This window comes from Falco rusticolus, chromosome 11, assembly GCF_015220075.1.
Source record: "Falco rusticolus isolate bFalRus1 chromosome 11, bFalRus1.pri, whole genome shotgun sequence".
Lineage (NCBI taxonomy): Eukaryota > Metazoa > Chordata > Aves > Falconiformes > Falconidae > Falco > Falco rusticolus.
In genome coordinates, this window is record NC_051197.1 from 15,550,062 (window position 1) to 15,622,150 (window position 72,089).

Here is a 72,089-nt window from a genome sequence, read left to right on the forward strand (position 1 = left end):
ATATATACATACATACATACATAGATATATATATGTGCTCCTTGAAGCACGTTTGTACTCACTTGTAGTTCTGTACTTACCTATTAGGAAGTACAACTCTAATTTCAAAACTAGGCATGCAAGCACATGGCAGCCAAACAGCTGGTAAAAGTCTCTTTGTTCATTTGTTTGTTGCCAAAGAAGGTACAGCTCATTGTAAACTAATAAAATAAAAAAAATAGCTCTTCTTAAAACTTGATCTTGTCTTCCAATTTCAGGTCACTGCTGCAGCACTGCTGCAGCTGATCAGAGAGTTACGTTGGTAATGAAGGACATCTGGATAACGGACAGAAGAAAGTGTCAGGATATGTGGAAAATAGGATGGGAAAAGTTATGGCAATTTTGGACTGGAACTACTCTAAAAGTGTCTTAACAAGTATTAGAAAAGCCAACATTTCAGATAAGCAACCTGCTAATCTAAACATCATTTACACGGCAATCGCATTTTTTTGGAGGGAGACATCTGAAATCGTAATGCCAATTTTAAAAGAATTATATTTCACTACTAAAAAGAAAATTAAGACAGTTTGAACCAGTCTTCTGATAATTAGGCAAACACTGTTACAAGATACCATATAGGAAAAAGTCTGGATACATCCTTGTGAAGCTAATGATTTGCAACCTCAGTGTTGAATGTTCCTGACAATTACACTTGGCCTAAAGGTGAAATTTAGATCTGCGTCCCCCTTTATTCTAGGATATCCCCTGTTTTCCAAAATACCTACTAATTTAGATTGCTCCTTATAACCTTCTATACTTCTATTTCAGAAAAAAAAATGGGATTAGTGTATTTGGAAATAATATTATAAATGTCATCTATGTATGGGAAATATGACTGCTCTTTTCACATAGGCTCAGAGCTCCATGGTACAGTTCCTTAACGCACATGCATGCACCCACATGAATTGTCTCTCCAGCTCTGCTTACACTGGCTGTCCCCAGGGTCACTAACAAACTATACACCCTCAGGCAAATGTAGTCCCTTACAGTCAAATAATTCCCAGAATTAGCAAAGTCTGAATAATGTGAAGTGCTGAGAAATCATTGATGGCTGTTGTGTATCTGCGTAAACCAGAATAAGAGCACTCACACAGCTGTAAAGAGAATCAGAAGGTAATGTAAATATAAGGCAGGGTATTAATAAGGGTAATTTCTGAGAATGAGGCCAGAGGGCTAGGTACATGCTGCATTGTCCAAAAGACCCTTCTTTCTAGTAGTTCTGTGTTATGCATATGAAATACGTGAAAACTGGCTACAGAAAGATAGGCTAAGTGGAGTAGTTCAAACTTAGTCATTTTGGGTAACAGAATTTTCTGCCAATTTCTTTCTCCAGTAAAGAATCAAATCCAAAGCTTCATCAGATTTGTCTGAACTGCCCTGCAGAGTGATAGCAGGACTGAAATTCTACTTTGTTTGGTCCTCACCCCAGGTAAAGACATGAGAGGCTCACATCACTTATACCCTCCAATATTTAAGTGTCGTGTTCAAATGGGAAAATGGTTAATTTTGTAAGAAAACTTTTAAGGAGTCAAATCCTCTATCTTTGAATATTACTGTGAGCTAATGGATAGAAACACAACACTCTGAAAAACAAATTAATTTGTTGGACCATTAAAGATAATTTGTGTGAGTAAAGATACAATCGCTCAATTTACAAAACCGTCAGATAAGGCTGACTCATGATTTGGAGGTGATTGAATGATTTAGGAGACAAAAATAACTAGGTGGTTATACAACAAAAATATTTACCGTGACTTTTTTTAAAGATAGGATTACAGGTCTCTCTCACCATGCTTACATGATACAGGCAGTGACAGAAGAGCTATTTTAATTACAAAGAATCAGTGTAGCACATACCACTATTTAGCAGCTGGATGGCATTAATGCTGAGTAAAGCAGAAAGTCTGCAGAGATAACATCTTCATTAGCAGGACTATGATGTCCTACACCAGCTTGCTTTTAGGTCCACTAGGCTGAAAAACAAATATCATAGATGAAACCTTCAAATATAATGAACAATTCTGTTCCATATTTGCTGTAGAGAAAGAAAAAATATTGAGGTATAAAAAGATAATCTGGTGACTGATGCAGACAGTCATCTGGTGCCCTATTTCCCTTTCTCCCAAGCACGTCTGAGGCACTCAGCTGTCTGACATCAGCCCCTCGCCCCCTGCTCACCTTCCTTTTTTATGTGTCAGTAAAAACCTAGTACAGATAAATTAAGGTAGTTCAGAGCATATCCCTGGGTTTCATCATCTCCTCAGTTACCAGCCATAGGACAGATTACAATTTCACAGATGCTAGGAGAGGAGATATTATAGCAAAGCAGTAGTGCCACTACAGATAAGGTTAAGATGGCACTTCCATTATAAACACCTATTTTCAGTGGCTTATAACTTCAGGCTACAAATTTCTCTCAGGCTGAAACCTGGCATCTTTCGGCTCAGCTTGGTAATGGCTTTCCCTGTATCTTCATACCATTTTGATTCAGTGTTTGCGATAGGAGAATGCAAACAAATATATGTCTCTGCTTGTTTCAAATGGCAATGAAATACTTTTCTTTCATGAAAAAGCCTGGAGGGCAGGATGTTTCTGTCATTCTAACACCCATTTTACCGTTGGCTATTTCCCCATAAGATCATTTTTAAAGTGACAAAATTCACATCATTCTTTCCAAAACAAATTCAGGAGAGCTAAGGTGTATGGTCCCTGCCAATCTGCTCTGAAAAACATGCTGTGTCCCTCTGAGCGGCAAGAGCTCAGCACTCACCAGCGCCACGCGGCCTGGGCTAGTCCCTGCTATAATAAAAGCCACCCTTCGCAGAGCAGCATTCCAGGGAGCTCAACGTATTGACCAAAACTTCCATATTTTGGAATGAGGAAAAAATATGTAATGTTATATAGCACACAAATCTCATTATTTTAATGAGGCATTTATTCTAATTGTCTAATTATTTTGAATTATACCTCATTATTAAAATCCTGTTTTTTCATTTTGATCTGTAATGAAGGATGTAATGAAATCCCTAAATACAGTACTACCTTTTTTTCTGCAGCCTTCTCCTCTCATAAAGTTCAGAATTTTTGCCAAAGATTATAATTTTTCATCAATCCTCCAAAACAATAAAGTTCAGAGACCTGCTTGCATCTCTGTCTACCTGCCTGGCTCCCTTCATGGTAGTATCTATTTCACCAGATATTTAAAAATAAATAACTGTATTAAACCTGCTGAATGAGACAAATGTTGTGTTAATTTTCCTTTGTATTTCTCACGTACCAAGGTATGTGCTTAATTATTCTATCACAAGCAATGTGTAACCCTTGTGTGCTTTTAACAAGCTGAGAGTATGCTGTATCAATCAAAGCATCTTTTTAAAGTCAGACTCACAGCGGACAGAGCAGAAAAGGACAAAGAAATGGAACAGGAAAAGGAGAAAAAAACAGGCATCCCAACATTTGGAGAAGGAATATAAAAATGATTGAACATCAGTAATTCTTGCTTTCATTTTTTCAAAATTTATTTCTGATTTTTCTCATCAATTTAATTTTTGCCAGCATATCTTGTGCACACTATAGCTTTTTGTCATTCTAGAACATATGTGGTATCTACATCCTTCAGGATACTGGCATGCAGTAAACCTGCTATGTACAATGCTTGGGACACTGGGCACAGGCACATTGCGGAGAGGAACAATCATGATGGCATTGTGTTAACTACATCTCCCTACCATCTGGGGCGGCACCACACTGATACTTATTTTAGACGAAAGACATCCACATGTGGCAGATACAGACAGCAGTATGAAGCACATGGAAGTAGGTAACATACCTCTTACTCTGGTTGCTCCAACTCAAAACACGTGGCAGGACTGGAAAGAGGCTGAAGGCAAAACCAATTAAAAATTGAAATTGTTTTCCAAAAGAAACAGAACAGGGGATATGATAAAAATTATAACAATAATGCCAAGGAAATTAGGAAATTCTTACATGGAACATACCCAACAAAAACGTAGATGGAACATACCCAAACAGAAAAGTAATCATTTAAGTGCATGTGTACACTGTACTGCAAGAGTACATCCGCAATGACTGCAGTACACCAGAGAGATACCCACACTAGCTTTAAAGTAGTGAGCCTGGGTACTTCCAGCAGTCAGCTACGGCAGCACAGAGCTCAGCATGAGCTAATTTACCCAGCTTCTCGGCAAAGTAAATTGGCTGTGCTGAGCCCAGTGCTGCCTTGGTTAGATTGTTACCGGTATTTGAATTTAAATCTAGCTCAGGTTTCTCCGCATTACACTGCGGGCACTTGAATGATTGCTGGGTAAACCTACCGAAAGACTTGTAGAAAGACATTTTTTAGGTAAATTGTACACCTATGGAACTCTCAAAATATTATTAACTTAATAATATAGTGCAGTAAGACTCCTCCCAAAATACTAGATACATATGCAGTAGGAATATTCCTGATTGCATTACAGTGAATGAAATAATTGCAAAGACTATAAGGAAGAGATATGCTGCAGGGCATAAACTCCAATTTAAAGCTCCCTATAAACTGCTGGTCCAGGTAAGCTTTGGATGGCAATTGTGTATGGTGTATTTTATATTCCTAATTGGATACCCTGATTAAAAGTACCTTTCCAATGACTGCTGAAGAAGAATCTTTTCTGTACATGTAAACCATCATTATAAATGCTGTTTAAAAGCCTGAGTCCAGCCTGGTGAAAGGAATAACTTTTTAAGTCAGCATGGATATGCCAGCCAAAAAACCCACCCAAATGAAAATACCCTAACGTAGGAACATTTAGCATTTCATCCTAATTTCCAACTCACAAATGCAGCCACCTATCTCAAATGTTACTTTACTAGTGAACAGATTTATCTGTTCTGTTTATGTCAGATGACTGTTATGTCATACAAAAATATTCCTTGAAAAGATGGATGTGTTCTCCCCTTTGTAAGAAGGATTGTCCATGGTTCAAAATACTTTTAAGTTAGGCTTGGGCTGGTGATAACAGTGACTGTATGTCAATGGGTGAGAGTGGAAAAGTCCCCATACAGTGGTAGATGATTGTATGTGAAAGTGCTGAATACACTGACACAGTATCACTCTATCAGACTTTGTAAATGAAGGGCAAATTAAATTAGGCTAAATATATGGTTATTTAACAACACTCAACCAAACATTTCTTTGCTGGATAGCAAATAAGGCTTGTATTTAACCAAAGATTAGTGCATTCCAATTTTAATACCAATGCAGTTTGTTTTTATAGGAGGATCTAAACAGCACTTTATGTTGACATTTCTATTGCGTATTTAATGATCGCATATCAAATATGCATGGCAAATAAATACTGTGTTCCACGTAAACCTCTCTTGCACACTCTCTATCTTTCTGCTTCAAAATATATTTGTTCTCATAACAATGCATATCACTACAATGTAACTAAATCTTATTTCAATTTTTTTCCAGACAAGAAACAGAAACCTAGATCATTGTAAGTACTGCTGAACAGCTGTTTTAAAATGCAGCCCTGAACTGTACCTCTGCCTCCCTCTAAGCAGTCAGTCTGCTGAGAAAGTATCCTTCTGACAGAACACATTAAGACTGTCCAAAACTCCTTAATCTACTGCCCACACAGAACAGTGCTGTAGCATTTCACATGATGCAACCAACGAAAATCAGACCTGGCAGAAGATCCTAACTATGTTCTTCAGCCTGCATAGCTAAATGTTTCTTTGTGCTCAGCTAGAGCAGAGGAAAACCTCATTTGATAGCATCTTGTTAGTTCTAGGTACAGAAGGATCTATTTCCAGCACAGTGTTCAATTTTTCTGGATAAAAGTTTCATCATTCACATCCCAATGGAACCTAGCTGAAGTTTACTTCATTGGAAATTCTAGGGGACATGTAAAAATATCTGGCAGACATTTACTATGTAGAAGTCTAAAATGTCTCTTTGAAGAACTGTTTAAACACATATTGTGAATTATACTATATAAAGAATAAATTAGCATATATTTCTATTGCACATATATTTTGGCTACTTGAAAATAAGTCTAAGGCTACAAGAATTGTTCCAATTTTAATTTTAATTGATGTAATCTAATCTATCAATTTATTATTTGGGTGTCACGCTTAGCTTGAACAGAGAGCAGTCAACTCCTTTTCCTGTCCAAATACAATAACATAAAGGTAATAATTAGTTGGGGTTTTTTCTTTTTTGATTCAGAGAGGCTTTTGAAACAATATTGCAGTTTTCTTAAAGGAAAAACAAACATTGCATTTGTTTGGTAACTTCAAGTCCAGAAATAACAAACAACAGATTCCTTAGCTCAATAGATTCTGAAACGAATGTTTATTTCTGCACACTTTCAGGTTCTGGTATTTTATAAAGGAGCTTTAATGCTAGTCTGCCTCATAATTCACTATGGGATGTCTTTATATACGACTGACAGTAATACAGCTCATTTTGGGTGATTAACTTAACCCCCAGTATTGCAAGTGCCTTGCTACATTAGCATCTTTCAAGAAATAGTTGCAATGTGAGAAAATTGCCTGTAGGATTATTTGCAACTAGGAACCTGTGAAATGTAAAATAAAATTGAAGACTATAAAGTAAGACATCAAAGCTACCTAAAATATTAATAGCCAGTACTCCAAAAAGTAATTTAGAAGAATTGCATGAGGGAGTGAAAATTACTAATTTAAAAACAGATAGCCTTGGCAAAATAAAGTCAGAAGTTTAGAACAAACAATAGATAATACAAATTCATTGTATACACAATATGAAAAGAATGCAAGCACCACTAGCAGCTTTTATAGCTGAAGAAGGCTGGGACAGAAATGCCTGACCAAGCAAGCAACTAGATCTGTACAAACAAAACAACAAAGTTGCATTATATTGAATTTAGGCTACTGGAGAGAAAGAAAAATAAGTACTACTTAATCCATCTAGTTTTCTGTTACATTTTCATTCTAATTGAGCACAGGCAGAATTTGTGGGCAGAAGGATTTTCTTTTTAATTGATGCATTTGGAGCTGAGAGTCATTGTCACGCTGTTCCAAATCATGTTTTCACCTGCCCTCTCTGGGGCAAACCATATTGGAAGTTTCAGTGGAGTTTCTGTGGGAGATTACAAGCTTCAAAGCTAACATTGTGAAACCTGTTTCCCTTTTGATATACACTTTTTCTTTTAATAAATTTCAGAACAAAGAAATAAACTCAGATGAATCATAAAGGCACAGAAAACAGAAGAAAAAGTCTTCAGTCTTGAATCAGGCCCGAATTCTGCATGTCGCATGGCAGAGCTTCGAGTTGGATTCATGTTTAATCTTCTTACCGAACCATCACCCCAGAGAAATTCTTACGTACTTACTCCGCGTACTGCTCAGAACGCTACCTCTGGGCCAAGAGCACGAGCACGAGCAAGCTCTGTGAGTCATGGAGGCTGCCTGCCATCTGGGGCTGCCCATCCTCTGCTCCTCCCTCTTTGCTTGGGGTTGCACAAGCCAGAAGATGACCTAAAGGCCTGTATGACATTCACAACACGTTCAGGACTACTCCAGGTTGCACCAGTTGAATGGAACACCTGCAAGTGAAAGCAACGGGACTACTCTGTCCTTGTCTGCTCTTCACTTTGTGTGGGGTGACCCTACATCAAAGTCTAGGTAAGAAGCTGTGATTCACTGAGACCAGCATTTGACTTCTGAAAGTCTTTGTCGCCAGGGCTGTTCTGTGAAACCATGGCAATGTCTTAGCAAGTGCAGAGCTAAATCCTGCCCGTGAAATACACACTGTGCAGACAGGAGGTGCATTTCTGAAGCTGCAACATGCACGGGGTCATTCCCTTATGCAACTGAAGAGTGCATGGGATCAGGTGGAACGTGCAGAGGCCAAGAATTTTTTCTCATATTTTTTCTGCTTTTTCTGAAATGGACAGTGCCCTAATGTAGAAGTCTCCCAGGATAAGGCATTAGTACATGTTCAACAGAAAACAACATCGTTTTTGTTGAAAGGGGGCTCACTAATGACTGAGAGGTCTTCTTTATTCTCTAATAACTGTTACCCTGCTATTTCCATAGACATTTACTGTCTACAGTACAAGATGATAAAAACTGAAATTTTTTGGGAAGTTCCAGTACTTAAAAACGTGAAGAATTGTACCAGCTACTTCTAAAACAAGAAAAGAGTTTCCTGTATTAAATACTCCAGAGTAAATTATGTAATATTTGATACTGATTTTTTTTGAACCTGTGATTAATTTATCTCAAGACCTTCTTTATAATCATGCTCACTTATCATGGTATGGTGTAGATAAAGGATTACAAAAAGAGGGTTAATACTACACTTCTAGCTTATATTTAAATGTCTGGGAAGGAAGCATTTTCAAACTGACCTATCCATCCAAGTAGCAGATGAAAAACAATGCCAGCAGCTATTTTCAAATTACTTACTCTAAATAGCGACTGGAATACAATGCCTTTAAAAGAAAGGTGCTTTTTGTTCTTCTTTGAGCTATAACACATAGAGCAATAAGGGAAAGGCACCTTACAGTGAATGATTCACCTTCCTGTAATAACATGCGGAGCCTCTTCCTGTTGTGCCATACGTACAGGGTAATAGAAATCGCCTTTGAAATGACTTAACTGAACTGTAGGGATTATTCTATGGATAACCTACTGCAAGGCTGCTGTGTCTTTTTTTCTTTCCTTCGATTTTCCACAAAGGGAATCTTCCCAAAGAACACTGAAGTTCTTTATATTGATAAATTCATGATCCAATCTTGCCTGTATAGTTTCCTTGGACAACCAGTTACCAGGAATCATTCAGAGCAGCATGAAGAAACTAAATCAGTGTGGGCTGGGGGGATTAGACCCATCTTCCACCCCTGTTGCACTGAAGGTGTTTTGACTCCAGTTACAGAAGTCATCATGAAATGGCAATGCTTTGTCTTCTGAACTGAACTTTAAGAACAAGGTCATTCTTCACTGTAAAAAAGCTTGCCTGAGCCAAACTTTATAGGTCTCGCTTAATCGTTCCCTGCCTGTTTATATGTATAATGAAATACCTGACCAAAGGTGTTTTACTTGGTGAGAGCAAATGAGTGACCTTTGTAGAAGAATCTGTAATAACCACACTGTCCAGCAGACATTCTAACAAAAGAGTAGAAAAATAAAAATACTCAGAGATAATATTGTGGTTAAAAAGAACTAAATGACCACTTACTGATTTCTAATAATTTCACTGCTGATTTCTAAAGTAAATTAGTTGATGTATCCTATGTATGCTAGATTCTTTACTGAATGAACGCATGCACCAGGACTTCCATGTCAGAAGCCAGTGCTGACTTTTATGAGCAGTGTCTCATCCACTATGAAATGGAAAGGAACTGTGAAGTTAATCTTTTTTTTTTTTTTTTTTTTTTTAGCTTTACATTTACTACCGGAACTTTAGAGAGAGAACTATGCTTCTCCCAGCTGTGAAATACTGTGCCTTGGCAATTTCCATTCTGTGGGGCCATGATCCTGAGGCCACACAGATACCAGGACTATCCTCAGCAAGCTTATGCAGTCCTTTCAGCAGCTCAGTATTTCTGAAATGCATCAGTATACTGATTCTTTTACCTTTTCTTGGGAGGGATGCTTTCTGTGAGGCTGACTGGGCAAGACTGCTCTCACCTGAGCTGATGGCTTGACAGTTGCAAGCACTTGGCACCCACATACCCACTGAAGGCAGTGGGAAAGATGAGTATTCTGAAAATCTAGGTCATCAGCTTTGATGATTCACATGCAATACTTGTACTGCTACATTACTTTTTCACCAGCTGGGGTAGCCGGCACAAAAAAGGCTTAAAACTTGGAAAGGTTTTGTTTTGTTTTGTTTTCTGAGTACTTCTATTCAGGACCATACAACCCTGTGACTGTAAGAAATATTTGTTACTGAAGTACATGACACTTCTATAAGAATTTGTAGTCACTTGACTCTTGTTCATGTGTGTTGATAACAGTACTATTTATTACAGAAGCCTAAAGTGTCTCTTTGAAAAGAAATTACCAAACATAATATTTCCCTTTGTACAAAAATATCCTGTAAAAAGATTATATTCATGAATAGCAACACTTTGCTTCAATTTGTATGTCTGCAATTTCTAAAGACGCTTTTAGATAGATCTCATTTCTATGAGGATTTGATAAGACAACTCTGAGGAAATAATAAACAGATTCTATTTATAATGGACTTGCTAACTAGCACTCAGAAAAGGCTTTTAATGCGTGAGGTCTTTTTCTTTGAATTGATCTTCACTGGGATAAAACTATTATCACAGGATCCTGTTCAATCCATAAGTATGCAGGGACTTGATTCTGTCTGAACTCAGATCTAAGGAGAAAAATTCAATGTTTCTTAGAACAGTAGGTGATGGCACTATAGTGACATTTCTATTAAAAAAATATATTAAAAAACCCCAAGTTACTATTTCTTCCATGTCAGGATTCTTGGGGAGACCTCATAATGTTGCACCTACAATGTCAGACTGGCTTCTCATCTGGTAGTACTCACACCTAACTGGCACACTTACTTTTCTCAGATTTCACATTGTTCTTAACAAGGATTGTAGAATTTATATACTGAGACATGGTGAAAAGTTCAGGGGGGTGGTTTTCACAATTACGGGGAGCCCAGACTTCCACAAATCATAGCTTTACATGACTGAGCAAGCAAATTGGTGATTTGCCCTTACAAATGTTGAATATTTAATGAGCAGAGGCTCCAGGAGCAACAGGCAAGTTTCCAGTGCCCAGCTCATGATGACCAGTAGAAATGGACAGGCTTTTTATTCTGAAATGCAATGCCCCTGAAAAGGAGAGCTGGTATGATAGTACAACTGGCCAGTCAACTCCGCTGTCCATTCCCGCTTAGCTCAACCATCAAAACTTTTGTTTGTTCATTTGAAGAACTGATTTATCTAATTCCTACAAGATAAAGACTATGAAAGTTTTGTCTTACTTCCCTGTTGCATGAACTTTGTCTGTATTGTAGAGACCAGTGTAACTAGTTTAGACCAACAATAAATCCGTTCCTCTGCTCAAGGACCGTGAGGAGCTCTCTCTCATGTGCTTTTGAAGTCCTGGGGCAGGATAATGCCAGGTAGTTGGGGAGAAGAATCAGCCTGGATTGCAGGGTCCTTTCCCACAGTAGGCAGCTGTGAGTAACTTTGAAAGTTTCAAGCGTTGAAGTACCCAGTGCATCAAAGGTTACTGCTTAAATCTTCCTGCCCCACATATCTGTTACCGTCTGATCTCACTGTCTGCGAAAAACTCAGGAAATAGCTCAAAAACAACTGACACAAACATATTCGGAACAGTTATCTCTAAAATGTTACAAAGGAATTGTATTTCAGTGGTGTAAAGAGTAAAAAAATAACAGCTTGACTTTAAAAGCTGCTTTTTTACCACTGCAATTTGTTGAAGAAAATACAAAGTATAAAACACTTTACCATTATTTTAATGGATACATCATGTTCCCCAGCATCAGAATTACAAAGGTGTAATTTGTTGTATTTATAACCTCTATACTCATTTGCAGTGAAAATCTTACACATTTTCTTTAAAGAGATTTCACTTGGAATACTTACCTACCTTGCTGTTTTGCTCTTATTTATTATTATTACATATTTTATTCTATTCTTTCTAAGAAAACAAATGGCAAAAGACTAACTCATTATACATGATCTCATAAAACTCTCACATATCTTGGAAAAAAATGGTTTATGCTAAGATTGGTACTGACAAGCACCTTTTTAATTGCTAGTAATGTATACACAAAGAATACGGTAGATATCACCACTGATACTGCTGCTGAGGCTATAGTAATCTTCTGTGTATCAGAAATCCCTGTCATCATTTTGCTCTCTAGAGGATATGGCTTGATTAGGGCAGTCCCATTGTTTCATCTGAAATCTTAGCAGATTAATACTTTCATCAGGGCATCAATTTGTCCCACTTTTCTTTTTGCTTCTCTTTGTGAGTGACACAGCCAAAGGAATGCACCTCTTTAAACTGTCATTCAGTTTAACTCCTCCTCTGCAATTATACTGGCATGCATAATACATCATAACAAATTGGATTTTGCAAAGAAGCAACAACAGAAATTATATTTGCTTGTGGCATAAGACAGAAGCTGCTGTAATAGGGGAGGGAGGGGGTGAGCACTGAATAAAGAGATCTAATGAATTAAAGCCACTTACAGAAAACAGCAGTTGCCTTCTGTTTTCTCAAGGTTTCTTCTTCTTTAGCTTAAAAATCAATTGCAAAAGCAAAATGAAATAAAAAAGGAAATATTAAAACAAATCAAATAGCTTTACAATTAGCAAAGGTTTTATAAAATTGTACAGCGTTTGTTGTTTTAGCAGGAAGATTCTCTTCTGGCTTTAAGAGGTTAAAAATGACTTCCTTACTTCAAGGAAAGCTATTTGTTTGAATAAAAATTGTTAGACACACCATCAGGTGGAAAATCCTGTCATATAGGACAAATATCTTTACCAGATGTCCTGCCTGGAATAAGGAACTTTCCTTTCCTTTCCTTTGCTCCTCCCCCATTTACAAAATTCTGTGATGGTTTTCCAAGTCTCTCCAAATCCTGCAGACTCAGTGGCTGATTATCCTCCCCCATGCGTCTGATTGCCAGAGTTACTGAAGATAAGGGGCAACCCAGAATGTCCTTCAAGTAGCTGGCTAGAGCCAACAACATATCCCCAGTGTGCATGGGACTTCAAGACAGCAACTAGATCAGTTGTCTGCTCCAGACAGACCCCTCAAAAAAGGCAAAATATGTATTTGGCAGAATATCAGCAAAAAGTCTTTTGGTTTATAAAAGAAATTAGATGAAGCAGGGGAATGTTTCCAGTGGAACACTGAAACCATTCTAATGTTTTAACTCTGAGATTGTCTTCAAAATATCCTTCAAAATTTAAAATCTGTTTTTCCCACACAATTTTTGCTAGATTCAATTAATTTCAGTCCTATGGCAGGTGCTCCATTTAATTTAAAAAAGAAAGGAAGCGGGGAATCAGCTTTGCTGGGACTAGGAAAAAAATGTTTGTCCTTTGAAAAATGTAGTATTTTTGGCCTAATGTTTAGAAAACAAGAATTTGTAAATAAAATCTGAACATTTAATTTGGAATTAGAACTGCATTTACCATAAAACCTTCCTTATCCCTGGCATCTCCCATCTCCTATGAGGATGTGCTAAAAGTTCTCGATTCAAACTTCAATAACCTAAAAATATACTGGTATGCAACAAAAATGAAAGGAAAGGCCAGCAAATAAATAACTGGAAACACAGTAAGCAAAAGCACAAAAGGTAAGAACAGGAAAGAGTTATATCTTTATGAAATCCCAAGCTTTTTTTGCAGCTAGACTTTATAAATATTCCCTGGAATGTTTCACTTAGCTTGAGGATAGTAGCAGTGACATAGGTGGTGACTTTACATGTTGAGGCTGTAAGTGATGTATATATAAGAGGTATCAGTGATAAAGTGAAGTAAGGTGTGAATTTAGACAGCAGACACCTCAAAATACTCATGATAGTTTTATGTAGCACATCTTTATACATAAGGGATTCATTCTTACCTCCTCTAAAACTGTATCCAACTAACTTTTACCTTAATGATGGATGATAGCTCCAGGACCATTGTGAGGCCTCACAACATGGAAGCATTATAATATGAGTTATATGAAGAGTAGAAACTATCAGCAAGATGACAATTTCTAGACTGATCTTAAAATAACCAGGTACTTTCCTTCCTATAATTAAGCCAAGAACTTCTTTCTCAATTAGACTGGCAGAAATTCCTTCTCAATGGTAGTGGCACATGGATATACAGTTATTTCCAATAGCATTACTGTATGTCACAGGGGTAGAAATGAATTAAGAACTGGGAAACAGAAGAGCCTGATGCAAACAGGCAAGTTTGGCTGCCAATTATTTTGGTTGCGTTGGCAGACTGCTAGCTGAGATGCAACTACACCCAAAGTTGAGAAAAGTGGTATCTTTGTAGCACATACTGTCCTCATCTACTCTTCATATTGGGATAAGACATTTGGTTGCTTGCACAATTATTACCATATTAGTGACCATTTTCAAGTCTCCTTCAGCTACTGCTTTTCCCATGCTAACATTGCTGAAACAAACCACTTGGATTTCACAGTGGGTAAAATTAATATATTTTGAGAATGATTAAAGAGCACATTTCTGTAGTTTAGTATCTTCCTGTCACTTCCTAGTCTTTGTTGCAGTAAAACTGAGTTTTCTATAATAATCTTTGGCTTAAACATTTATTTTAAAACTAATTATGTGACTGTATTGTTACACAGATAATTGCGGGAGTTGTCAATTAAATTCTCATTTATGTTCAAGCATGAGTCTTTTCTTAGTTCCTTATGCACATGCATAAAAGAAGTCTGCTTCTTGTAAACTGCAGTTTGCTTGATATATGCAGTTTTTATAGTTTATCAGATATTATTATGCTGAAGACTTCCATTCATTTCATTTTTTTTCTACAATGCAGTGCTGCATAAAAATGCACTCTATATTCAGTTTTTTCAGACCATATTTTAACCTTCATTTTTTAAACTTTAAAAAATAATAATGAAAAACTCCCAATGGATTATGTCCAAAGATCAAAATCATGTCTGTATCTGGGTGAGACTTTTTTTAATAATTTTTCCCTTCTATTGAAGCTAGAGAGCATATTTCATGTCGCTATTCCTTCTTAACAATAATTTAGCTTTTAAGAGTAGGGCAAGTAGACTACTTTCGTGTTAACAGGTAATGTTGTCCACTATGTAATAGGGAACTTCCCATAGAAAGAAATGTGCTGAGGTTTATCTAGGTTTTTATGATTTTCATGCTAATCAATGTGCAAAAAATATAGGATCACAGGTAATGATGCCAGTTAAGACCATTTTTGTTAGGTTTTTAACATTCCTTTGCATTATTTGTGAACCCAAACAGTACGATTCTATGCAGATCAGAAAATAAAAAGATCAGTCTTTTCTCTTTGTCCAAATTGAACAGGAAGTCGACTAGAAGCAATAGATGGTGAAAAATAAATTGCATTTAGAAAATGCCATCAATTTAATAATTTAGAATATAATTAACAATACAAGAAATGTAAGTAATTATTTTTATGAGGTTTAGCCTACTGTGCCAATACAAAGAGGATCTGCTGCTGAAATCAAAGGAAGTTTTGCAGTTCATTGCAATGAATCCTAAGACTTGCACATCAGATTTTGTAACAATAATACACATGTTGATCTGGAGTAGTGGATACATAGGCTTTGCCTGAAAATTAAAGGCTGGAAAAGAAAGGATATACTGCCTTGGCAGCCTAATTCAGAGGCTATGTTATCCTGCCCAGAGGTTAAGTGCCCTCAGACTGCAAAAAAAGCTTTAGATATTTTCTTATAAAATGCAACATATGATACATATATTTAATGGTCTGTGCAGCTGGTGAAGAGTTAGTCTCAGAGGGCTGGGAGGTTCAGTAACTTCCTTAACTTTTAAATACCTAATGGACATCCCCAGTGAAGCTAGAAATCTTGTAAGACCAGGCTTTTAAAAAATACCCAGTACTGCCTACTTCTATCCAGATGAGATGTGCCAGGACAGCAGCTTATATAATTAGATCCAAGGTAGATTCTCATTTGCTAAACCTACAAGATACCCTTGAAATTCTTCAATACCAGATGCTGTTATTCAGGCATTATTGATTATAATAAAGATTTGTTTTGAAACACACAACTCAATAATGTCAAGGACTTGAGTCACACTTATTACCTTGTTACACTTAAAGATGACATCCACTGAAAAGCCTTCCCAGACCCCACGGGCTGCTCTGCCCAGAGCTGCTGAGCAATAGTATACCGTCAGTCCTGGCATTTCATCACATTCATCACATCCTGCATCGTAACACTTCCGAATTCAGCCTCTATCTTTCTTAACTTAAGAAAACCAGAAACAATCCCAACCCTAGAACATTCCTGGCTGAAGTAAGCAATGCATTGCTATAACAAGGACTATCATAATAGTCTAGCTACGAAGAATTCAAGCAGTGCAACAGTAGTGGGGCTGATGGGCCAAAGAGGCTAAGGAACCATATTGCACATCAGGGAGTGGCAGAGCTGTGGGTGGATGGTTACAGGACAGAAATCCCTTTGATTTCTGGTATAAGAGTTCATGCCAGTCAGCAATATAAACTGAGACTGTTTTCTCTCTTCTTCAGAAATGCCATCATTTCCCAGGCCTCACTGATAAGCCTACCCTGCATATCCAATTCATTTCAACTAGAGTGTAGTGGTAATCCATGTATACTTTAAAAGGCTCAAAAATGAGACAGACAAAGTTTAAGTATAAATAAAGTAAAGGATTTCAAATATTCTAGACCTGAAACAACCTAGAGTAAAACTGGACCATGAAACTGAAACTGCTTAGAAATAGTGATGGATCTTTAATTGTAATAAGTTGACGATATTCCTCCCTATTGTACAAATGCATTAAACAGTTTCTTAGATGTCTTGGTATCTTTTGAAAGAGGTGACAAGAGTACACGGATTTCAGACCTTCTCAAACAGTAATAATGAGAAGTTTTACTTCATTTGTGGCATCTCACAAGAATCAGTTCTCTCCAGTCCTCCTCTGTATTATTCTCAATCACCAATGTGAATTTGTCAGATTATCTAGATTTATGTGTCAATAAATGTCAACGATGATATTCAGCTCTTCCTATGCTTTACCACATCTCCAGTATACAAAGTGCTTAGGTAAGATCATCAGTTTATAAAAACATTCGGCTGCATTTGAATCTAAAAAAGACAGAGTGCTGAGGGGCAGTGGAAGGCATTACAAAGAATATGAAGGAAGGCACATTCTTCTCTGATTGAAAATTTTGGCCTCAAATTAGGCAGTTCAATACATAGCTTCAGAGTTTTGGGATTCCTTGATACAGCTAAGTTACACAGCACTATCCATAAGCACCAGTTTCTATTACCACTGATTGCTACAAGGCTCCATCCCATCTTGGCAGATGAAGCCCAGCCTTTGGTTATTTACATGTGTCACCTCTCAGCTGGATTACAGCCATGTAGTTCCTGGGCATGAAGCCATCACACCTTAGGAAACTCCAATTAGTACAACATGCTGTAATACATGAGCTGCCCTGAGCAAATCTATTGTCTCTTACAGTGACTTCTTACTGACTCTTAAATCAAGGGAAATTATCCGCTACTACTTTTAAGATAAGCAATAGCCTGGGCCCAATATTTTTAGAAGATTAAATAAAATTCTGGAATACACAACCTTAAAATATAGCTTCACGCTCTCAGTAACTTAATGCCTAGAAAGGCAGTTACAAGTTGTCTACCTAGAAGACAGAACATCCCCAACAATGGAAGACAGAAATTAATTCCATGTGCATTTCTGTGATCTTACAATCTTTATGAAATACATAGTTATTTAAAAAAAAAAAAGAAGACAAAAAAAAGAAGAGGAAGAAAAGAAAAGGAAAAGAAAAGGAAAAGAAAAGGAAAAGAAAAGAAAAGGAAAAGAAAAGAAAAGGAAAAGAAAAGAAAAGGAAAAGAAAAGAAAAGGAAAAGAAAAGAAAAGAAAAGAAAAGAAAAGAAAAGAAAAGAAAAGAAAAGAAAAGAAAAGAAAAGAAAAGAAAAGAAAAGAAAAGAAAAGAAAAGAAAAGAAAAGAAAAGAAAAGAAAAGAAAAGAAAAGAAAAGAAAAGAAAAGAAAAGAAAAGAAAAGAAAAGAAAGGAAAAGAAAAGAAAGGAAAAGAAAAGAAAAGAGAAAAGGAGAAAAGAGAAAAGAAAAAAAAGAGAAAAAAATGAAAAAAAAGAAAAAGAAAAGAATCAACACCAAAATTAATGTCAAAATCATAGCCTCCACTACACATACTTTCTTGCCTCTAGAGAAAATATTTTGGGAATAAAAAAAATGTAAAAAGGAAATAAAATAATAAAAATTAAATAGATGTTTACAAGTAATATACTGAAAGGCACTTGCAAAAGATTGAGTACAGCACAATGCCTGTATAGAACTGAGAGCACAGACTACCTGACTGTGTAGTCATGTTTCCAGTCATACAGTCGTTTTTCTTCTTGCATATATCAAATCTATGGGTTAAAAGGGACATTATTCCTCAAATGAGCAAATTCCGCACAAAAGAGAAGGTGCTAGTGTAGTGACAAAAGCTTCATTACTATCTATTGAATGTCCACTGCCACCTTTCTGAGAAGAGCCCAGTTCCTGGTAGACAGATGCCTGCCTCCAAACCAACCCCACTGCTGAAAATCTCCGACCACAGGCCATGGGACACAGCACCTCCGCTTTCTCTCCTGTGGTGATTTTCCCTCCTAGTGCTGTGAGCAAGTCAGTGCTGGTGCTGGAGCAGAGGCTGCCCCGTCACTGCCTGTGCTGCACCTGTTCCGCAGGGAGCACAGGGCTGCAGTCTCCAGGGTTACCAGCCGGCACCTTTCAAAACCACTAAATTAACTCTGACAGAAAGAGATTCCTACTGCAATAGCGATGCATGAGGAAGTGATGCCAACTCTATGAATGATGAGCGTTCTGCTTGCCACGTTGAAATTGTTTGTCCTGTTGTGCATATCCATAAATTAAGCAGCTGTTATTTTTTTTTTCCCAATTAAACACAGTCCTTACAATGCATAATAGGTCATTCAGATGTGTGTCTAATCTGTCTATCCCCGCTAAACAAAAGACTGGATTCAGGCTTATAACAAGGAGTCAGTTGTAGCACAATCATTTAAAAAAAAAAAAAAAAAAAAAAAAGGAGGGGAAAAAAAAAATCAACTGTGGAGTTGAGTTCTAAAAGGATTAACATTGGGAAAATCTCCAGACCAATAAAAGAAACAAGAACAAGTGTGTCCATAGTCTAACTTGATGGCAAATCTCCCTCCCAATCCTGTCTGCTATTTCAGAGGATAAGAAAAGCTTATGTGTAATTAAAAATAACCATGTATTTGCACTTGCTAAACTGACCTCCAGACCACACACTTTTTCAATAAAAGCCATACAAAATGCTTTATTATTTTGTCATCTTAGTATTCAGCTGGTATGCACATTCCTGTGAACAGGTGAAGCTTGTGTCACAGGTCATTAATCAGATATCCTCCCCGTCACGTACAAGAAAGCATGGCAGTGGATCAGTGATCCTTAAATCTTTTCGAAGTCACTGAACAGCAAGACTTCAGCTTTTCCTAGAATCTGAATTTCATTACAAACCAACCACTCTCCTGCCACTGAAAGGCTGCATTAGATAACTTAAAAGGAAACGCTGGAATTCCACATTGTGTGCAGAGTAGCCTGTCCTTTGAACATCTCTTCCCCTCACTCCACTCCCCTCCTTCTGTGCTGATGAAAAAGCACATCTAACCTTTATAACCTTGAAAGTTGCCTACAGTAATAATGTTTTCTTAGAGCATACGAAACGTGATTTTCTGGAGGTTCTTATTCAATAATTTGCGCTTGGTGATATCTTGGAGCAAAGAGCTCAACAGGTAAGTATGAACGCAACATGTGTCAACAGAGTGATGCCTCCAAACTGGATCCTCCAGTTCAGCTGACCTGGGGTCACTAAAGGCTGCAAGTAGGGAATGAAGAGAGGTTTGGGGATAGAGGATAGGCTTGGGTTGCTTACTTTAGTCTCATCCTAGGAAGACAGTCACTTAAGAGCTTAAAAGCAGCTTAGCCTCAGCTGTACCTCTTTATCACACAGCGCCACTTTGGGAGGGTGACACAAGAGCTATAGGACAAGGAACATTTCCAATCTTCATTTCTCTTTGCAGTCAAGGTGAACTGACTGAACTTATCCAATACCTGTATTATTTAATATCCTGTTTGGCTTGGAAACCGTTCATGCCATTGCTATGTAATAGCCCACTCTCCAGGGCACTGCCAGCTCTCTCTCACTGCCAGAGTGGAGAAGGGCTCATGAGATCACACCAATTCTGGCAGGATACAGCCAAAAGCATGAGGAAGTCTGGGTAGGTCTCAGATTTCGTGCATGATCTTGGTGTAGTAGTTATGTAGCACTTCTTAATGGATGAATTCCCACTCATAGGATTTCATACCTCCCCAGGAGTATCCGGTTTGCTAAAAATGTCTAGGAGCTCCCACAAGCTGAAAAGGAACTGGAAAAAAAAACATTAACTAAAATTGAAAAGACCAGTTTGGTGGTATTTTCACCCAAGCTTGCTGTCATTGCTGGTTTTACAGAAGCAGACCTTTCCATTTGCCAGAAAACATTGTCTCCTGCTGGCAAGAAATGGGACTTTTTCTAAAGAAAAGGAAGGGAAAAGAAAAACTAAGACATTTTCTTAGAGATTTTTTACTGAAACTGTTGGCATCCCTAGTAGAATAAATCAATGCTGGTAAAGCTGCAGACTGTTAGATGACATTTTTCTCCAGTGACAGTGTTCTACTATGTCTCCTGGTACGATTATCTTTTCTTTGGCTTTGGAACAGTAGAGAAAAGAGTGAAGAAACGATTCTGATCAGAACAAATATAGGACAAAGGCAACTGAATTAAGACCTTCTATATGCATCTCTTCTTCCCCAAATCTTCATTGTCTGCTTAGACTGCAAGGATGTAAAATGGGGATAGCTTCCTGCTGGAGCTGCTTCAGGGCCCTGGTAGGTCTGGGCACCACACCAACAGCCACTTACTCTCGCCACTCATCCTCTTCCACTCTGATAATCACAGCAGCAGGTTGATTATTGGGTTGTAAAATACAAGGGATTTAGTGCTGACTGCAGCACCGAGTGCCTCCTCAAATTCCTCATTGCAGATAATTTTCATAAAATTTGTCAAGGGTCTTGTCTGAATTGTATTTTCACATAGTTAATCCTCTGTCTGTACAGCAATCTGGCCCTGTGCTGCTTGCACTGCAAAACACGCCGGTGGCTGACCTGTGTACCCCCTGCACATTCATCAGGATGCAGCCGCCCAGCCACCCACTTAGCAGGTCCTGCCAAATACTGCTATAGACACATGTGGACTGACCACAAAGAAAAGTAAAGACAGTGAGGAAATGAAAAAAAATCTAGGGGAGGTAATATGAGATTACTGCTGACAGACTTCCCCTAAGTACACCCTGCAATGTGCAGGAATATTCTGTGGAAAGGAATAAGAGATATCTCTGACTTCAGGCCCTGAACTTTGACAGGGTTCGCAGAAAAGTTCACTGGGAGCCTAGCTTAGCAGTTTATGATAAGAATGAGTTAATAACATGGAGAATGAACTCAACCGGTGCCCAATAGTAGTAAGTAGAGCAAGTTCTGACTAAGGGAAAATAAGAGTATTAAAACACAAGTTATCTGGTTGACCTTAATACCAGAGAGAGAAATAGTTGGAATTTTCCCCATGCATTTTCTGGTCCAGCCTCTTCTTTTGGTGTATTTCTGTTTTCCTTTCTTTCTTTTTAATTATGGATGGTGCTCCTGTTTGCACCTTTGATCCCACTTGTGACCATATTCAAGGTATTTATTCCCTGCAGCTAAAAAAAGCAATTTTTCTTCCTTTTTTTTCTTCCTCCAGTGCCTCACTACTTACAGGGTTGAAAAGAACCGCAAATAGCTGCCTAGCAATAGGGACAGAACAAGGGAAAGATAGTACAGGAATGCATTGTGTTTTATCTCGACAGAAAACAATACTCTTGTTAGGTCATGTTTCCATTCTGAAAATTAAGTACAGTGGCAAAAAATTAAAGTATTTTGTAAAGGAAACAAAGGTTATATTATTCAAAAAGGAAAGGAAGTGGTACAAAAATACCTCTGAAGGAGACAAGAAACAAAATGTCAAGTACTTCAATATTTATTTTTGGAAGCTCCATCATTTTGATTTTAATTAATATCTAGTAACTCCTCTCTAACAAACAATGCTTTCTTCCATACTCCCCTTCAAACACAGGCCATTTCCATTATGCATTCATTTCCCTAAGTATTTTTAACAGACAGTTTTCCTAGTAGGATGAATGATTTGTGGGGGAAAAGAAGAAACACAGAAAAAAAAGAAAAGATCTTGCTGTGCAGCTGAACTGAGAAACAGGACTTTGTTCACTCTCACTAATGGATCAACTGACAGTCAAAAATAGAGGTGTCCTTTCATCTGAAGGACAGCAGTTTAGTTAGCAGGATTCAATGAAGTTTTCAGGTGAATTCAACTAAAGTTAATTGAAGCCTGTTATTTAACAAAGTATATAAAGATCTGTTAAATTTCTTGGCTAAGAGTTGTGAGAAATGTAGAAATGCAAACATGGCTCAAAAGGTAAGAGAAATGTGTAAATACAGACCTTTGAACACAGAGTATTTTTGTTTCTGGAGCAATGTTAAGATGCCTGATGACCCAAATTCAACAGCAATGCAGCGTATAGTCTTTTATACAGTAACATGGCCAGCTCTGGCTATTATTCCTCACGCTTTTTTTCTTTAGATACATTTTTAAATAGTCTCCATAAACTGCAAAGTAATACTGGTAGTGCAAGCTTTTGCCAAGTGGTTTTGCAATGGTACTTTAAAATAATTTCTTTTCTGTGTTCACATCACTGCCTTGTGTTCATAGGAAATAGTGGCTAAGAAGACACCATCATGCTCACATTTATTCCTTTTGCCTGATAGTAACAAATGTTTCTTAGTCGACTTTTTGCACTGGAAATTATTACTTTGTCACTAATGATCTCCTTTACCACATTTCCAATATTTTGCTACTTATTCGCAAGCCCACTCTCATTTCTGAACTAAAAGCTTATTACCATATAATTACTTTGATAAAAATAAGATTATCATTTTACTTAAAATGAAGTATATGCGAAGTAATTCTATTAGCTTTAAGGGGTGACACTCCAAATTTAAAGCATAACCACACTTAGACTCCAGTAGTGTTTAATTCCCAAGGTAGTATCTAAGCTGAGAACTGAACAGAGGAGAAAAGAAAAAAAAAAAAAAAAGAAAAAAAATAATCGTTGGTTTTCATTTTCTTAAATTCAGACTGTTTCATTGTGGCAGTGTGGCACTGACAAAATATTGTAAGGAATAAATTCTTTATAAGCACTTTCTATTTAAAATTCTGTATTTTTTTCTTCAGATAGCAGCTACTGAAAATAACAACCCCGTATTGTAATACTGAGTAGTGAACAATCACCATCACCCCCAGGCATTCTCTATGTAATGTAGTAGGAGCCTGTGTTTAAACAGATTCTGAACGTCTGACACACACACACTATACGATAATCATCTGTCATGATGGTACTATCCTAGGGCCAAAGACTCTGAACTGCTTACCTTAACCCGCAAGGTACGATTTTTGAAGATCAGAGTTGAAATACAGTACCAGTGGGGAAAAGTAAAGGTATGTTACCCTAGGAATTCATTACTGGGTTATTCAATGATGTCCTCTTCACAAACACTAAACATTCCTTAAAAATACATAGAGGCCACAAGAACAGAAAAGCAATAGTTTTCACTCCCCAGACAGGGAAGGCTGAAGGCTTGCAACTTTTGGCAACAGGCACAAAGCTCCTTCTTTACCTGCAGACCTGAAATTGCAAAATTGGCTCAGTTCCCTGGTAGCAGACTCAGGGCAGAAATGTTTTTGGGGCAACACCACCAACAGGGTGCAGCAAGTGACAGTAGTGGGAGACCTCCTCCTGCAGGGAAAGCGGCACTGGTCTGCCACCGGACTCACCAGGCAGGTAGGTTTGTTGCTCACTGTGGGCACCACGAGGCCATTTCAGCAGTGAGGCAGGGACCCAAGAGGTTGTGTAGTCCCTCCCTTGGAGGTTTCGAAGGACCAGCTGAACAATGCCCTGAGCAGTCTTGTCTGACCTCCAGCTGGCCCTGCTTTGAGCTGGCAGATGGACTAGAGACCTCATGAGGTCCCTTGCAATCTGAATTGTTCTGTGATTCCATCAAGCCAGGAGAACATATTGCTCAAATTACAGGCAAACTGTGCAATTGCATCTTTCCTCAGCTACAGTGGCATTAGATCATGTGGAAAAAAAATAATGGAACAAATTTATGCCAGCCATCAAGGGCAACTAGCTGGCAACAGAAATTTGTACAAAAGAGAGGGAGATGTAGAGCAGTTCCTCCTAAAAGTGTATCATTACACTGTCTTTGCTTTGTAGCTTCAGGCCAGGCCAGTTCAGGTGCTGCATGAGATTTTGTGCTTTAAAATACAGCTGGCATACACATCAGCAACAAAATTCACCCTACCTCAGTAAAAGTCCCCTTACATTATTAAAGTCAGAATGAAAAGCAAGGGCAACTCTTTATCGCTGTGGCAGTACGTTGCAACTGTGATACACAAAAGCAGCAACAGAGAGAGCAGCAAGTGTGATGGCAGGTTCTGCAGTCCTCCAACCAGCGACAGTAGTCACTGATGTTGTTATCCCTCTCATAATATTCCAATTTAACATATTCTCATTTCATTTATCCCCATTCACAAACCCCTTGGTTTACTCAAATACTTTGTCTCTGAACATCTTTTCAAGGGAGGAGTGTAGAAACCACCTGAAGACTTTCCAGACTCAGCTTTGAAACCTGGTTCAGGTTCTTAGCCAGGAAGCCACCAGTGCCAATGGTCTCTGTGGAAAAAAACCCCACAACAAGACGACAGGAAAAGGGTGGGGTTGTCATGGCCAGACGAGCACGCTATGTCCCTTTTCCCTGCACCCTCAGGAGAAGGCTAGCTATGCAGTGAACTTTAGTGGATGGCCATGCCCTCGAGTCCCAGGTACAGGGAGCAGCAAACAGAGGCAATTGCAGGTACCTGATGTCAGAGTCAAGCCATTGCTCTGATTCTCTGTCCTGCCCTTTAATGACCTGCCATAAAGTGCTAAGGGGGTCTAAAACATTTCCAAATCAGAGGTAGTATTTTATAAGCCCTTTCCCCTTTGCTCTGCACTGGCATAAAGAACCCGCGTTATGCCCTTTAGAAGCAGTACCAGTGATTTAAATGACCCCTTTGGGGGATGAACCCACTTAATCTCACTCTGACAACCTGCTGTGAAATCTGTACGGCCCAGTTTCCCCATTGGTGACCGAACAATATTTTAGACAAACTGCTTCGATGGTTAGATTGTTAAAGAGGCAGACTAAACAACAATTACTCATTTTTGTTAAGGAGCTACCTTCCCTTCCCATGGAAAGAGCCTGCAAGCAAATCAATACTAGCTGTACAGAACACTTTATTGCAAGAGTACAGCCAAAGAAGATAACAAAATGTGTGTAGCACACACCATTTGAAAACGACTAATGTGAACCTCTCTCCATAAATAAATACAACAAACCACCTGGTTTTAGTTAGAGATGTTTAACTTGTAAGATCTCAATTTTATAATCAAGGCAAACAAGTCCCATGAGCACAACCCAAAATGTAAACACCCATTTTTGGTGATTCTGACTGAAGAATGCTCTACCACAAGCTATTAAAAAAAAATAATGCTATGATAAGAAAAATCACCAGTAATTCATTTACATTGTTCAACCATTGGTATAACTGATGAAACATCGATAATCTTTATTTACCAATAACTACAAATGCTAAAGAGAAATTCCAGCTGAACACAGATGCATGCATCCTGTTTATTCACTTTATGCACGGCTGAATACTACCATCAGTAACTTATTCCAGATTTTCTAGGCTCTGCTGTATCACAAAGCCACTGTGGTCTCTCACCACCATTCTATGGTACAGTCAAATTGATCAAACTGACAATGTGAGATTTCTCACATGGAAATCTGCCTACATACAAAATCAGCCTGGACAGATACTTTCACAAGCAAGCCCCCTGCTCAATGTGACTCAAGCTTGGTCACTGTTGCATTTACTACCAAGGAGCACCTAGCTGGTATTGCCAAGAGGGGTCTTAGCAAAAGGTCAGCACTGAAATTATTTTATTTTTTCTCCATTCTTTGCCAGAGGTTCCATGGATGACTTCAGGGTATTCCCACAATGTATAGATTTACAAAATCTAGCACAGACAAGGTCCTGATCCATGGCTAAACCCCAAGCATTTAAGTAATACATAAATATAATATGCTTTCCACCTCACTTTTTGGGAAACTTTATTTCTAAACTAGGGATAGCAACTCTTTCTGACCTCAAAGGAAAGTTGCAGTACTGCACTAGTATCTTTAGAGGCTTTTGCAGTGTGCATCAAGCAGAAAACCTATATATAAGCAAGCAGGTCATATATCTCTACTTGAGTATAAGAAGCTGCTGGTCACATTATACTCCTAATGAAAAAATGTCAATGTCAGAACACCCAATAGGACAATTTTCACCCTTGCTGGTAGTCAAGGAAGAATTTACAAGGACTAAATGTACATAAAGACTGGCTTTTCAGTTTGTAAAAATTCCACCAGTTACGGCCATGACGGTGATGACTCCTTTGGTAAAGGGCCTTAGCCTCACATGTTTTCATTATAGCACCTGTGCCAACTAAAAATGAATTTAATTTTAATGTGTAAAAACTTTAGACTTTTTTAAAGCTATGAGCTGTGGAAAACATTGAAAATTGGACCAGATTTCATATAATTTATATTTAGCTAGTTAGGTATCTATTTACTGATTTAATGTGTGTGTTTACAAAAAATACAAAAATGTTATACAAAACCTATATAGTAACAGATGCTTTATACAGATTAAACATTATTTTTAAACGTCTCTGAAGTCTGTGCCTCATATTAATACAATGGATTGTCAGAATCTTCCATTGTTCCACTTCAAAGCATGCAATTATATTACCTTAATTGGAAGCACTGATGTGTTTTCACCAAGGATGTTTATTTGTATTCTGACTACTGAGATATAAATAAGGGACCATTTGCTATGTTTAGTTTTCTACTTACATGAAATTTTGTTCCTTCCATTTTATCTTTACAAACTGTAATAGTGGGTTCATTTGCAATGCAGGACCTATAAAATTAAAATAATATAATCTAAACATTTTTTTTCTTATTGGGATCTCAGATCGATTCTGTATTGTCAAGGAACTTGTTAACTGCAGAGCACAATAGTGAGAAGTGCCACAACATTTTGACTTGTGAATTGCAGCAGAATCCAACGGGTTAGGAATTCATACACTGAAGCATTGGCATTCATTATTTCAAAGGACACTTGTGAATTTTACAGAATTGTAGAATCATAGAATCAAATATTTAGGTTGGAAAAGACCTTTAGGATCATCAAGTCAAACCATTAACCCTGGACTGCCAAGTCTGTCACTAAACCATGTCCCTGAGCACTGCATCTATGTGTTTTTTAAACATCTCCAGGAATAGAGGTTCTACCATCTCCCTGGGCAGCCTGTTCCAGCATGTTCCAATGTTTGATCACCCCTTCCATGAAGAATTTTTTCCTACTATCCAATCTAAACATCCCCTGGCACAACTTGAGGCTATTTCCTCTTGTCCTATCACCCGTTACCTGGGAGAAGAAACCTACACCACCCCACCCCCACCCCACCCCCCTTGCCTACAACCTCCTTTCAGGTAGTTGTAAAGAGCAATAACATCACCCCTGAGTCTCCTTTCTCCAGATTAAACAACCCCAGTTCCCTCAGCTGCTCCTCGTAAACCATGCATTTATGTGTCATTTGTTATCAGTACAGTCAACATGGATACCCAGAGCTTTTTATAGCTTCAGCATTAGTGAAAATACAGTGTATCTGAGATGTTCTGAACTATTGGGATGAAAACGTAATCCTTCTTTCAGGATTTTTCACTTAGCATTCTTACCTCATCATACAATATCTGTATCAAATTATGCTAATCCTTTTTTAATCCCACAATAAAAATACATTACTTTGCCTTGCACTTTGTTTACTGTAATACAGTTCTGGTTATCCCAATACATACAGAAGTCTGTACATGGCTTGACAGTACACTGACACCTGTGGTCAATGGCTATGAGAACTGTGTGTGTTCATTAGAGAAACAGTCCTACAAGTCACTCAGTAAAACATGCCATCTAAGACAGTTTTTTCCTCAGATGATTTGCTATTAACTGAAAACAATATCGTTTAAAAAAACCTCAAGATTACTCATCAGGTCATAGCATTCTAGATTTATCATCTAGTTGAGGTTTTATTCCACAAAGGGGTATGTCTTTGGGTTTTGCTTTGACTCGTCTAATGTGCCATACATGTGTTACTGAGGGTTTAGATTTGCTTGGGGTTTGGTCTCCTGGTGATTTACACTTGAATTTGCATAACAGCACCTATGAGACTGTTTCAGAAATGCAATTCCCAACACAAGTCTAAAAAGCGCACATGAAGTATCTGGGCGTAACCTTATACAGTCACATCTGTTCACCTCAGAGTTGTCTAATTTGACCTTTTGAATTTAGCTGGTTTTCTTGATATTCACCCAGTGTTCAGTCCAATGAGAAAAACATTTTGGATTTCTCACAATGTACATCTAGAGATTAAATGTCATTTCTCTGGGAGATGATCAGAACATGTTTAGTGTTATGCTTGCATTAGTTGACACATGAGTGCTGATTAGATGAAAAGGTCTGCAGCCATCCTAAGTTGACAGTATACAACACAGTGCAGGTACTAATCATGCTACCCCTTTAGCATGGAGCATAGAAATAAGTGAAGAATTAAATGAGGAATAAACTATTCAAAATCTTAAGAAGGGGAAAAAACCCCAGAAGACAAAAACAACAAAAAAGGAAGTTCTCTAACAGCCCCATAGCTCACAGAATCAGCATCCATGTTCTCAGTACTCTTGTAACATTTTTGGATTTTATTTTTCAGAGGCAACAGGAATGGAAACAAAATACTGTGGGTCAGTATTCTGGACTACCCAGTGAAACTTCCCTACAAGATCCCGAAGTCTGCCTTCTAGGCATGTTCAGAAGATTTTGCGAAATCCTGAGAATTTTATGAACCCTTGTCCCACTGTCTCATAGCTTTCCCTCCCAGAGGAGAGGAAAACAGACTCACAGACAACAGCAAAGAAGTTTTCATTTTTCAAAAAATGTGGAAGGTAAGAAAATACCCCTTTTGATTCAGTTAGGAGTGGACTGCTGTTAACACCACATTAGAGTATCATTACTGAAATGCCAGTTTTGCTGATATGCAGATAAATCAGAGGCTTTCCTTTGACCAGTGATCTTCTTCGGAATGAGCATGTACAGGAAGGAATTGGATAGTTTTGTCCATGCAAATGGTAGTGATCCCACAACTGGAACTCAGTGCTCATGTGTTCCCTTGCTTTCCTTTCTCTGAGCTCATCGGTGTGTCATACAAGTACCGTACAAACGAGGCAGATGACACTTCTGTCACAGACCAACCTGGTACTTGAGCATTTGGCTACCTCCAGATACCACCAAACTGCTGCAACTCAAATAATTGGTGGCAGCAGTTGTGGGAGAAGGGCTGTCGTTGAGAGAAAGAAAATGCTTTTTTAAATCAGACTTAGACCCAACAATACTGTCATAATAATAACCCTCTTCAGCCTTTGCCAAAGCTCTTATGAAGGAGCAAGTACAACTACATTGGGACCAAGTGGCCCAAGGGTCCATGAGACAAGGTACAAAAATATGTAAAGGTACGTACAAATGTGGCAGTCAGATAAATGGGAAACATTATCCCTCTTTCAGTGTGATCCAGGCCAGCTGCACTGTATTGCTGGTCTCTCTGCATGGGGCAGAAACTAAGGCACCTCTCTTCTCCTCAAAATTCTGTATCTTCAATAAATAAAATTACTTTTTCGTCAAAGGATTTTTATCATGTTATACCTAATATGTGTTAGTGAACTGGATAAGACATTAAAGCTGCCTTGCCTTTGCTAGCATTTAGAGTGATATAACTGTCCTTTTAGTGGCAAAGCTCCTCCTTTGGAAGAGCTCTTTCTCATTCTTTGTGCATCACTAATGGCTTCAGCTCACTGGAGAATGAATCCAACCCACTGGAATCAGTTTTCCATGATGCAAAATGCAATCAAATCAAGGTGCTGCCCTAGGATATCAGCTACAGATCAGATTATAAAATGGTTTCAAATTTTAATTTCAGTGCAGTGAAGTTTTTTAATAAGAGTTTCTCTACGTGCCCCTGCAGAAAACAGATGACGTAAAACGATTCTTGCCAATCTTGACAACTTCCTACGAAAAAAGCCTGCAATCAGACAAACCCCCCAATGTCCTTTCACCATCTGCATTTTCACTTCAGCTGAAAGCATCAGTACACTTTACAACATGATTCTGCAATTCCTTGAATATCCCAAGAAGCCAGGTTATAGCAGTCATATCTTTAAAAGTAAATGTACCAGAAAATTTGCTATTAAACATATGAAATATACAGGTTTGGGTAAGTATGAGATAAGGATTTTCTTTCTGTTTGGCTGAAGGTTTTTTAATGTAAATTAAGCAAGACATGAAAGACATGACAATGTGTAGCTGTGCGAGACTGCAGCACCTCCCATTCTGTAAATTCTAAACAGGAACGATGCACTAAGCATTGCTTCACTTTAAATGAAACAAAAAACCCCAACATTCCCCATGGAACAAGTAATATGAGCAAAGGTCTCTATGAGTGCCGTAACGATGGAACAAATCTTTATATTGTGAGCCATAAGGGTGATTGAATGGTTCCTCTGTAAAATGTGAAAAGATATACAGGGGGAAATATTTTAGAAGATGCCATACTAAATTAGGAGTTCCACGCCTGTGAAGAAAATCTGAGGAAAATCTATCTATAGGATAGATTTTCACTTTATTAGAGTAGAACTAATTATACATTCACTAAAAACAATGACTGTTTTATAAAACATGGGTCTTTCTGCTGCATTTTTCTCTTAATGAACCCAAGCAGATCTAATGTTAATATTGATGTTTTGCACATAATGATTAGGAACAAAATATATATGGGGCACAAGCCTGCTTTTGCTAAATTATTTGACAGCACTCTACAGAATCAGGACCCACATATGTTTTGGCCATGCAAATTAACCGAACTTAAAATACTAATTCTTGAATGTTTCCAGAAAGCTATACCTCATAGTACCAGTATAACAGCTAAGTTAACATTTAACTAAAATTATTAATCTCTTGATTTAAGTAGCAATTCCTATTATTTAAGAATTCATCATAGAGAGCTTTTCAGGATTTTGTTTTTTAGTTGTCTTGAAACTAAAATATTCTCAAGTGGAGATTATTTTTTTCTTTAATATTACACAAATAAAATTTTACACCCTATGCATCTCATTTTCATAAGGTAAATTTGTAAATCATGCATTTATTAGCAAATATTGTTCTATTTTTTAAATTACCATCAAATTACATATGTCTGGCAACTCCCTTTGAAGTAAATGAGTAACATTTATTCTCAATAAAGCTTTCCTTTTAAATAAGGCACATTAGATATCATTAGTACAAATTCATTATAAATTATACTTCAGATTTCATACAGAGTTATTTACCCAGCCCTTTTTTATGTTTGAAAGTTAACTAAGATAATATTAGTTTTAGTAAATGCCCTGCAGTTACCTAGACTTCAATACAAAATTATATTTTCTTGTTTTCTATTACATTCACGAGGTACAAATAAATATACAACCTAGGTTTATTTCACAACTATTAAATTAAGTTCTATATTTATTTTCATTCCAATGATATATCTAAATTCATAAGTGTAGTTTAAAATGATGCATTACTACTATTTTGAATGTAATTAATTATTTTTTTATTATTATACATGAATACTAAACAATTGCCTGATTACGAAGGAGCTTAATGCTGTTTTACATGATCCTTCTTTAAAAAGTGATTTCTACTTAATGTACTGCTTTCAGCTTCGTATGTTATTGTTGCAGTACCTACATCCATTACTTTTAGTAAATTCGTGGAACAACTCATAATTTCTGCTCTGCCTCCAGCATGGATGTGCGTACCGGTAGGAGCTGTTGTCATTGAGCTGGAGGCTCTGTAGTGGCATACGGGGTGTTTCTTGTACTCAAATCATACCTGTTGTGCTGTTCATTGAAAGCTGCTAATGTGTCTTGAGTTGTGCACAGAGCTGTCAAGCACTGCACACAAAAGTACAAAACCAACGGAAAGAGCAGAACATAGAGAGGAAGAAGCCTCAGCCTTTCAGCACCAGCAGTATCACCAAGTCACCTTGGCGAGGCAGCTCGCCCCCACCTTACTGCCGCCCCTGCATGCTGCTGACCCTGCCTGCCCTCGCGCTTCCTCAGAGGCTTCCTCCAAGCCAGCCAAGACCCACGTCCACCAAGGCACTAACTAGGCTTTGCTCCTGCACCCTCCCAGCCACCTTCTCCCCAGAGGAGAGGCACAACCTCGTACCAGCACACAGAGACAGCAAGCAAAGGCAGTCAGCCCTGAGCTGAGTCCAGCATTCCATGTGCCAATGCTGTACCCAGCGCAGCTGGGCTCGCAGCTACGGCTATGCACCCCTCCCTTTCCCTTCATCATCCTACACCTGCTCCGTGGCCCTGAATGGGAAAAACACAAGTAAGGGGGACAAGAGAGTAAGGAAAGAGGCAGAACCTGGGCAGACTTTGCATAGGCCATAAAATTTGGGTTTGAGAAGCTCAGCAGCTATGTATAAAAGAAGGAAGTGTAACTGAGAAGAAATTGCCAGAATTTTTCTGTCAGAAAGATTGATGACTTTTTTTTTTTTTTCCCCATAGAAATGCCAGGAATGAATATCACTGAAGCAGGAACGACCGAATAGATGTGCAACATGACCCTTGTAATTAAGCAAAGGGTGCAAATGGCAAACCTAATGAGGGAGAAAGTACATTCATGATCACTTTACATGTTATCTTTACATATTTGTTTTCTCTGTTTACATTTAGATATTTTTCCTTTCCTGCTTACCCCAAATTAGATAGGAAAGAGGAGCCAGTGGTCAGGCAGGAAAGGAAGCCAGAACTCCAACTGTGCCTGCAGCTAGAAAAGCAGTATGAAAGAGGCAAAAGGACTCTTGTGCTCTTAAAAACAGCAAAACAGCAACAAAGGACAAAACAACCTTTTCCCGTTGCGTCCCTTTTTCGATCTTTGTTTCAAATGGGCAAGTCGCTTCAAAATGACTGTTTTCAAACAATCACTAGACTCGCAAGATTTATTCTGTCCTCTGAAAACAGAAGAAAATATATGGAAAAGCTTGATATGAAATGTAACACAGTCTGGTTTTTCAAAAGCTGTCAGCAGCCACAATTTCTGAGATCTGCAGGTGTTTAGAGATTAAGTATAAAGCCTCACTCAACTAGGTTAACTTTGTTAACCTAGTTGTTACCTTTTTAAAAAGAATTTATCAAGTAATAAATTCAAAGAGCTGGAAGTTCTAGAAATAAGGCAGGAAAAAATAATCAAAGCTTTTGTCAATTAACATTTTTTTCTTTTGGTTCTATCAGTATTGCAGAATTCCGTAGCCATCCTTAAGACAGGCTTAAGACAGACCAAGACTTTAGTATCTTGTAAGTCAAGACTGGTTTGAATAAATTTTCCCATCAAAAATTAAGAAAAACTGCTACGTGACCAGACAGGAAATTAAAAAAAAACAACAAACAATTTATCAAGTCTCCATGTGAAAAAGAATGTAGGACTTCATAATGTTATTTCATTGAACCTTAATTACAGGGAGTTATACTCTGGGTTTGTAAAACTTGGGCTGTCCTCACTGTTTTTCAGCCTATGTGGCACCAGGCTAGGCACCACGGCTGCGCCTGCGGTAGCTCCCCACACCAGGGCTGAGCCGTACTCCTCGGGCAGGGCAGCCCTACAGCTGCAGGTGAATTCCGTTGCAGGGCTAGTCTGCATCTCCACCAGCTGCATCTGCGCTGCTGAACAGGGCAGATCTGAGCTCAGATGTCAAGACTAAATTTGCCACCCATACCCACTACGTCCTTTGGAAGCATCGTTGCCCTTGCAGTCAAATAACTTTGTATTTCTGGGTAAAATCACCCTGACTGTTGCAGTACTCTCACCAGTACGCTTTGCAGCCCATGTTTCTAACATGGCCTAGAAATTGTTCTCTATACAGATCTCCTGGTATGAATAATTCTGGCTACAAAGGGTGCTACACCTCCAGCCACCTTCTGGCTTCTACTGGGACTCGGTAGCTTAAGTAGAACACAGACAGTATCACTGAAATTACCTCCATGACAATACAGTCATCATTTGGTGATATCTGCAGACTGATATCCACAATTACAATTCCAAAGCCTGGGACTCAAATAAGCCTCATCAGAGCCTCTAAATACCACACAAAAATCAGTAAATCAGTTTGGTTTTCTTTTTTTTTTTTTTTTTTTTTTTTAAGGGTAGTGTAATGAAAATATTGGGTAGAAGTTCATCTCCTATACAGCTCAATAACTATTATTTTCACAAGAAATCACAATGTATCCCAACAAGTCGTGATGATAATGTTTCCCTTTTACCTGCATTACTGTTATTTGGCATATGTAACACTTCTGTTAGCACTCTTGAAAAAACCCCAGTGTTTTCTGTTATAGACTCACATCCAAAGGCAATAGGATTCTTCTCTCGGTGCCCTGAATTACCTCTGGAAAAACCCACAAATGACAACTGACTCATGTAATCGTTGCCAGCTCAGAGGCTCACTGCGCATCATCACTTGTGGGGAATCAAAGCTATCTGTGGTGAGAAAAGCCTTTATATCGCCATGCCTCTACATCTATGTGCTATTTTCATTAAGTCACTTTCATTAGTGACTGTGTCACCACATCTCTCAGCTGACGGTGGCCCACTTTCAACATGGCTGCTTCGTGACCTGGAATGGTGACAGTGGAAGCTCATCCTCCTAAAAAAGCTCTTGCATTTTTGTAAAAATTCCCTTTGCTTATGAATTATTTGGTGTCTCAGAGTTTTTAATGCTGATTTTTTTTAAAAGGGAAGTTAAGAGGTACCCGAACAAAAACGTTCAGAAAATAACAACTCGGCTAATGCAAAGTGCCAGAGTAACATTAGCCTTACTGTTACAAATTAGCTTTATACACATTATAAAACACAACTAAGAAAATAACATTAAAAAATACTATAAGATAAAGTAAAAACAATACATAATTAATGCCATAATAAAAGAGCAATATGATGGAAAACTGTAATGGAACTAAATACAGCACTGTGAAATGCAGCCCATAAATGTGCATAAAATATGCATAAAGGTGCAACTGCTCTCAGCCTGGTCACACAAAGGAGGATTTCATGAAGTGACTAATGGTTCACTTGTTCCAACCTGCAGTCTAGAAAAGGACTGAGAGACAGAAATTTTATTTGTCACTTGAAGCATTGGTATTGACTGAAGCAAGAGAAAAGCACCAGGGAAGTGGTGAGGGGAGGGTGGGGAGAGAGGGGCTGCCAAGGAAGCTGAAAGAGCACACAGAGTACTGCAGTCAGCAGTGGAAACTTTTATTCTATCATCATTTATTCATACCATGGTAGTACCTAAGTACTATAATCAGGGATCAATGCCCTGTTGTGACAGGCTCTCTAGAAACATTTTTGTTAAAGGCAGTACTACCATCTCATTTTATGTGGTGTATTTTCAGTGCCATCCTACTTACTGTTCAATGAACAAATCATCTGCCAGAAGATAAAAGAGACGTGTTGTATGGTATTTTTGCTTTTTGGTATTTTAGGATAATAAGTAATAGTAGCTAGGGAGTTGTTTATTTAATTATTTTTGTAATTATTTCTCAATGTCATAAATGTTATAAAAATATTATGAGGGGAGGTACAAACTATGTTTTTAGTTAGAGCCACTGCTCAGAATCAGGGCCACACTGTATCCCAAATGCACACCAAGTACTATTTTCTACAGACAAAGATCAGTTTACTCAAGGACTCTGGTGCACATGCCAGACTTGGATATCCTTAGACATGCTGAGCATGAGACTAACAAGAGTTGAGTTTTACTCAATGAGAAGAATGAAGATTTCTGACATTGATTGCTGAATTGCCTGTGTTATGCTGGGCTCTTCAGTACTGAAAGGATAACTCATAAACACCCCCCCCCCCCCTTTTAAGCTGCACGCACCTTCTTTCCCTTTGGTTATTTGCCCACTGGCATGGACAGACACCTGATTTCACAGGCATAAAATTAGAATTCACAGCTGTCTGCCTAAATTGCTTGAAATCCTGATCTTAAATATTTTTGAAAATTAATAGCAGAGATGAAGAGTAACTTCTATATTACAGAGTGTCTGTTGCAAGCTAAGACAATGCTATACTGAATCATATGACTGCTTTATGTTATATTCCTTACAAAAATATTTATATTTTTCAGAATCATAATATGACATATTCCCAGCGAACTCAACAAACAAACTGTGTGATAGATCCCCTGGCTGAACCCAGTGGATAAACAGGAAGAGAAACAGATTTTATTTTAGGATGAATTATGGGAGAGTGGGCACTTGAAATGTTGGCAGAAAAGCTGTCTTGAGTACTAGAAAAATAAAGTCATATCACTGAAGATGGTACAGCACATTTCCTATTAGTCTACAAACACACTGCAGCACCATAAAAAAATTAAAGCAATAATTTAAAGGAAAGAAGACTGTGTTATATAGAAAAATGTGATAAAGAAAGAAAACATGGCTTTAACTACAATGAATCATGCTTTTCAAATCCACTATGATTATTAGAAATGGTAAACAAAACAGTGGATAAAGAAGCAGCAGTGAGTATGATATGCTTATGACTTTTGAAAGGCTTTTGTTAAAGTTCCTCACAAGAGACTATTAAGGAAATTTAGTAACCACAAGCTAAGAGGTAAATTCTTGTCAGTGATTAAAAGCTGGTTAATAGGCAGGAAGCAAGGAGCAGGACAAAACAGCCCATTCTCAGTATAGGAAAGATTAATAGTGGCATACCCTAAGGACCAGCAGTAAGGCCAATACTGTTTAATATATTTAATTACAATGAGAAGTGGGCCAACCCAAAACCCACAGTGTTGAATATTTCTGAATGCAGGATGGTCTGAAATCAGGATCTGGCACTCAACCCTTGTAGCTCTGACTCCTTTCAACAAAGAGGTCAGAATAAAATTGGGAGGAACATCACAGAAACACAGAAACTTAATGCACCTGGTCCAGAAAATGCAACATTACATGAAACACACTATCCAAAAAAAATCTGTATTTCAGCAGTGCCTGCTCTAATTTAAATATATGACTTAAATTACTTTAATCATTCAGGATGATATTGGCTAAAGACAAGCTCTTCAAATTACTGCCACATCTTGACCTAAGCATTTTGTTGAAGTTCAGGACTCTGTCAGAATAAATGCCTTCTCTGTTCCCCCTCTCTGAAGAAATTGATGAAATGCTTCTTTCTTCAAAGGTGTGCAAAATCCTGCTCCTCTCAGCACAGGGGACAGGATTCTTAAACCATTTCTCCCTCAGTTTTTAGAGCAACGATCCTCTGAAGCTCTTTTGTTGGTTTGTTTGTTTAGGGCCAAACTAAAAGCATACTGGATTTGGAGGGTGGGTTGGATTTGTGCTTGGTCTGGGGGTGGGGTGGGGGGAGCGGGGCCAAGGCAGTTGCTTTTCTTCTGTCTTTTCACCATTTTTTTTCATTTTCTTGTTATTTCTTTGCAGACACAAACTTCCCCAAAACACCACCGGTCAAATCAGTGACTGCAGATATTTTGTGCCTTTTTGATTTTGGAAGAATGCAATTGAGAGAATCATAATGTCTAATACAGCACAGTATAAAGAACTATAAGGGTAACACAAAAGAAGTTAACAGTAACTGAGTAAATCTTTTGACTATATATTCTAAATTAAATCTGTGGTGCAAAGGCAAGGGACATAATTCAGTGGTCTTGATAGATTCCTCAACCCTATGTTCTTGTTGCACTTACACACTTGACAGCAAATGTGTTAATACTGTCTTCTATGTCTCTGTGAATTTCTGTAACTTTTGTCCGGAACTTCTACCACAGTTTAAATTGCAGTATATATAAGCAGTCTATGTTTTGCACACCTCCTGGACCAACACAGAGAAGTAAATTCCGTAACACATTATTAGAAGTGGATCTTCTTCCTAGTTATAGGTCTGAGATGAGATGCAAGATGTAGAACCAGCGAATATATGAGATTAGTGAGTTGTATAACAGGTCTCACTTAGCATGGATTTCTCGTGGAATCCTATCGCTATATACTGCATACTGGAACTGACTGTATCCTAGTACATAATATTTCAGAGACAAATAAAATGAATGGGGGAAATCTAATTCTTCACAGCTCAAGAGGGCTCACTGACATTAGGAATTTAATTTGGCTGGATCACTGGGAGCAAGAAGGAAAAGCTGCAGGGCAGTATTGGGAAGTGGAAGGAAAAGAAGAAATACAGTCCCTTACCCTGGGCAGTTCACAGCTCAGAAATTAGAGGGACTGTGCGTGCCAGTATCTGAAAGCAGCAGAGTGTGGGAGCAGATTATAGTAGATGAAACAGCTATTCATTTCTTTTCTTTTTTTCAACCATAGTTGAGAGAAGGACGATTAAGAAAACACACAACCTACACATATAACCATGGAGAAAAGCTACTAAAAAGCATTGTGAAGTATTTTAGTTTTAATAAATGCTCTGTGTAATACACGACCCCTGCCCAGTTCAGCAATGCAAGTAAAATTTGCAGAGAATTCTGAGGAAAGGACACTGAGCGGATATGCTATATTGCAATAGTGGAAATTACATTTACCTGTGCCTATGCTCAACTGCACTGATAAATAAAAGAGGTTTTTCTAATACAGACTAAAACAGAGCAAGGAAGAGTAAAACAGAGCAACAAAGTCTGAAAAGCTGCCTCTTTAGAGTCTGGATTGCTGTCCTACAAAAGCAGTTAACAAGAGTATGTTAATCAACACACAATATTACAAATGAAAATTAACGAGTGAAGGACTGAAATATCTCTGAAAGAGATCGTGCTCAATGCTGGTTTTAAGCATTCATAGAAAATTAGATGTAAGAAGTCACTTGAAACCATGGACCAAATTCTAACTTAATAATTATAAATTCCCTGTCCTATAAAATCCCAGAGCTTTCTTGGTCAGAAAAGTCAATCACCTGTATATTTCAGAGAAATATTTAATTACCTGGAGGTGGAAAAATAAGTTTTTACTGCTTTTTATAAATTCCTGCTATGTCTACAGGAACAAGACAGAGAACAGCATTTGGGATGGCATTTCTTTTTTGTATTCATCTCCTTCCTTCATGGGCCATTAAGAAGAAGAAGATTGTTTTGAAACTCCTGGTAACGCTTGCCCTGCTGCATCAAGCCCATTGATTACATTCTGGGTTTCTATCTGCAAAAAAACAGGAAGGATCTGATGCACAGATCATCACTGAAAGGGGCCAAAGATGTTTCTCTCATCTGCAGTGTTCAATTTTGTAACTTCACGCTGTAGCATATCTCTTCACTAGTATTCATGCTAGCGAATACTAAAACTGTATACTGGCAATGGCACAGCATTCCTTTTCAGCTAATGGAGTTAATACTCCCCATGTCTCAGCTCATTTGCCACACTACACTGTCATGTTCACCTGGGGTCTTGCTATGTAACATTGTGCTGTGACATGGAGATATATAGCTAGCAATGCCCTTAGTTGAGACAAAGAATTTAGGGGGAAAGAAAGATGCACAGTATACACATTCTATCTACTAACAAAATCTTTTTCATTTGTTTGGCACTATTCCACAAAAATTCAGCTGTCGATTATCGTTTTGGTACATGATAGTAGTTCAGTGCAAACTAAGTTGCTAATTTAGTTTAGTAATTTTTGCATTTGAGTAGGAAGAATATATTACATCATAAACAAAAGAGCTTCTTTACTTCAAAAGTACATCACAATTAACGATAATAGCCCCTCATTTTATGAGATGAATCTTGAGACAAAGCACTAAGCTTTGTATGTCATCATAGTTAAGGCTGCAGGGAAATGACACACAAGCTTTCAACACCTTAAGAAAAATTAATTACATAAAATATAACAGACCAAATGGTCAAGCATAAGGAGTAGCATCAGCAGTACTGACGAGATGCTATATAGCAAAATTCTCCCATTACCTCTTTGTTCAACTAAATATACTATGCAATTATAACAAGCTCTCTTGAATGTCATCATTGCATGTTGAGCTGGTTAAGGTCCCTTACTAATTGCAAGTCACTCCCATGGATCTCATGTAGGGATAACATCACTTCTAAGTGAAGAAGGTTGGGGTAAAGACATTGAGTCATGATCTTTTCCTACATTTCTAATATTTCTGTGGATTTTAAATTACTACCTAGATCAATTGATGCTTTCACCTATTATTAAGTGTTTAATGGATCCTCTTCTCTCTGTTGATTACACTTGAGGTAAGACGCAGAACATTCTCAGAAGGTGTGTTACTCGACAGCTCTCTGTTATTAGTGATTTGCTCATGAAAATGTTAACAGCACGGTTTTTTTTTTTGCATATAGTTCAGTGTTCTCTGTTCAGGTTTGAAACTCAGACATTTCTTAGAAAAAGAACTTCTTCATTTTACACCTCAGTTATCATTTCGAACAGTAATTGCTGTTTTTCCTCCTTCCTTTGGAAATTGTGCATCTGCTGAGAACTGTGTCGGCAATAATCTATATAGGTTATCCTTTTGATGGGTCTTGATCCACAGTACTGTTATTTAGAAATTTTTAGAACCTCTTGATCCACTTCTTCAGATCGAATTTCAGCAAGTAAATGTTATGCCTTTACATACTTAGAAATAGATACTCCCATTTCTGATCATATGGGACAAATATTAAAAGGAAGTTTTCACAGATTTTTGGTAGTTTTGAATCTGTTCCTCCCTGAGTCAAAAGGTTATGTGATATATTTTGAATGCAGCTGTCACAGCTGCAGTGTGCTTCATTATTACACTATCAGGCCCACCATCAAAAGAACCAACTTAGACCAAAGCAGACTCCCTTTTGACTCAACCAAAATCAAATTGCAAATAGGAATATAAAAAGAGAACTGGTAGTTCTAGGCTGGGTCAGAAGCCAGAAGATAAATGATGTTAATCCGGCTGCTGTTGTACTTAAAAGTCAATCTCATATTTTTCAGTAGTAATACATGAGTTTTGACTGCTTACATTATCCGTGACTATGGAGTCATCTGGTAATCTGACATATCAAAGATTTTACTTTGGATCTTTTTTTCCGCTAGAAAATCATCTCTTTCTGCAGGTAATGACACACAGCCGCAAGTGTCACAACTGCAGGTTCCTGCATCCACCATCTTCACTTTCTTCTGGCACCTTTTGTGCTGCAAAGTGTCAGTCTGGTTCTGCTTACTGGCTTTTATATCAGGACAGCATTCTGCACAGCTGCTGTCCATCTTTAGCTACTATCTCCTGCATGGGACTGACTGGCAGTACTGTCTTCCCGAATGACATTTATTGCCAGGTATCTTCTAGGACAACAATAGGAGGAGGGAGGGTCCTGCAGAAACACACTGAAAGCTTGATTTTAGTTTCTTTTCATTCTCATTTACAAAAACCAGATTTTTAAAAAATAATCAAGGCATTAAAAAGTATAAAAAATCTGCCTGTGTCCACAGCTCTTGCTCACAGACAAGGTCCGTTAGCCAATACACCTTAGTGTGTCACAAAACTCAAGACAGTAGCATTTTTGTGGCCCTGTACTTATCCACCTCGCTTAAAAGGTGACAGGTGATGATGAAAAATACATCTTACACTGGCCAAGAAATGGGAACTGCTAGGAGCCCTGCAGATAAAACTCTCCGTAGCTCCTGATAGCATGTACAGCTCTATAAACTTTTGTAATCCAGGCAGAAACTCCTACAGCTTTGCCTGGAATAGGCAGCTAAACAAATGTTATAAGGAAAATAAAAGCCTCTAAAGATGGTATTTTTTTAAGGGGAAAATGTAAATATAGCATTTATATTTTTCATATGATTTATTGCTACTTTGTATCTTTAGGATAACAAAAGTCCATTTTGTTGTTCTACTTGATGGTACTTTTTTTTCCATGTATGGTTGAGCGTAGAATAAACAGGCTCATAACTGTCAGTGCATAACTTAACTGCCAATGTTGCCTTGGGGTCACATTAACTTATATACCTAATTTTCTTCTTCTTCTTTTTTTTTTTTAATTAATAGGTTTTCTTACATGTATACATTTAGCATTTTCTTGTTTATCTGACACAATGTCCTTTTGGGGTTTTCCCTGTGGGTGTTGGAAAAAGAGATTGATGAATTATAATTTGATGAAGGTAGTTATGGTAGCAGAAACTGAGAAATGGAATATTTGCAAAATGCCAGAGGTAAAGGAATAGGATACACATGATTAAAGTTGCTATAAAATCAAAGCTGTCAAAGCAACAATAGCAGTAAAAGAGAAATATTCAAGCAATGTTGGCTTCCCCAGAACATCCAGTGGTGCCATGAAGCATATTATTTAGGTAAGTCTGTTAGGAGTATAGGAGGTTTGGATTGGTTATTTTTCTCATTGACTACAAAAACCATATGTTGAACTATAAACATTGTTTGCTCCAGGAATTTCACCCAGGACAACAGGGGACTGCAATTTCGTAACAGCATTCATGGTGCAAACATTTACAGCAGCCTATATGAGGACTGACTGAATGGAAGAAAGGTAAAGAACCTGGGGACCAGACATGGAACAGAAGAACCAGAGAGAAACTGGCTTAGCAAAGGACTGAAGAAAGAATGGTGCAAAGGCTGCTGTAACATAAAGTACATTTCATTGTGGTCAAACTGTCAGACTTTTGGAGTATTGGTGGTTGAGGCACCAGAGCCCCCCAAGTAAGAAGGGGCAAAGGAACAACTAAAAGCCAACTTGGCTCTTAAATATAATCTGGAATTACTAGGTTTTTCAATATTTTCTCTTTTGTAACTTTGTTTCCAGATTTGTTGACAAGAATTTAATGCTTTGCTAGAGGAAGTTTGTTTTCACCTCTAAGATTAGGAATGATACGTGAATGTGCCCAAAACACTCTATTTCTTTGGAGGCAAAAAAACCTCCAACTGAATGAAGCTCTGTGTGTGCATACAGAACCCAGTGGGCAACTCTAAGAATGGAGAATCTCAGGAGGCACACATATTGCTACATATCAGCTAGCGTCCCTCTGGCAGAAGGTGGGTAGGCAGTGGGGAGAAGTTCCCATACAGGATAAACTCATGTTGTTCCTTTTTTCTGTCTGCTATGAACAGCTATTGAGAAAGAACTGAACTGTATTTTATATATTCCCTTCAGAAAAGAACTAAAGGGAATAGCAAAAGAAGATGACGACTGCAAGAAAAAGCAAAGAAAAATATTAGAAAAGAGATTATTAAATATGAGTGGTAGAAAGAAAAGCACAATGAAAACTGCTTTTTAGAGTTACTTAAAGATGTCAGTATGAAGCAGGGGCTACAGAAGAATAAACCAGACATGTTTTCATAAAAGAGAGCACAGAAGCTGCTGAATGCTTCTTCCCTGTTTGTAGTTCACATCAAGCACCTTTATCTGCTAGCCCAGGGAAACAACATGTTCCTCACGTGGAAAACCTCAAAAGGTGCAGGATGAGATTGTAGAGCAGTGATGATGAACAGACTTAGTGTCTAGTGCCACATTTATTGTTGAAAGATCGCCTTATTGCTCTTTTGTGCCAGTCCAGGTCTCTGTGCTAAAGTTGACACTGTTGCCAATGGTTTGCAAGAAGTCTGTGAGAAAACTGACAAAAAACTTTCAGCAGAACCAGATGAGGTGTTACATGATTCCAGCTTTTGTCATAAACCTGGAACTCAGACCAGATTTGTCCAAAAATGTTTTGTGACTCATGCCAAATGTTCACCTTGCACTTTTTCCAGTTATGCAGGGAACAGGTAACAAGGGCATCGAGTGCACCCTGAGTAAGTTTGCAGATGACATGAAGCTGGGGGAGAGTGCTGATCTCCTTGAGGGCAGGAAGGCTCTGCAGAGGTATCTGGACAGGCTGGACCGATGGGCCAAGGCCAATTGTGTGAGGTTCAAGAAGGTTCAGTGCTGGGTCCTGCCCTGGGGTCACACCAGCCCCACACAGCGCTACAGGCCTGGGGAAGAGCGGCTGGAAAGCTGCCCAGCAAAAAAAGATCTGGGGGTGCTGACTGACTGAACATGAGCCAGCAGCATGCCCAGGTGGCCAAGAAGGCCAGTAACATCCTGGCTTGTCTGTGAAACAGTGTGGCCAGCAGGACTAGGACAGTGGTCATTCCCCTGTGCTCAGCACTGGTGAGGGTGCACCTCAAACACTGTGTGCAGCTTGGGCCCCTCACTGCAAGAGGGATGTTGAGGTGCTGGAGCGTGTCCAGGGAAGGGCAATGAAGCTGCTGAAGGCTCTGGAACACAAGTCTTACGAGGAGCAGCTGGGGGAACTGGGCTTGTTTAGTCTGGAGAGGAGAAGACTCAGGGGGGACCTTACTGCAGGTCCCTGAGGGGAGGCTGCAGGCAGGTCAGTCCCTTCCCCCAGATAACAAGTGACAGGACAAGAGGAAACGGCCTTAAGTTATGATGCGGAGCCTTAGATTGGATATTAGGAAAAATTTCTTCACAGAAAGGATGGTGAAACATTGGAACAGGCTGCCCAGGGAGGTGGTGGAATCGCCATCCCTGAAGGTGTTTAAAAAACACATAGATGCGGTGCTCAGGGACATGGTTTAGTGACAGACTTGGCAGTCCAGGGTTAATGGTTTGACTTGATGATCTTAAAGGTCTTTTCTAACCTAAAAAAATTCTATGATTTTATGATATGGGTTTGTTTATGCATGGACTGAGGAATGTGTTTAGTTTGACTTAGACATTCAAAAGCAAAAATAAAAAAAATGCAAACCCACAGCAAGTAGAAACCCTACAGCTGCATTCAGAACCATAGTAACAAAGGATTCATACCAAGGAAGACAAACCGAGTATTTTCCTCCGCTGTGTAGTTTCCTAAAAGATGTTTACTAAATACTAGAGACACTTAGGTTTAAACATAGGCTTTACTGTTTAACATTGCACCTTTTCTGTCCATCCAACAGTGAAATAAAGGATTTCAATTTTAGCCCTGGAATCAGCAAAATTATTCCAGTCACATTGCCAGGTTAGTGGCTTACCTGTTTCCGCCCAGTGCAGAAATTGTAGCAGTGCATTTGTTTCCATAGTGACAGGATGATGTTATGGAGGGTGGAGGCATCCCTGCTTCAGGGAGAGTTGGGCTGCAATGGAGGAAGCCCTTAGCTAACAAGAGCAAAGGGCCTTCTGGGAATGATCAGGTACCCCAACTTCTCCAGGAGCAAGTGCTTTGCTTTTAATGTTATCCTGTCAAAGCCGAGATTCAAAGCTGTCTAGAATTAGCGATCATACCGGAACCTAATGGGAGTTTAGGCACCAAAATCACTGGAGTTCATTTTCCAGTTTATCTAAACAGAAACGTAAAAGATGCCAAATATTAAGTTTTTCATGAAGACTTTAAATACATACTTATACATTTAATTAAGCAAGCGGGTTTTTTGTTTTGTATTAAATTGAGATTTTATGAACACAGTGAAGTAACATTGCTAAACACGATGTACTAGCACTTTTGATATATGCTAGACTATTTATGTCCCCATCTGTTCAAAAGACACTGTCTGATCTTTTATTCCTTCAAGTTCTTTATTGTCTCCTCATTATGTACCCTTGACACTACTAGCTGAATTTGGACTGAAATATTTCTCACATTTTAATGCGGTCTTCATGTTTTTGCTTTAATTTTCCCTGAAGGCTTAAGCAGACACAGTGGCCATCTCACTGAAAGCAAGGTCTGGTACTAGCAAACAAGCATCAAAAGCTATCTGAAAACAAAGAAATGCTCACTGTTTATCTTCTGTGCTCAAGCCCATTGAAACCTTATTCCGCAGGGTGCAATGATTTGAATCAGGAAATTAAAATTAAACTGCTCCTACAAAATGATTTTTAAAAGGCCATACTAAAACAAAATGAAGGTGGACTAGTCTTGGTTCCATCCAGTCACCAAATCTGATTTTCTAGTTTAGTTATGTAGACTTTAAGTCCAGACAGCTAGTTAAAGGATAAGCTCTTAGCTGAAATTGCAAACTTTCTAGGGTCTAGAGGGAATAGACAGAACTATGCAAAATTCAAATCTTTGGAACATATGACATTCATCTGATTTCGTATTTACAAACCCAAAGCTCTTTCCAATTTGCTGCAGTCTAAAGGCTGTGAGCAAAACTCTATATTACAAGTCCTCCAACCGAATTTCCAGTAACCAAAAGCAAAGCTATAGACTCTTACTCCAGAACAGAGTCTTTTGATTTTTTTGACTTATACAAATCCAACACATCAGAGGGTGAGAGCTGAGGACACAGGGATCTCAAGCAAGACACAGGATAATGCCCAGTGAAGCAATTCTGCAAGCATATTACCTGTGTACATAAGTGAAAACTCTAAAAATATTATTCTAGAATCCACTGCACACAGAGACACTGAGCTCCCGTGCTTCCTATCCACAAATTCTGTCCTGTGTTTCACATATAGTATTATCTGTTACAGCCAAATATATTTCTTATGAGAAGAACAAAGTATATACCCTTAGGTATTTGCAGGCACTTGTATCACCAAAAGTACCATAAAAGAAAGAGCCATTAGCTGTAGAGGAATTATGCCACAAAATACTAGTTCCTGGTAGTATAAAATCTACAGCATTCATTCTCTACCAAACCAAAAGGAATACTTCAAAACTAAGTATATAAATTATGCTCTGTATTACATAAAACATGTAAAATTGGAAAGCTACCCCACAATTCTAACATAACACAGTGTTTTAAGTATGACAAAAAAAGTAACTTCAACGACCCGAATCATAGTTGGCATACTTATTCCACAAAAGCAGAGGATAGGTTCTAAAGTGGGATTTAATGTTTCTGTTGTAAAATGTAATTTTCTCAATTATTTTATGTGTACATGTGCAAAGAAATGTAACTTTGTAGTCTCTTCTGGACTCCAGATCCTATTAAATTCTAATCTCCATTTTTATCTTTCCAAGCAGAATTTTTTTTCCTGTTCAAAAGGAGTAATCTCGGGATGAAAAGTCTCCAAATGGAAATGGGCTCAAAATGTGCATGACACTGGTTTCTCCAAAACTCACCAGTTTTACAATATCTTTAGGTCACTGAAGATCTGATATGATTTGGTAAGAAATTCCATCTGAAATAACAGACTTTGGAATGTTGGGGGGTTTTTTTCCCTCTGGTTCTTAGTACTTCTTTAATACTGAGGCTGTTTATAGACAAAAAGATCGCAGCACGAAAGCAGTCTTCTTCCACCAGCTCTCCTTCACCAGAAGCTCTTCAGAAAGGGAGACAGTCTAAGCAGTGAACTATAGTTCTATCTAACCCAACGTTCCTGTCTAGAAACTGGAATGCAGTAACAATCATAACCCAGATCTAATGCTGAAAATCTGCCTTTTTTATTTTAAGAGAAAATTTGGCATTTTTCTTTAGGCTTTCTACTTTTGCTTTTGTACATGCATGTAAATCAAGAATGTCAGCACATGGAATACAAGTGCATCTTTTGCAGGAGAGACAATCTTTGCACGAAATCATTTTATAGGTCATACCATAAAGAGAGCACAGGCTGTTATTCCCTACCATAAATATTTGTAACTATGCTTAGAATTAGTAAGGATATAATTTTTACTCTATTCTCCACTGATTATTTTTGTATTGCTGCCCTTTCTGGGTCTAATCAGGGATGGAAGGAGATCTGGAGAATAGTGGAAAAAAGCCAAACAAGGGAGTTGAAGTCCAGTCAGAGATACTAAGTGTCAGGGTCTAAAAATAAGAAAGGGTATTCTGAGAAAATGGTGAAGTAAAGCAGTAAGGTTCAGAGATGAGGGACCTGTTGGCAACTGCTGTAAACACCTAGAAGTTCACTTACAGCTACTGAGGATTATAATGAAGGCAGGAGATCTCCCTGTGGTAAACGTATTCTTTAGTTTAGCTTTGGGTTTAGTGAAAATATCCCAGCACATGAAAAACACTTTCTGCAACATGCAAACAGTCCCATGCAAGAGGATCCCCATGCAACCATCTGTCCCACTTGCATAAGGAAGGAAAGTTCCAGCCATCCTCAATTCCAGGTCCAAGGCACCACGCTCACTCTGGAGCACTTTCTTCCTATGGAAGTAGAAGACTTTGTGCCTTTCTCCTGAACAGCCTGTTTGACCACAAGTAAATTCTGCTGGATTGATGACAGCACCACACAGATTAAATACAAAAACTCTCAAAATGGTGATTCACATTAACTGTGTCAAAACTTATGTACAGGGTTCAGATGGTATCTTTGTGGAAAATTACAAATAAACAAAAATTATACTAAATGGACAATGGTATGAAAAATTTGCTGGGTATTTCTACAGAGGAAAAGTGGTAAAAAGGCAGCTCTTCAAAAGTTCTAGAATTAATATAGCTATTACAGTTTGTCCTCAACCTGAGACTAAGTTTTTATAACATAAGGAGACAGAGATTATTTGTGGCTTGGCAGCTGAACTGAAAGAGAAAATTGTTCCTCAAAAAATATTTCAGAGCAAACAAAACTTAAAAATGATTAGGACTTTTGTTGCTGAAATGAAAAATAGCAAAAAGCTCTCTTTTTCTTGTTTAAAATTGCAAAGGAAATGAAAGGACAGATTCCCATAACAGAAGACAACCTTTTTTTTTAATAAATAGGCCAGTTCCTAACAACTTCCACCTGACACATAGGAAATATGGTTCTAACTTCTACCTCCAACTAAAGAGAGCTGAACCCACATTTCTAAAGCACGTCTTAACCACCAGGCTGGAGGGTAAGCCTTGACCTTAGATTTTCAGTGTACAGTGATTAGAAAATCACTTGTAAGGTACGAGAAAGACATGTCTTTCCAAATGCACTCCTACTTCAAACACTCAGGTCGCCGTTTAAGAGCTAGGTGTACTTGCTTGTATAATCACACCCTGTGCCAAAGCAGAATAAGATTAGGTCTGAACTTGAGTATTCTACCTTTTGAACTGAAAAAATTAGGCATTTGAAGGTGCTTCCCTTTTCTGTGACTTTGTAACGAGTATTTAGTGATTAAGACAACAGAAAAACATGAACAATTTTCTGAAGTGCTGTAATGCTGGCACTCAGCTGTGCGGACAAAGGTACTTCATCCTGTCCCTGATCTTTTGAATGCTGAATTATTTCAAGTAAGAAAAATACAGTTTCAATATTAGAGGTTGGTTAGTATATATCTTAAACATCACAGAAGCTTTTTGGTATGTGACCTCTAATCCACTTAGGCAGGGGTGTGCGTGTATATGTGAATGTATGTGCATATAATATACACATGTACATCTATAAGAACTGACCTTTGTGTTTCCACACCTTGAACAAACATGTACTTCTGAACCATTCAGCGAAATGGCAATAGCAAACCAATAACTAATTAAGGTATAATCCTCACAGATAATTTTTTATTCAGATAATTCCGAGCAGATGTTGCAATAGGGAATGCTTGAAATTCTCCACGACTTTTACATTGGAAAGCTAGGGAGGAGTCAGATGAAGCTGATCCAACCCTTCACTGGCTGTTATGATTGGCTTTCTAGCCCTTTGAACCTTGGAGTAGCAAAACCAGCCTGTAATGCAGACCAGAATCTGGCTCTAAGCCTTTGTGTTTTCAGCAGCAGAAAATAAAATTAATATAGTTTTGAATAAGCACAATGAACTTCACAGACCTGATAGATTTTTAGTTAGGGCCAAGTAGTTGAATGTAAAGCTACACACTTCTGTACAGTATCTAGATTCATATAACAGAGGTCTTCACAGAAATTTAAGTGTTGACAGATAAGATGGAATGCTTTCATGTATTTAATGTCTCTCCTGCTCTGCTAAATGAGAATTGTAGTGCCACAGTTTAACATGCTTCTAAAGAAAACTACCTTATCAAAAATTTAAAATCAGCTTTATTTTAAAAAATGCAGGAAGGAAGAAACGTTAAATAAACATAAACCAGTGTTACCTAAAGTATTTCAAAGTTATAACAGTCTCAGTGTTTTTTTCCTGTCTATTCTCAGCATTTGTAACAGAAGTTGTTTGAAATGCAATTAGTGAGAGAAGTTTGAAAGGAAAGCTTGACAATTCTTTTCAATAAAAATATTTATTGTTATTTTACTGGTCTGAGAATGTCATGATTTTTCCTTTGGGGCTCAGAATTGCACTTTAATACCTTGATGGATCATAACAGTTAGGTTATTATAAAATGTTGACAGATAAGGCTGTGATTTGTGAAAACTCCATATGAATTTTACCTTTAATTTCCGTTAACATTTGACAGAGCTTCATGACATTAGAACCACAAAGTTCATTGAAATTCAGCAGTAGTTGAGTACCTTGCATACATTTCTCATTTACAGATAACACTTGTACATCTCCTGACACAAAGATTCAAAATGAATCTCGTCAAAAGCTGTACGAAATACACAGTGTTTTATTTCACAATAAAACTGAATGCATCAAAGGGCCTCTGTGTTGGTAAATTACTCCAGTTGGGCATAGGGAGGATTTTTAATTGGTTTGCATCTTTCCTGTTCTGACAATGTTATATCAAACACATCAAAAAGTAAATAAATGACTGAGGTTGCCCCCAAGGTGGCATGTCAGCAGCAGTGTTCCTGAAAATTATTACCGAAATCATGACTGTTTCATACAGAACAAAAGCTCCTGGATTTTTTTCGTTTATTTGTGTAATAAAGTATGAACAAGCTTTGTGTGTTATGAATCAATATTTAATGAAGTCTAGCTTTCATAACTGACATCTCTACTTATTAATATAATCAGCTATTTGAAGAAAACACATCAATACTAATATAATTAAATAAAAACAATAAATAATCAGTACACAATAAATATAGTAATAATTTTTGTTTATAGAATGTATATATTTTATATATATATTTATAAACGAATATAATAATTTTTGTTTTCCCAAAATTTTGTGCATTAGTCCTACTTTACTGACTAGGGTGAAATATTATTTAAAACCGCTTCTATTTCAGTGATTCATGGAAGATGGAGAGGAAGCCTGGGAAGAAATTATATGCAGTTTTTAAAAACTGCATCGTACCAGGGCACTTCTTCAGTGGTCCCTCAGAGGGAAAGTAAAACATCAGGGAGAACAACGCTCCCCAACAACAAATCAGCTGTAGAAGCTAGAAGTCAAGAAGCTGAAGCCTGGAAATTTACAGACCCTCCCTTGACTATCTCAATACAGAGTGCATAATCCAGATGTCTTTCTGAATATTCTTTCAGGCCTAGAAAGAGAATTTCCATATTCTTCCTCAAGAGCTATATCAGAGGTTATGATTGCTCAATTTTTTCTCCAGTAAATAACCCAAGGTCTAACTTAGCAGATATTTGTGAAATCCTCAAGATATTTCTCGAGGATTAAGAGCATAGGAAAACGTCTAATAAGAATCAAATTTTCTTCACCTCATGGACCTATCGACTTTAAACTACCATTGATTTCAACAGAACATGCAGACTAATGGCAGGTTCATAATTTAATATAATAGTTGCATCATCTTTATTACTTTATTTCTAGTTAATTATCACCTTAACAGATCTGGAAGTGAGAACACCATTTTCACCTTTCTAGGTGGGATGAAGTTAATCCAACTCTGTAACCTGCTTCATATTTGGAAGTATCAGAAAGCTGGTGTTCAGATCACAGCTGAAGGTATTTAGTGGAAACAACTGTCAGATTTGATTTATTTAGCATTATTCAGATTTACAACCAAAGGCTTTTAACTGATGTGTGAATTCTAGAGACACATTTAAATGCCTTTCTGCTATTTTGATTGTTTGTTACAAAATTTTGTTTTTGACAAATCTACACAAGTATGTTATTTTTTATCATTATCATCAGGGTCCTTTTGGTTTTGTTGAGATGTACATGACTTGGGTGGTGTGTTTATTTAAACTAGCTATAGAAGACATTCCTTCCACAGCCCACACTTTTAGGAGTTCCAATAAACTTCTGAGTTTTTTTTTCCATCTGCACAAATATTAATGTAAGACAGCAGGTAGCTAGGTATATTCTGGCGATAAATATACAGGGTCATTGAACTAATATGGATTTTCAAATGCCAAAACTGTGGATCTCCTCCATTTCCCTAAAGTACTAATTTTATTGGCTACTTTTATATAGGCAAGTATCTTGGCCTGGGAAGGGAACTAACTGAATGTAGCTAATTGTCCTGGTCTCGGCTGGCATAGAGTTACATTTTCTTCTTAGCAGCTGGTGCAGTGCTGTGTTTTGGATTTGGTGTGAGAACAGCATTGATAGGACACTGATGTTTTTAGCTGTCGCTGGGTGATGTTTATACTAAGTCAAAGACTTTTTGGTTTCTCAGGCCCTGCCAGTGAGAGGGCTGGAGGGGCACAAGAAATGGGGAGGGGACACAGCTGGGACAGCTGACCTGAACTAGCCAGAGGGATATTCCATACCATATGATGTCTTGCTGAATATATAAGCTGGGGGAAAAAGAAGAAAAGGAGGACCGTTCAGAATGATGACATTTGTCTTCCCAAGTAACTGTTACATGTGACGGAGCCCAGCTTCCCTGGCGATGGCTGAGCACCTGCCTGCCCATGGGAAGCAGTGAATGAATTCCTTGTTTTGCTTTGCTTGTGTGCACGGTTTTTGCTTTACCTCTTAATCAGTCTTTACCTCAACCCATGAGTTTTCTCACTTTTGCTCTTCCAGTCCTCTCTCCCATTCCACTGGGTGGGGGGAAAATGAGCGGCTGCGTGGTGCTTAGTTGCCAGTCAGGGTTAAACCACAACATTAATGTATTAGAAATGAAATGCAGTAACTTGAGAGATGGACCAAGATTTCAATTTTTTGGATGCTGGTCTGACTTGATCTTTGAACATCCTAAAGTTGTGTTGCTGGTACAAAATCAAATGCTATGTAAAAATAGTCATCCTTGTTAAAAAAAGAAGAAAATTTGAATGGATAACTTCATTTAAATGCCGATCTATGATAAATTAACACTTTGGCATAAGGAAGGTTTTGTGAATAGGCATACATGGAACAGCTCAATGCAACAATATGAATGAATGCTGTGAAATAAGAACTTATCTTTTCTTTGGCTTTATCCTGAACTATTTCAGAGATACATGTCATATTCCTTGATGTCTTCCACTGGAATAACAGCATGCCAAATTGAAAAAAACCAAACCAGATACTTATGAACATGATCAACTGGAGGATCTTTCAAATGAACATCACAAGGGTAAGAAAAAAGAAAAACACTATTCATTTTTGACAGAGCTGTATGTACAATTCTAAGTGATTCATCTCTAGATAATCTATTTCAGATATAAAACTAGTAAGACCTTTCTTTGAAACATAATCTAGTCAGATAGAGATGAAACCATAAAGGTCAGGATACATTCTGGAATTCAGATACATACTGAGGTGCCAAACACATTCAACTGGAGAAATTTATCCTTAATGTAATTCCCATTCCTGTTGCCTAGACCTTTGTGAGGAGGAGTTAAGTGATTCTAGTATTTTCTTATACTACGAGACAGGAAAACAAGAAAAATCTATAGAGGTCTGTAAGTCTAAGAAATGGTATTGCAGTGAGATTTAAGCCACTATTACAGAATGAAGAGACTATGAATAAATATATGGATGAATTAAGACCATCAAACTACCTCTTGTCTGGAATCAGATGCATCATATGCAAATCATTAGAGCTGCAGCCAGATAAGAATGTATAACCTTTTATAACATGTCCAATAAATTTTGAACCAGGCACATTCTACACAGATTAAACACTGTTTTCTATATTAATTATTTTTAAGTCTAAACAAAAGAATTAAGCCTAGGATTGTACCATGCTCTATTTAAAGGATTTTCAGAAGATGTAAAGTCACTGCAGTAGCATGGATTCCAGCAACTATAAGTATTCTGAAGTTAAATATCCATTCAGAACATTCTGTCATTACATCCTTCCACAAATAATGTCTTTTCAAGCACTGTGAAAAAGAAGAAAAGCGATGCATGCGAAGTAGCAGCTGGTATCCAGTACGGCCAGTCACCAAAAACCCCATTAAGTACACAAAGGTATAAAATAAAACTGTACAAACAGAAACAACTTCTGACAGTGATCTATAGCTCCACTTCAAAAAGGAAATCTTAGTTGAGTGGCACATCAGGAATTGTAATAAAAAATTAGAAGCTCAATATCACAGTCTCAGGCTACATCAATCTTTGTTTCCAATGACAGTTTCTGATTCTGAGTCAAACTCTCACTAGAAAATCAAGATAAGCCCTTTTGCTCACCAATGTCAGAGAATCAATATTCATGCCATGCATAATTTTCTGAACAGAAGAGGATTTTTCCCAACAATGATCAAAGGGTTAGTCTTACAAAGTCTTTGAGAAGACCTGGTTGTGACTCTTTCTAGATGTCAAAAATGTTGATTCAATTTCAGTCAAACAGGATTAAAATAATGTCACATATTGTTTTCCATACCATCTCCACCTTTTATACTCCCTCTCAGCACTAAACTAAAGGACTTCATGATAATTTCACGTTCTCTTCTACTTCCACTGGGAGCTGAATACATAGGTAGATATAATTTTCCTCTAATTTAAGCAATAAGATGGTATTGTTTAGTTGTTACATTTCTATTTTCTTACAAGCTGATTATCACCACAATATCCAGACTCTGCCAAGAATTTAAAAATAACGTCTCTCCCTTCTCCAGAGATCAGAAAAAACAAGACAGAAAAGTGTGTGTGTGTCTGCGCATGAGAAATTTGATGAGGGAAAGCCAATTCAATGACCTGAGTTTTGCTGAATGCTATGAGAGTGAGAGTAATTTTTATTTATTCCTGTGGTAAGTTTCATAAGCTTAGTTCTCCTCTCTGTGCTAGTGAGCTTTCTGCTTCTGGTCACAGCTTCGTGGTTCCAGTGGAATGTAGCTGTCAGAACTTATAGCAAGGAGTATATTTAAAATATATAGGGCTTTGAATATCAGGGAATAAAACAGTCTACAACATATATTCACTAGAGAGCCTGAGTGGAATGCAGAACAGAGAAATGATGTTTTCAGTTGCTTGCAGTTTCTACCACTTTGAACTTTCATCATAATTTGCAGTTTCTTTACAAAGAGTGGATTATAATAAACACATCCGGAGGTCAAAACCCACCATTGCAACATCTGTGCTCAGGAGACCAAGTTATACATTCGTGGATTAATATGTCCCACATAGCAATAGAAATTTTGAAGTCAAAATCAATCAGAAATCTGCAGTAATATTAAGGGAACTGTGATAGCTATACAATATACCTATAAAATATATACAATGTAATATATTCTTAAGGATTCCCAAAAGACAAGCAAGGCTGCTGAGGTCACAAAGACATGTGAAGGGGAAACAATGTCCAAGACTCTAGTTCACCAGCACTCCTGTAATCTCTCCATCTCCACCGGGCAGGCAACAGTTTTTTCCTTTTTCTCAGAACTGTCTTTCCTTTTGTGCCTTGGTTCTAAACTACAGGACAAGAGAAAGAGCCAATTTTACCTAGCATAGCTCAGATTCAGGGCTATGCAAGAACAAGAGGGACCAAAAGACCATATTTACAAAGCACAGCCTCATTGCCACCAAATGCCCAAAATGGGAACAGAAATTGGTCTGTGCTCAAGAGGCAAGAAACAAGAGCCTCCCCTGAAAACCAGTGGCTCCTGCCTCTTAAGCGTCTGCTGAGATCGGAGTTAAACAGAGGCTGCACAACTACTATAAAGCACATGATCTCTGCTTTGGTGAAAACTAGCTACATCTGGCTTTTAATTCCTATGGAGTTCTGAGTTAAACGTTAGCTGAAAGACACAGCTGTTGAACACTGCTGTCTTAAGGCAAAAGTCTCGATGTCCCAGGACTTTGACAATCCATTTGAAAGGCCCTCCAAAATCCAACAGTGAATCCTAGGTTTGCCAGATATAAAGGCATTATAATGGAAGATCCCCTTATGGTATGGGAAAACCTCACAACCCAAGGGAATATAACAGAGGACAGTTTTCCTTTATTTTGGGGGCTGTAATACAGAAGTTTGACATGGATATAATTGAGTATATGTCATACATCATGTTTTACAGCATAGGCAATCAATTCATCTGTCCAGGAGTATAGCAGATCCTAGGCACTGGTGTGTCAAAAGACTCATGTGCAAAATAGGCTTGTATTCAAGGATGCAGAGTACAAGGCAGCGTCAGAGGCATCCAGGGCACATGTTCTATTATGATACAATTGTGGTTGCTGGTCTTTCAAAACAAATCCAATAACCTAACAATGCCACACTGGCATATTGCCCACTATGCCACTTGTAAATACTGTCTTTGGTCAAAATGGATACTGGATCCCTCCAGTCTAGAAAACATATCTATACTAAGTAAATCCGAAAAGTAGTAGTTAGAGAAGCTGGAGAAAAACATTTCTATTTCAAGTTAGTAAATTCCAGGTTCTTCACTGGAATGCCCAGCCCTTTCACTGTATTGGAACGCAGGTCCTTTCAGTTTTGTTGATTTTTCTTGATTGACTTGGAAATAATCACAGAATAAAATACAAGTTGGTAATAAAGTCTTTATAGTAACAAATCAATCAAGATTCAAACAGGAAAAAAAAACCCACTAAATTTGAATGCCTGATCATCTTGTCCTCCTCTAGGCTTTTCACCTGCAATACCTCCATTAATTCTTTTAAGCTCACTCCCTATGAATTGTGTACTTCAAACAATACCCTGAGAATTCTTTATTGGCTTTGCTGTTGGCTTTTTCTCTTTACTCCTCCATGCAGCTTTGTACTTTGCTGTTTGGGTTGGAGTTCTTTTATATTTTTTCATGCTCCTTTTCTTTTTATTCTCCGTGCCCCACGCCCCCTTCTTTTTATCCAGCTTTTGCTTAAGATGTCCATATCTTTGTTAACCATGCCATTTCATTTCAATCCTGAAATGAATTAATTGAAGTAGAGTATATGGAAGAGTTGCAAAAAAATATCAGGATCAATCAGCTTTTGGAGGAATACTAAAAGTAGCTCTTAAAAGAAGAAATGGTCATTGGCTAGAAGGATTTTTAAGCACACAGCTGTGGATAAAAAAATTATACTTTTACTATGACCATTCAGCTTCTGTCTAATCCTAGAGATGCTTAAGCTTCACTGGCTCCACTGCAATTTTCCCAAAACATTTAGAATTGAAAACTCAGGAATCAACAGAATATTTCAGTCTAGACAAGGTTCAGCAAGCTTGATCCAGAAACTAAGCTGCTTAATATCAAATACAGAAGCGGAAATCTAACTTAGTAGAGAGTGACCAGAATGCAAGATTCCACACCTTTTGGCAATTGCCCTGATGACTGAACTACAGATTTATGTTTCTCTGCTCACCAGCTTTCTGCAAAACGGTACAGCCGCACCAGGAAAGGAATGCATGCCACTGCTGCCTAGCTGGTTTGGTAGGCATATTCCCAAGAGGCAGAAATACCTACTTACATCTACTCCACTAGAAAGAAGGGATTGAAGTATCGGAGTCTGTGAAGACACTAAGAATCAAGTACAAACCTGCATACTAAGTGTTAGACCATTATAGAGAAGAGTTCTTCCCCTTTTATGTGTGTTTTAAAAGATAGCAATGCCTGAAACTTGTAAGGGGAGGAGGGATGGTAGTAGAGACACCTACCTGATGAGGAAAAAAATACTCCCTGGGGACCTAGTTGAGCAGTCTTTACTTTCCTGTAAGCCAGCCCGTGATGGCAGCTCTGAATCAGACCCTGAGGTTTTAACTCCCCCATGCACTAACGCTGGGAGCTCCGCCAGCCAGCTTCAACTTCTGGTTTCACACTGGACAGCTAACAGCTGAAAATCAGACAGCACAACTCGCACCTCCCAGGGAAGTTAGCTTTTTACAATGCATGCCTCAGTACTTACTGTAAATTGATTAATATTACTCATTGCCTAAAAACGGGTAAGTATTTAGTATATGGAGTATGCTTACACACAAGTAAGCTAGAAGATGGTGGTGCAGCTTACAGGTACTTCAAACACATTTGCATAACATTATGATTTGAATTTTAATTAACAGAATCAACCCAAAGGGCCAACTTCAGACCTCAATATTACTGAAGAATAACAGCATCAAAATTCAACCATCATTCTGCAAGCTGCCCCTACAGTTGCCCCTAATTACTGATTAGCCCAATGAATACTAGGTTAATGATCTTTTCTTGAATTAGCTAGGATCTGAAATTTTGGTCACTATTTTCCACTTTTTTCCAGGTCTGCTTCTTACATTCCAAATGTTTTATGTATTTCCATCGGGTTAATAATGTTGTTCTTTTTGGTGAATGTCATCAGTTTGGTAAATATCACCAAATATCATGTATTTGGCAAATAATGTTGATTGTGTGCCCCAGCTAAATAAAGAGGTCAGACTATTTACATGAATCTTAAATCGTTTATCATGTGTAGTACAGAGAAGCTTGTCTGTGCTACAGCCATGGGGAAAACAGATATAGGAGTAACAGTTATGGTCATAACCTAAAGCATAAAAATTCTCTAGGATACTGACATAGCTGTAATTAAGTAATGATATGTTATAGGTAAGTGTCGCTCAGCAGTTCCAGACTGAAAATCCAGGATATTAGAAGACTTCTAAAAGTCACTACTTTTGTCGCATTCTTTGGTAAGAGTCAGATAACAGCTGTAGTGAAGAATAATACTTTTGTTTAATCTGTTTATTACTGGTTAAGCCAAGTCCTCTTTAGGTACTTGGCCAAGAAAATATAGAAAGATATTCAGGTGTCGTTGGATGTAATTTTGAAGTTTACACACTTTTTTAGCCTGGCAAGCAAAAATATTTCACCCAGGATATTATGCATGCACAGGGCTGCCAAAAATATGTTTAAATGTTACAGATCTACAGTGCCATCTGGCCAAGCAGCTTTTCAGATATAGTCTAGAGACATAAGAGAGAGACACTGCTGGGTATCTCATAAGGTACATAAGGGAGCTCTCTTTTCAAGATATCAAAGATCTTATCTAAAATACAGCAGACCACTGTCAAAAGCAGCCACTGATATCTTTTCCAAGAGAATAAAGGAGACAAGGAAGGAGAAACTTTGTAAGCTCTCAAGAGTATAAAGTATTCATGTATGCGCTATAGATATATACATGCATATACAGACCCACACCTATATTTGGATCTGTCAAAAGTGACATGTTTTGTTACCATTGCCATTGATGTTAGTGGGGATAACTACCCAAAAGAGGAGAAATAAATACCAGCTATTCCTTAAAGGAAAAGGCAAAAAATGAATGGGGAAACCCCCCCAACAATAGAAATCTGTCTGCTCAATCTATTTCTCATTCACCTTCTTGACGCTCTTCTAATTAATCTGCCGGTTTTACAAGAGGTACCAGGTGCCATTTTACCAGCTTTATAGCTTTGCATTGGAGGTCATTCAGTAGTGTAGCCTCCCTCTAATTTTCTTCTTTTGCCAGCATTCATAAGCTCTGCAAAAATATTATTTCCAATAAAGAGATGATTACATCTATTTCAAACTGAGAGAGTTTAGGTATCATGCAAGCGAAAACTAGTAACTTGCTGATAAAAGCCAATGTTGCATAACAGCAGAAGTTAAGAATACAATTGCTAGAAACCCATGAACGTCGAATACAATCCTTTAATATCAGAAGGGGACACACACCCACCACAAAACAACTGTCACCAGCAATACACTCAAAAAATGTAGCATCTTTTCCTGCTTCCACAGATTGTCAGCAGACCATGCTTTTACAAGTGCATTCATATTTTGTCAATGAATTTTCTGTTTTCAGTATTTTGAGAATAATTATTTTTATTAAAGACTGAGTTTTCTTAAAACCTATTAATACTCAACATGAAAAATTCTGAATGAATAAGAGTTAAATAGTGTCATGCCACTTCATTAACAGCATTGGTCTAATTTTTATAATTTTGAACCTTTTTTAAGGAACTAGGACGTTAAGTCTCTGGGAGAGACAAACCTGAGGGAGGTTTCACTGGTAAACAGGATTGGTGATTTTTAAATCATTACAAACCTTACTGTGGAGGAAAAAAACCACCAAATTCTGTCTCTGTCATTTTACAAAACTAAGACTAAAATTGAGTAACTAAGGACAGAATCAGTTTTAAAAGTCATCTTAGAATAAACTGATGAAAAGCAACTGCACAGGGTATAATTTTAGACAATACAAACAGGTCCCTTTCCCAGGTCACAGTCCCCTGAAAGCCTGATTTTTGGGGAAGAAGCATTAAGAACCTTATATTCCTGCTGCATTAGGAATAACGTAATTTATTAAAATAAATAAATAACCATCCATGCATTCTAATTTTCTGTCACCAACACAAACTAACTGAGTAGGTGGGTTTGTTATAAACTCAGAGGAAGGCAGTTATGCTCTTGTCTGGCTTGCTTAACTGGGTCTGTGCCAGAGCACTGAAGAATCTGTCATTGAATAGTAAAAGCGAAGTCTATCCTGTGTCACACATCTATAAATAGGCACGTATGTATATGTATGGGTATGTCTCCATGTATTTCATTTTCTAGTGCAAATAAACAAGCCCATTTAAAATTTACTCCTGAGCATTTCCAACAAATAATTTTTGGCAATTTTTGAACAACACAAGGGCAGTGGAATGTACAGCCTGTATTTTATTCACAAAAATATAAACTGTATACATCACACTCGCTTCTTTCCCATTTGCTTTTTTCAGGTGCACCTGGCTGCCAGTCACTCCCTGCCCACGCTACCCCAACACAATGAATGTGTTTCATATGTTCTGAGATGCCACCTTGACCGGCAGAAAGAGAATATACGGGCCCACCATGCATATATGAAGATAGATTTTTATATATGGGTGTCAATACAAGAATATAAAGCACTAATCTAACACAATTAATCCTCCACACAAAGCACTAATCAAACAAACCTATAAGCCAAACCAAATAATTCAGTAACTCTTCTTAGCTATCCTTTCCACAAATGTAGTGAAAGAAACAATTCAGTATGGATCTGCAACCCTCTCTCCCAGCTGATGAGTGGAAAATTCAGCTGCAACAGCCACTTGGGCCTCTACCCTCGATGACTCTTCCTCCTTCCTATAACTATTCTGTTAGAAGAATCATGCCTGCAGCTTTTCCTGAGGGGTCAAAAAAGAAATGTAGTGTGATTATATTGGGGCAAACACAGTCCCTGAATCTCTTTCATATCAGCCAAGAAGCTCTTTCGTTGTTTATGGCAGCATCCCTCTCACTCTGCCAGCAAGAAACACCCTTTGACAGGCCCCGTAAAGAAAGAGTAGTCTAAGATAAAAACCTCTTTCCAGTCAGGATTAATAAGAAATGAAGCTGAAGTATTCTGCTGACAAGGATGAAAAGGCAATATTTAAATTAGAGCAAAACCTAGTATACACTGTATGTAATTTGATTACACAGAAATCCAAGTGATCAGTGTTAACAAGGGTCCACTTTGATAAACAGAGAAACATTAAACAAACTCTTCCCAATTAAAAATGCGTCCAGACTGCCTGCTGCTGTGTTCAGTGGAACGAGGGTGGCCTTCATGGCGACGGCTGCAGCAGCAGCAGCTGGCAGCCATCCAGCATGGTGCAAGGGAGACACATCTCTCCTTGCTCAGGTACTTATCAGTGCCTCCAGCAGTGAGGCCAGCACCCCAGAGCCCCGAACAAGCAGGTCCCCACTGCACCCTATGACAAGATAGCTGGTGGCTACTCGTGGTGTTTAAATTACAAATCCACTTGCACGAAACGGAGCCTGCCCAATGCCAGGAAACAGACAAAGCCTATGCAAAGAGTCAGCCCTCAGAAGGGATAAAGCAGGTCCAGGAGGAGAAACAGTGATTAAATAAAGTCCAACAAATGATGCCAATAAACAAGTTTTCAATTACCAAAGGACACCCAGACAGCCAAAAAGAGGCTGCTAAAAGCTGTAATCACACCACTCTACAGTACCCACTTCAAAAAGTACAGAAACATATAATATATTTTGGCTGGAAAAGAACACGTAGAACAGACTATTTAAGAAAATTGCAACCTGCTACAAAAACAAGCTTGAGTGCCTTCTATTTAAGAGAGTGAGGCTGCATTTCAGATCCCATTTCTTACTTCAGGTGAATTTTACCTCTGAATCACACAGCAGTTATCTGCCTGCATCTGTTTTTCTTTGACACTGTTATATCCTCCTGTCCTTGACCCCATCTGAGACTGACAAGCTCTGGGGACTGCTGATGGGGATAAATTTTCCATGAATATTTGCTTGTATTTATAAATGAATTTACTTAAGCCACATTAATGTAATTTGTGTATTTGCTTTCTGAAAAAACTTGTTCATTTGGGTTTTGCTGGCATGAATGTTTACTGAAGTAAATTCCAAAGATGTAGCCAGAGGTATTAGGATCAGAAAGAGGCTTCTAAAATGTACTGAAGTGTGCAAGTGCATTTATATTTTGCACAAGACAAATGATTCTCACTCAGCCAGCCAAGGAAGACAGAGAAAATTTGGAGTTTTCCTGACCAATCATAATTAATTAATATAAGATGAGGAATAAACGCTGAAAGCAGAAAACTGTTGGTAATCAAAGTTTCATGTTTTTGCAGACTCTATAGATTCAAAGATGCAATATAGTCATAGCTGACTGTGTACAAGAGAAGAAGACCATACTTTGTCAGAAACAGAATTTGTGACCAATCATTCACTGAGCTGAAATAACCAGTGTTTCACCATTAGGTCACTTGTGTGCACTCAGTCTCTAGTGAGAGAATGAAGAAGAATTTCATGTCACAAGGTGGCTTATCAGATACAATCGAGATCCTCTTAGCACTTTTTTTGCATCATAGTAGCATCTTTTATTATTTCTGTTCCCAGTAAAGATTATAGACTAGTCTGCCACTAATGCTGCCCAGAGTATTTTATGTTCAATATGATCTCTCTCCTTTCCATTTTATCTTCAGGCCTTGATTTATCTCAGTTATAGTCAGTTAACAGGTTCCTAAGCACAAGTGCTAATAAAAGTAATAGCACTGCTGCCTATTAAATGCAATGCATTCTGATATCTGAGTATAAACCATGGTCATTTCATAAGGAGAATCACAACTCTGACTATTTAGATTTTGCTACCCTCTTTAATTTTTCAGAAAATTAAACATTAAAGTTTTTGAAGGACTGCCCTTGCAGCAGCTGGACTAATGTTAATATTCACACAATGAATTCACACAAATAAATATGGTCCCTCCTCCCCCAACACAACTCTAAAGTGGAATTTAGGCATGGCTACATAGTCAGATCAATACCAGCATGCCTCCTCCTTGGCACTGAGGACATGAGGCCTAATGCCTGAAGAAAGTTTTTAGCAGAAGTCAGTATACGTGTCTAATTTTTTTAAGACAGTTGGGTAATTCAGGTGTAACAGCCATAACTGACAGAAAAAAGCCCTGTCAGACTGTAGGTTGAGTTTCTTTTGCTGTGGGTTGCCTTTAAAACTGTGTCTTTTTTTTTTTTTTTTTTTTTTTAACAGATAAAACCCTGTAACTGTATGACCGTGATAGGCCAGAGTTTTAGTTTTAGGGTTTCCTAACAATAAATATTTTGAACAATTGTATCATTAGCAGATTTTCATCACACACGTGTAGCCATAGACAAATTTCAAAACAACCAGCTGCAATGAGTGACACCAAATCGATCTGAACCATTGAACGGTCTTGTCTTTGGTCTCCTGTTTCTTTTTCCTACCAGTACCAAAACAGGACACTTCACTAAGCGGCCACTGGCTGCCTCAGTCCTTCTCTTCCTTGTAACGTTAATAACTTTTGTTGTACTCTGAAACTAGAGATGGTGGCTTGAGAAAAACTGTGTCTTTCTATATTAGGTCTCTACAAACTTGCAATCGATAATAATATTTTAATAGTGTTTAAGCTCCTTTTAGTCATTCTTCATGAAATATTCTTTCTTTGTACAACCCTCTCACTGTCTCAAGTCTTCATAATTGGCTCTAACAGAAAAACTCCCAGCGCTGTTACTCTCAGCTGCCACCAAATAGAATTAAATAGATGTGCTCCCTACCTCTCTGACAGAACTTTTTTAAGTCTCCTAGGACAGGAGTTCCCAGTCCATAAGGGATTGACTTGTTTTGATAGGCAAATCTATATTTGCACATATACTGTGCTACAGAAGACTTCCTGAAGCACCACAAAGTATTAAAAGTTTTTATCTGACCTATGTCTCCCTGCCAAGCTGTCTTACAGTACCAGGTCCTTGGAAGACCAAACCTGAATATGGGTTTGAACACAGAGCATAGGGAACTCTGAACAGCTAATTTTTCTAATTACTGTGAAATTCTTAAATTATTTTACTTTTAGTTCTATGTTTGTGCAACAGCAGACTAACTGTAAATTATGCTTTATTTGGCTGGAAGAAAAAAAGTGCATGTCAGCTCAAACCCTAAAATTAATCATTTTCACTTTAGCCAAGACCATTAGCATGGCACAGTGAAGTAAATCCTAGGAGCTGGAAGAGGAGCCTGGAGGCAGAGCTGCCACTCCTGCTGCTGAGCAGCAACTGGGGAACTGCTGGGAAACAAGGACACCAGTAATCTCTACCTCACACCTGGCCCTCCCCACAACAGCAGTATCTTTCCTTGACTTGACAGAACAGGAGCTTTTTTTCTGATGCTCCCACCCAGCCTGACCATGTCCTGCCCTAGGCAAATAGCTGTCTGAAGCGTTTTCTGCCTTTAGTAGTCACAGAAAATGAAACCACCTTCTCACTGTAGGCTAGCAACCGCTCCCAGACTCCCATTAAGGAGGCTGGGGCATCAAATGGAAAATGCAAATCCTTGTGGAAATCAGAGAGACCAGGTTTTCAGCCTATTTTTGCCACTATCATGGTTATTTAAAGCATTGAAATCTGGTTTGAGTGTGCTGGGTTTTACATGATACTGATATGAACCTCTCCAGTCTGAAAATTAGTCTTAATTCTTCCAGATCAAGATTTTAAAGTACTTCTTACGTGAAGGCAAGATACATAGCATTACAGATTATCTTATACATCTTCACTGTATTTTTTTCAGGTCATTTGTGAGCTAAGCTTTGAGGAAAGACTTTAGTTCCTTCTTAGATTATTGAAATTGATTTGCACTTCACTGCTCTTTTAGACCTTTAGGGGCATTAGCACCATCACTGCAGGTGTTATATGGTCTCGATGTAATATGCTGTGATTCCCTTAGCTAGTGAATTGTATTTAGGAAGACTACTTTGGCTTAACTAACAGGTTAATTTAAATGGCATATGTTCTCATCTGAACTATTTGGATGACTAAATCATGTATTTAGATATGGTTAAACTCAAAGCACATACTGATGATAATATATCTGGCAAAGAGAGTAAGCAGTGATTTTCTTAGGCATTTCATTTTATCAAACAGATCTTTATAAGGATTAAAAAAGCTCCTAAAAGACACAAATAATTATGGTCTTTTCTTAGGGATTTTTGTATCCATTTGGAAGAGAGTATCTCCTTACATCGTTTTGCACAGGAGTCCATCCAAAAGGATATATACTCATGCTAAGGAACTTTTAACATAGTGAGCAAAACAATTTCAGGTGTACATCCTAAAAATACTGCTGTGATGTGCTAGTGTTGAACAACGGCAAACTAAGCCCCTCTGACACTGCAAGGATTTCCTCAGCTGTCAGATTCTGGAATCAGATTCTTCTCTGTATATTCTGATGTATATTGGCAATCAGACTGGGTTCAGCACTAACCCAACTTAGCTAAGAACTGCACAAACCATAAAAGAACTACATTTCGAAGAAGTATGTTAACTATGTTAAGAACTATGTTTAACTATGTTAAAAGAACTGTATTTCCAAAATTCAGCCTTTCAGAAAGGAGAGCGCCAAGTCTCTGCCTCTCACAGTACCATGTGCGTGCTGGTACAAGCATGAACACGAATCTGGGGAATCTCACTCTGGGCTAGTTCTGAAGGGAAAATGCTCTCAGACATTCAAACAGACTCTGGTCCATGTTCCTTAGGTCACAGAAATCTAACAATGGAGAAATCAACTCCATCCGCGCCTCCTGAATCCCAGCCTTTCCAGAGTAATTAAAAGGAAACCCAACACAATCAAACAAAACAGTACGGGAGAACTATCTGCTCGAAAAGCCCAGGAGAAGAACTCTAGCAAAGTTCTTCTGAAGACCTGTGATATTCATTACACACCACCAGGGCAGTACTGGCCTTCCTTCAGCTTCAGTTATAATTTTCCTGCTGGCTGAAGTTAAAAGCCTATTCTGTCCTTTGCTTTATTCCCAAATGTACTGGCTTCCTTGTAACTCAGGCAGGTTTGCCATCTTGCAAAGGTGTAGCAGGGCACACAGTTACCTTGCTGTGTGTTGACCAGTGGGACATTTATAAGTCACAGATTTATTCATCAACTCCCATGTGACACTAGCTTTTCATATACATGAACAGATTTTTAACATATATTAGTTGCACGTAAAGTAACAAGTGAAAATTCATGTCACAAATATTTAGCTCTGCAGTAGTTTGTACTTAATGTATTAAAACCTAGGAAATTTGAGTTTCAAATTTCAAACAAATCAGTCTACCTGCAGCATTTATTATTTATATGTATTTTTGTTTATAGAGCAAAGCAGATTTAAATTATGATTCTGGAGTTCTGTGAGCTCATCGGAACAGGAACTGTTTTTAAAATGTAGGCATAAATGTTATAATTCATAAGGGAAACGTGTTAGGACTGGACCACTTTGAAAATCATTTGTCCCCTTTGGGAGTCCTAAAATAGGATCTGAATCCACCTGAAAATCTGTTTCATTTGTGTGTGTTGATTACTTACAAAACTAGAATGTTATGAAAATTTTCTTCTTGTATGCTTCACTGCATGATCCATGCATAGAATTAGTGTTCATCAGCATGGGCTGTATGTTGTGCAATGGGATTCCTGCTTGTTATCCAGCTGTGAGAAATGCACAAGCTGTAAAATAATTTAAGAAAGGAGGGAAAGAGACTGAAACCAATGCAAATGAACACAGTAACAAAGGAACAAAAGTGTAGTACTATTTCTTAAAAGAAATAGGAGAAGACATGGATTAGTCAGGATTAGGATCTAAGAAACAGTTTTACACTAAGTCACCTGATCTCTTCATGTAGATAATACCTTTTTAGTTCTGCAAATTTGATTTTTCAGGGATGCTTTTCTGTGAGTACAGTTTTGCCTGCATGTTAATATACACATCTTTCCCTTTGACTTGACAATTTTGTCATTTCTTTCTTTGTACAGAAGTAGCCTCAACATTAAAATAGGAATATCTTTTACATCAATCTGAGGTTATTAGAATGTAACCTATACCTTATGCTTGTGATCCTTTGAAGACAGTAGATTCTACGTGGTTACAGTAACTGCTTACTTATTTAATGGAACAAAGGTTAAGAAATTCCCAGAGAGTTCCAGTGTTCGTTAAGAAATTACTAACACAAAAAGTATTACATAATCATAGCCGTAAACCCCAAACATAGTACTGCCAACTGTAATTTTACAGAATCTAGCATACCGCTTTCTGGCTTACTCAGTTCTTGAAAATTTATTAATCCTTTTGAGAGAATGTATGCACGTATGCTACAGAGACTCGTGCACTCTGCAGACTACTTGACAGTAGTCTTTCACTCCAAGCTATAAACATACTATGAATTGTGAAACAGGAAAAGTTTGGCTGCAGGCAAACTACCAACGAGAATAACTTCTAAAAGACCAAGACACTGTCTCTTTTTACAAGGTAGCAGCTGTTGTGATCATGATCTCTATTTACAGAAAACAAATTCTACAGAAAACATTTATGCTTTAGAAGAAAACATGAGTATGTAAAACACTGTAAAAATTTAAAGTAAGGGTAGCTGTCAATCAGTTTGTTATCAAGGTTTTAAATCAGTACTGTGTCTCTTCTTACAAGTCTTTAGTTCTAAGCTTAAAACAAAGAATTCTTGAAACTCATTAGAAATACCCTACATTCTCAAATACAGTGCAGAATGCTTGTAACTGAAAAATGTTTCCAGAGCATTTTCTTCCTTGAAGAGAAAAACCCTTTGCTGCCTCTTAAATCCTTTAAAAATACAAGTTTTCTTTATGATGTTGGTTAAAAATATTGGATGCACAATAATTGTATTGTGTGAATTGTGAGATGTCTGGATTCAATAAATCAAATGGAAACAAATGAGCTTTGATCAGATCACCTTAGTACACAGATAGATAGATTAATGAGCCTTGAGGCACTGTGTATTTCAGTTAAACCTTGATATCTATATCTTGAAATTGTTCTTTAAATGTTTTCCTTGCACCGAGTTGAATATTTTTCAGCTTTAAAGTCTTAATTCTCATATATTTCTGCCCAAATATAAACTGATGTCTTATAGACTGGTAACATATATATTGGGACATCATTTTGCCCATGTATAAGCTTTAGAAAGTCCATATAAAAACCTGTATGTAAGTCCTGGAAATCTTTATTTTGCAGCAATATGGTTTCATCTAGAAATGGTGACCCCACGAGGTCCTTTGAAAGTTTGGGAAAAAGAATCCCAAACCAAAATTTTGTACAAGACATTGTAACGGAAGATATTGTTTATCTTTTAACTATATGATGTCTTATCTATCTTGTATTTTATTATTTCTTCCTGTAATAATAAAATATTCATAGCTAACAATTGTAATTATTTTACTTTTTTTTTAATTATGGGGCTCACTTAAGGTGCAGTCACAAACCCATGTGGCTAAATTACTGAGAGCTGTTTCCCCAAATAAGCACTGATGAATGTTCTGCCAGTCTTTGTGTATGTTTGAAATATTTTTGTTAATTACTTGGAAAGCAACACCTTAAGCACTCTTCCTTGTTCTCTCTCCAGATAATTCTACTGAATAATAATAAGCATGGTCACTATAAATAAAAATCCACTTTCCCTTGATGCTCTTAAATGTGTACATTCATTTTCTGCTGAAAACTAGGGCGGTGGTAGGCTATGATATTTTTCTTGTTCCAGATCCAAGTCTTATTTTTAGATACTTTATTACTGGTGAGGAAACAGAGAAACTCTGCAAAGAGTGTTTGTGTACCACAGCTACATATTTTTTCCATCTGGGGAAAAAAAAGATTTTACTCAGCCTCCCTTTAACATATGGAGTTTGTCACATCAATCATTGGTGGAGAACATGTAGTGTCATCCATGTCATATGGGTGACAGTGCTGTTTTACATAGTATCAGTATTTTAGATTCATGCTTTCCCAAGCTACAAAGCACAGGCATTCTACTTAGCAATAGCATAGTTCTTCCAAAGAAGAGCTGTCTTTTGTCAAGTGTTTTCATCAGAGAGATGTAAAAATATTACAAACCATGCAAAAGTAATAATCTAGGTACCTCAGCATGCAGTCTTTCTCCAGCTTGTATAATAAATTTGAGCTGGGTGCTTAATACATATGGGGATCATCACTAGGGAAATCATTCCCTTGGTACATATACTCATATAGAAACTTTGTCTTGCTTTTGTGTCTAGGTCAGTGAAACAGTATTTCAGAGATCAACAAAATTTCTAACAAAATCTTGCCCCATTTATTTGCTTTTAACTTTAAAAAGTGGAATCTGTGTTTTATCTCAAGCCCCAAATGCATTATAATGGGTCTGTTATACTCTGCCACTTTCCTGTTATAGATCACCTACTACCACCATTCTCATGGCTCCTTTCCTGCATAAAAACGATGCCAGCTCTGTAGTATCCCCATCCTCTTGTCTGCAGGCACCACAACACTGTCAGCAATTACCATTTACCCTGGTAAGGCACTTACTGGCAGTTACTATTCAGTCCATTGGCTTGTTGACCTCTCTGCCAATAGCTAGATAACTAATTTAGGGTATAAGTGGCTGTGATAATTATAATTCAATTTAATTTCCTTTCAGTGACTCACACACAGATGTTTTGATATCACTGAAACTATTAGCTGAAGGGACCACACACTGTATAGTGCCTAGTGCCTAAAAATTTAGCACTGTGTCCTAGATGACGCAGGGTACAAATATAAAGCTGCCGTCTTCTGTAGATGATAATTTCTTAGAATGAAATTGTAATCCTCAAACGTCACCCCACTAGGAGAGTCAGCCTGGAAAGCCTGAATTTTGGTGTTTAATTCTTAAAAATTAAGCATCACAAACACTTATTAGACATGAAAGTGATAACAGGTCTGGCAACTGAGCCTGTCTGGTTGTCACTCTCGTGTAAAAACTGCCAGGACAATTTTCTGTCAGCTGTCTGTCCTGTTCTACTAAATGTTTTGTAGCTCAGATAGCCTTCAAAATATAACACCACAGGTGGAATCAGCAGTGTTCATCTTTCCGTTCATGCTTTTTTAAGTATTAATTCAGTGAATACAATATTATCATAGGACAAGATGATTTAATGTCCACTTGCCCATGGGAATTTCAAGCATTTCTCCTAAGGAATGCTCCATTCTTAGTGGACATCCTCTAGTGTTGAAACTGCATCCGTGACGCATAGGCTTAAATATTTATTCAGCAAGAGAAAAATCTACTAATTTAACATTAGAATACTGACAGTGAGGTACTCCCAGTTCTGCTTGTGAGACGGTCTCTTTGAAACAGGCCTTTCATCTGCAAAGTTCTGCTGCCTGAATGCAATGTGTTTCAATAAATAAGCCCTTCATTTCTGAACAGGGATTCAAGATCTAACATCTTTGCAAATAAATACCCAGCAACAACAATCCTTACAATAACAAAATCCTAGCCAGTCAGTGGAAACAGAAAATCCTTTAAGTTTGCCTCACAGAACTCCAAGTGGCAAGGGAAAGCAGAAATCTGCTTTGTCACTCTCAGAGACATAAGCAAAAATTAAGAAGTCATTGCCATATGGGTCCCTGGTGAGCCTGGTGACACCACTTGACGAAGCACGTATGTCATAATGTCCAGGATAAGGAATGTATTCCTGTCACAGGACTTACTGGCATTAATGCCCCTGTAGGAGTTTGTCTGGAAAAGCAAGTTGTCACTGCTGCCTCTGAGTGTCCCTCTCAAAGGAAATGTATCACTTTGCTTTTAGAACAAGACAAATAAAATAAAGCACTAAGCATGACACAGAAGAAAACCAAGGAACCTCTATAGCATGCATACAGTTTTATGTCCTTTCCATGGGACTTGCACAAAAAGGGATCAAATCACACAGATGTTTGACAAAAGGCAAGACAAAGCAACTGTGAAGGATATGCCTATGACAACCCTGATAGGGAAGTACCTTTTGCCCAGTAGCTTGCAAATTTTGCAAGCACACAAGCAAATGAATGTAGAAAACTGCAAATTTTTCTACATAATGCATTTTACATGGTTTCTCCTGCTTGAAGAAATTGTATGTAAACTGTCTGCAAAGGTGATTTGTATCCCTGGGTATAACCATTTCCTTCAGCTTCTGGCAGCAAGCAATTGTTTGTCAGATGTGATGCTCATAAGACCCTTAACTATAGTGATACAGGCAACTGCCTCTATAATACTTAACACATAAAACAAATTATAACAACATCCTTAAGATTAGCATATAAGTAATAGTGCTATATAAAAACTCATAAAACCAAAATGTATGGCTACAATAACCATATTAAAACAACCATAGTTCTGCTTTAAATAACCATATGAGCCATGTTTGGAAGATATTATAGTATTTACTGATTAAGCATAAGGAAAAGTCTATTGCCATCCTCTCAGAAGAGATCAATTCCAGTTTCTATCTTTCCTGTAAGT

At 37.9% G+C, this 72,089-nt stretch overlaps 1 long non-coding RNA gene across 1 annotated transcript; it reads right to left on the minus strand.

Annotated features, from left to right (window-relative positions):
- Nucleotides 1–247: 247 nt before the first annotated feature.
- On the minus strand, nucleotides 248–12,354 carry LOC119155348. The gene is made up of 4 exons (XR_005106690.1): nucleotides 12,291–12,354; nucleotides 3,869–3,919; nucleotides 1,897–2,012; nucleotides 248–315 (listed from the first exon to the last, which is right to left on the minus strand). It is a non-coding gene; the product is annotated as an uncharacterized LOC119155348 (long non-coding RNA).
- Between the last annotated feature and the right edge of the window lie 59,735 nt (nucleotides 12,355–72,089).